The sequence below is a fragment of the Hoplias malabaricus genome, chromosome Y (assembly GCF_029633855.1).
Source record: "Hoplias malabaricus isolate fHopMal1 chromosome Y, fHopMal1.hap1, whole genome shotgun sequence".
Taxonomy (NCBI): domain Eukaryota; kingdom Metazoa; phylum Chordata; class Actinopteri; order Characiformes; family Erythrinidae; genus Hoplias; species Hoplias malabaricus.
This window is the reverse complement of record NC_089820.1, coordinates 82,398,506-82,470,594: the sequence shown is the minus strand read 5'-3', so window position 1 is coordinate 82,470,594 and position 72,089 is coordinate 82,398,506. Positions and strand designations below refer to the sequence as shown.

The window sequence follows — 72,089 nt, the reverse complement described above, 5'->3', positions numbered from 1 at the left end:
AAAATATGTACTTTGAAAATGACAAGCGAGAGGAATAAATTTTAACATTGCATTCAAGGCAAAAGCACTCCAAAAGCATGTGCTTCATTGTGTCCTTTATTGTATCCACATGTATGTGCGAGTTTTAGTTAAGATGATTTAAAATGATGACTTGAATGTACATTATCTGTAGCATATCATATTAATACTTAAGTTCAACTTTACTTATTTGTTAAAAGAAAAAATATGTCATTTTAGTGCTTAGCAACAATCAACATAAAATGACAAAACAGTCAGAGAATGCTTGAATGTTAAATTACAATTATATGTTACACATAAACAATAAAAACGTGTGTTAATCACCTAATACATTGTAATACAAGAAGAAAACTGTGATGATCAATATCATACTGTATTTAGTCATGTGCAGGAAAGAAAAGGAGCATAATTAGATATTTTCTATCACTATAATATCCTAATAACAATCTAAGAGAAATGCCACATTCACACTATTACTCATGAAAATGTATCCATTCACCAGAGCTGTCAAAATATTTTGTTTAAGTCTCTGTGGTATTCTGTGGCTTTTGCATAATGTATGGGGGTGAAATCGAAAAAAATTGGTCAAGGTGCCAGTGACTAAGTCATCTGATACACTTTTAAATGTACGTTTTATTTTAATTGAATGAAGTTGTATTTTTCATGAAAAGATGCAGGGTGGGCTACAAACTGCTTGGAAAACTGAACATAACTGAATCAATTTTAACATGTTAAATCAAAAATGGATTTTATAACTTACTAGTAGTCGGTGTTGTAGGTATCACTGTAGTAATATCTGATGATAGAGCAAATAAATGGATGACAAAAAATTATAAAACACAAAACACACACTGATTCATTGTTGTTATTTGTACATTGTAAAAGGTACAAATATGTTTTAAAGTGTTCATTGTGTAACATATGAATCTAAATGAAATTCAAACATCTCCCACTCTTTAAATAATTGATAATAACTTGTGCATAGTTTTAAACTGACACTTATTAAGAGAAATGCCACATTCACATTGTTACTTGTGAAAATATATCCATTCAGCAGAGCTGTCAAAATATTGTGTTTAAGACTCCATGGTATTCTGTGGGTTTTGCATAATGTATTGTGGTGAAATAGAAAAAAAAATGGCTGAGGTGTCAGTGATAGACTTTTAAAGGTACATTTTATTTCAATTGAATAAAGTTGTATTTTTTATGAAAAGATGCAGGGTGGGCTACAAACTGTTTGGAAAAGTGAATGTAAGTGAATCATTTTTAACATGTTATATCAAAAGTGGATTTTATAACTTACTAGTAGTCGGTGTTGTAGGTATCACTGTAGTAATATCTGATGATAGAGCAAATAAATGGATCACAAAAAATTATAAAACACAAAACACACACTGATTCATTGTTGTTATTTGTACATTGTAAAAGGTACAAATATGTTTTAAATTGTTCATTGTGTAACATATGAATCTAAATGAAATTCAAACATCTCCCACTCTTTAAATAATTGATAATAACTTGTGCATAGTTTTAAAACTGACACTTATTAAGAGAAATGCCACATTCACATTGTTACTTGTGAAAATATATCCATTCAGCAGAGCTGTCAAAATATTGTGTTTAAGACTCCATGGTATTCTGTGGGTTTTGCATAATGTATTGGGGTGAAATAGAAAAAAAATGGCTGAGGTGTCAGTGATAGACTTTTAAAGGTACATTTTATTTCAATTGAATAAAGTTGTATTTTTTATGAAAAGATGCAGGGTGGGCTACAAACTGTTTGGAAAAGTGAATGCAAGTGAATCATTTTTAACATGTTATATCAAAAGTGGATTTTATAACTTACTAGTAGTCGGTGTTGTAGGTATCACTGTGGTAATACCTGATGATAGAGCAAATAAATGGATGACAAAAAATTATAAAACACAAAACACACACTGATTCATTGTTGTAATTTGTACATTGTAAAAGGTACAAATATGTTTTAAATTGTTCATTGTGTAACATATGAATCTAAATGAAATTCAAACATCTCCCACTCTTTAAATAATTGAAAATAACTTGTGCATAGTTTTAAAACTGACACTTATTAAGAGAAATGCCACATTCACATTGTTACTTGTGAAAATATATCCATTCAGCAGAGCTGTCAAAATAGTGTGTTTAAGACTCCATGGTATTCTGTGGGTTTTGCATAATGTATTGGGGTGAAATAGAAAAAAAATGGCTGAGGTGTCAGTGATAGACTTTTAAAGGTACATTTTATTTCAATTGAATAAAGTTGTATTTTTTATGAAAAGATGCAGGGTGGGCTACAAACTGTTTGGAAAAGTGAATGTAAGTGAATCATTTTTAACATGTTAAATCAAAAGTGGATTTTATAACTTACTAGTAGTCGGTGTTGTAGGTATCACTGTAGTAATATCTGATGATAGAGCAAATAAATGGATGACAAAAAATTATAAAACACAAAACACACACTGATTCATTGTTGTTATTTGTACATTGTAAAAGGAACAAATAAGTTTTAAAGTGTTCATTGTGTAACATATGAATCTAAATGAAATTCAAACATCTCCCACTCTTTAAATAAATAATAATAACTTGTGCATAGTTTTAAAACTGACACTTATTATTGTACTTTACCAAAGAATCTAAAAAATAAGTACTTTGAAAATGACAAGCGAGAGGAATTAATTTTAACATTGCATTCAAGGCAAAAGCACTCCAAAAGCATGTGCTTCATTGTGTCCTTTATTGTATCCACATGTATGTGTGAGTTTTATTTAATATTATTTAAAATGATTACTTGAATGTAAATTATCTGTAACATATCATATTAATACATAAGTTCTATTTAATTTTTTTGTTAAAAGAAAAAAAATTCATTTTAGTGCTTATCAACAATCACCATAAAATGACAAAACAGTCAGAGAGTACTTGAATGTTAAATTACAATTATATGTTGCGCATAAATGATTAAAACTTGTGTTAATCACATAATACATTGAAATTAATGAAGAAAACTGTGATGATCAATATCATACTGTATTGAGTCATGCGCAGGAAAGAAAAGGAGCATGACTAGATATTTTCTATCATTATAATATCCTAATAACAATCTAAGAGAAATGCCACATTCACACTGTTACTCATGAAAATGTATCCATTCACCAGAGCTGTCAAAATATTGTGTTTAAGTCTCTGTGGTATTCTGTGGCTTTTGCATAATGTATGGGGGTGAAATCGAAAAAAATTGGACAAGGTGCCAGTGACTAAGTCATCTGATACACTTTTAAATGTACATTTTATTTTAATTGAATGAAGTTGTATTTTTCATGAAAAGATGCAGGGTGGGCTACAAACTGCTTGGAAAACTGAACATAACTGAATCAATTTTAACATGTTAAATCAAAAGTGGATTTTACAACTTACTAGTAGTCGGTGCTGTAGGTATCACTGTAGTAATATCTGATGATATATCAAACAAATGGATGACAAAAAATTATAAAACACAAAACACACACTGATTCATTGTTGTTATTTGTACATTGTAAAAGGTACAAATATGTTTTAAAGTGTTCATTGTGTAACATATGAATCTAAATGAAATTCAAACATATCCCACTCTTTAAATAAATAATAATAACTTGTGCATAGTTTTAAAACTGACACTTATTATTGTACTTTACCGAAGAATCTAAAAAATATGTACTTTGAAAATGACAAGCGAGAGGAATAAATTTTAACATTGCATTCAAGGCAAAAGCACTCCAAAAGCATGTGCTTCATTGTGTCCTTTATTGTATCCACATGTATGTGCGAGTTTTAGTTAAGATGATTTAAAATGATGACTTGAATGTACATTATCTGTAGCATATCATATTAATACTTAAGTTCAACTTTACTTATTTGTTAAAAGAAAAAATATGTCATTTTAGTGCTTAGCAACAATCAACATAAAATGACAAAACAGTCAGAGAATGCTTGAATGTTAAATTACAATTATATGTTACACATAAACAATAAAAACGTGTGTTAATCACCTAATACATTGTAATACAAGAAGAAAACTGTGATGATCAATATCATACTGTATTTAGTCATGTGCAGGAAAGAAAAGGAGCATAATTAGATATTTTCTATCACTATAATATCCTAATAACAATCTAAGAGAAATGCCACATTCACACTATTACTCATGAAAATGTATCCATTCACCAGAGCTGTCAAAATATTTTGTTTAAGTCTCTGTGGTATTCTGTGGCTTTTGCATAATGTATGGGGGTGAAATCGAAAAAAATTGGTCAAGGTGCCAGTGACTAAGTCATCTGATACACTTTTAAATGTACGTTTTATTTTAATTGAATGAAGTTGTATTTTTCATGAAAAGATGCAGGGTGGGCTACAAACTGCTTGGAAAACTGAACATAACTGAATCAATTTTAACATGTTAAATCAAAAATGGATTTTATAACTTACTAGTAGTCGGTGTTGTAGGTATCACTGTAGTAATATCTGATGATAGAGCAAATAAATGGATGACAAAAAATTATAAAACACAAAACACACACTGATTCATTGTTGTTATTTGTACATTGTAAAAGGTACAAATATGTTTTAAAGTGTTCATTGTGTAACATATGAATCTAAATGAAATTCAAACATCTCCCACTCTTTAAATAATTGATAATAACTTGTGCATAGTTTTAAACTGACACTTATTAAGAGAAATGCCACATTCACATTGTTACTTGTGAAAATATATCCATTCAGCAGAGCTGTCAAAATATTGTGTTTAAGACTCCATGGTATTCTGTGGGTTTTGCATAATGTATTGTGGTGAAATAGAAAAAAAAATGGCTGAGGTGTCAGTGATAGACTTTTAAAGGTACATTTTATTTCAATTGAATAAAGTTGTATTTTTTATGAAAAGATGCAGGGTGGGCTACAAACTGTTTGGAAAAGTGAATGTAAGTGAATCATTTTTAACATGTTATATCAAAAGTGGATTTTATAACTTACTAGTAGTCGGTGTTGTAGGTATCACTGTAGTAATATCTGATGATAGAGCAAATAAATGGATCACAAAAAATTATAAAACACAAAACACACACTGATTCATTGTTGTTATTTGTACATTGTAAAAGGTACAAATATGTTTTAAATTGTTCATTGTGTAACATATGAATCTAAATGAAATTCAAACATCTCCCACTCTTTAAATAATTGATAATAACTTGTGCATAGTTTTAAAACTGACACTTATTAAGAGAAATGCCACATTCACATTGTTACTTGTGAAAATATATCCATTCAGCAGAGCTGTCAAAATATTGTGTTTAAGACTCCATGGTATTCTGTGGGTTTTGCATAATGTATTGGGGTGAAATAGAAAAAAAATGGCTGAGGTGTCAGTGATAGACTTTTAAAGGTACATTTTATTTCAATTGAATAAAGTTGTATTTTTTATGAAAAGATGCAGGGTGGGCTACAAACTGTTTGGAAAAGTGAATGCAAGTGAATCATTTTTAACATGTTATATCAAAAGTGGATTTTATAACTTACTAGTAGTCGGTGTTGTAGGTATCACTGTGGTAATACCTGATGATAGAGCAAATAAATGGATGACAAAAAATTATAAAACACAAAACACACACTGATTCATTGTTGTAATTTGTACATTGTAAAAGGTACAAATATGTTTTAAATTGTTCATTGTGTAACATATGAATCTAAATGAAATTCAAACATCTCCCACTCTTTAAATAATTGAAAATAACTTGTGCATAGTTTTAAAACTGACACTTATTAAGAGAAATGCCACATTCACATTGTTACTTGTGAAAATATATCCATTCAGCAGAGCTGTCAAAATAGTGTGTTTAAGACTCCATGGTATTCTGTGGGTTTTGCATAATGTATTGGGGTGAAATAGAAAAAAAATGGCTGAGGTGTCAGTGATAGACTTTTAAAGGTACATTTTATTTCAATTGAATAAAGTTGTATTTTTTATGAAAAGATGCAGGGTGGGCTACAAACTGTTTGGAAAAGTGAATGTAAGTGAATCATTTTTAACATGTTAAATCAAAAGTGGATTTTATAACTTACTAGTAGTCGGTGTTGTAGGTATCACTGTAGTAATATCTGATGATAGAGCAAATAAATGGATGACAAAAAATTATAAAACACAAAACACACACTGATTCATTGTTGTTATTTGTACATTGTAAAAGGAACAAATAAGTTTTAAAGTGTTCATTGTGTAACATATGAATCTAAATGAAATTCAAACATCTCCCACTCTTTAAATAAATAATAATAACTTGTGCATAGTTTTAAAACTGACACTTATTATTGTACTTTACCAAAGAATCTAAAAAATAAGTACTTTGAAAATGACAAGCGAGAGGAATTAATTTTAACATTGCATTCAAGGCAAAAGCACTCCAAAAGCATGTGCTTCATTGTGTCCTTTATTGTATCCACATGTATGTGTGAGTTTTAGTTAATATTATTTAAAATGATTACTTGAATGTAAATTATCTGTAACATATCATATTAATACATAAGTTCTATTTAATTTTTGTGTTAAAAGAAAAAAAATTCATTTTAGTGCTTATCAACAATCACCATAAAATGACAAAACAGTCAGAGAGTACTTGAATGTTAAATTACAATTATATGTTGCGCATAAATGATTAAAACTTGTGTTAATCACATAATACATTGAAATTAATGAAGAAAATTGTGATGATCAATATCATACTGTATTGAGTCATGCGCAGGAAAGAAAAGGAGCATAACTAGATATTTTCTATCATTATAATATCCTAATAACAATCTAAGAGAAATGCCACATTCACACTGTTACTCATGAAAATGTATCCATTCACCAGAGCTGTCAAAATATTGTGTTTAAGTCTCTGTGGTATTCTGTGGCTTTTGCATAATGTATGGGGTGAAATCGAAAAAAATTGGACAAGGTGCCAGGGACTAAGTCATCTGATACACTTTTAAATGTACATTTTATTTTAATTGAATGAAGTTGTATTTTTCATGAAAAGATGCAGGGTGGGCTACAAACTGCTTGGAAAACTGAACATAACTGAATCAATTTTAACATGTTAAATCAAAAGTGGATTTTACAACTTACTAGTAGTCGGTGCTGTAGGTATCACTGTAGTAATATCTGATGATATATCAAACAAATGGATGACAAAAAATTATAAAACACAAAACACACACTGATTCATTGTTGTTATTTGTACATTGTAAAAGGTACAAATATGTTTTAAAGTGTTCATTGTGTAACATATGAATCTAAATGAAATTCAAACATATCCCACTCTTTAAATAAATAATTATAACTTGTGCATAGTTTTAAAACTGACACTTATTAAGAGAAATGCCACATTCACATTGTTACTTGTGAAAATATATCCATTCAGCAGAGCTGTCAAAATATTGTGTTTAAAACTCCATGGTATTCTGTGGGTTTTGCATAATGTATTGGGGTGAAATAGAAAAAAAATGGCTGAGGTGTCAGTGATAGACTTTTAAAGGTACATTTTATTTCAATTGAATAAAGTTGTATTTTTTATGAAAAGATGCAGGGTGGGCTACAAACTGTTTGGAAAAGTGAATGCAAGTGAATCATTTTTAACATGTTATATCAAAAGTGGATTTTATAACTTACTAGTAGTCGGTGTTGTAGGTATCACTGTGGTAATACCTGATGATAGAGCAAATAAATGGATGACAAAAAATTATAAAACACAAAACACACACTGATTCATTGTTGTAATTTGTACATTGTAAAAGGTACAAATATGTTTTAAATTGTTCATTGTGTAACATATGAATCTAAATGAAATTCAAACATCTCCCACTCTTTAAATAATTGAAAATAACTTGTGCATAGTTTTAAAACTGACACTTATTAAGAGAAATGCCACATTCACATTGTTACTTGTGAAAATATATCCATTCAGCAGAGCTGTCAAAATATTGTGTTTAAGACTCCATGGTATTCTGTGGGTTTTGCATAATGTATTGGGGTGAAATAGAAAAAAAATGGCTGAGGTGTCAGTGATAGACTTTTAAAGGTACATTTTATTTCAATTGAATAAAGTTGTATTTTTTATGAAAAGATGCAGGGTGGGCTACAAACTGTTTGGAAAAGTGAATGTAAGTGAATCATTTTTAACATGTTAAATCAAAAGTGGATTTTATAACTTACTAGTAGTCGGTGTTGTAGGTATCACTGTAGTAATATCTGATGATAGAGCAAATAAATGGATGACAAAAAATTATAAAACACAAAACACACACTGATTCATTGTTGTTATTTGTACATTGTAAAAGGAACAAATACGTTTTAAAGTGTTTATTGTGTAACATATGAATCTAAATGAAATGTAAACATCTCCCACTCTTTAAATATTTGATAGTAACTTGTGCATTGTTTTAAAACTGACACTTATTATTGTACTTTACCAAAGAATCTAAATGTATGCGTCATAAATCCACATGTATGTGTGAGTTTTAATTAAGATGATTTAAATTGATGACTTGAAGGTAAATTATCTGTAACATATCATATTAATACTTAAGTTCTAGTTTACTTTTTTGTTAAAAGAAAAAAAAATGTCATTTTAGTGCTTAGCATCAATCACCATAAAATGACAAAACAGTCAGAGAATGCTTTAATGTTAAATTACAATTATATGTTATGCATAAACGATTAAAACTTGTGTTAATCACCTAATACATTGTAATTAAAGAAGAAAACTGTGATGATCAATATCATACTGTATTTAGTCATGTGCAGGAAAGCAAAGGAGCATAATTAGATATTTTCTATCATTATAATATCCTAATAACATTCTAAGAGAAATGCCACATTCACACTGTTACTCATGAAAATATATCCATTCACCAGAGCTGTCAAAATATTGTGTTTAAGTCTCTGTGGTATTCTGTGGCTTTTGCATAATGTATGGGGGTGAAATCGAAAAAAATTGGACAAGGTGCCAGTGACTAAGTCATCTGATACACTTTTAAATGTACATTTTATTTTAATTGAATGAAGTTGTATTTTTCATGAAAAGATGCAGGGTGGGCTACAAACTGCTTGGAAAACTGAACATAACTGAATCAATTTTAACATGTTAAATCAAAAGTGGATTTTACAACTTACTAGTAGTCGGTGCTGTAGGTATCACTGTAGTAATATCTGATGATATATCAAACAAATGGATGACAAAAAATTATAAAACACAAAGCACACACTGATTCATTGTTGTTATTTGTACATTGTAAAAGGTACAAATAGGTTTTAAAGTGTTCATTGTGTAACATATGAATCTAAATGAAATTCAAACATCTCCCACTCTTTAAATAATTGATAATAACTTGTGCATAGTTTTAAAACTGACACTTATTATTGTACTTTACCAAAGAATCTAAATGTATGCGTCATAAATCCACATGTATGTGTGAGTTTTAATTAAGATGATTTAAATTGATGACTTGAAGGTAAATTATCTGTAACATATCATATTAATACCTAAGTTCTAGTTTACTTTTTTGTTAAAAGAAAAAAATGTCATTTTAGTGCTTAGCATCAATCACCATAAAATGACAAAACAGTCAGAGAATGCTTGAATGTTAAATTACAATTATATGTTATGCATAAACGATTAAAACTTGTGTTAATCACCTAATACGTTGTAATTAAAGAAGAAAACTGTGATGATCAATATCATACTGTATTTAGTCATGTACAGGAAAGCAAAGGAGCATAATTAGATATTTTCTATCATTATAATATCCTAATAACAATCTAAGAGAAATGCCACATTCACACTGTTACTCATGAAAATATATCCATTCACCAGAGCTGTCAAAATATTGTGTTTAAGTCTCTGTGGCTCTGTGGTATTCTGTGGCTTTTGCATAATGTATGGGGGTGAAATCGAAAAAAATTGGACAAGGTGCTAGTGACTAAGTCATCTGATACACTTTTAAATGTACATATTATTTTAATTGAATGAAGTTGTATTTTTCATGAAAAGATGCAGGGTGGGCTACAAACTGCTTGGAAAACTGAACTTAACTGAATCAATTTTAAAATGTTAAATCAAAAGTGGATTTTATAACTTACTAGTAGTCGGTGTTGTAGGTATCACTGTAGTAATATCTGATGATAGAGCAAATAAATGGATGACAAAAAATTATAAAACACAAAACACACACTGATTCATTGTTGTTATTTGTACATTGTAAAAGGAACAAATAAGTTTTAAAGTGTTTATTGTGTAACATATGAATCTAAATGAAATGTAAACATCTCCCACTCTTTAAATAATTGATAGTAACTTGTGCATAGTTTTAAAACTGACACTTATTATTGTACTTTACCAAAGAATCTAAATGTATGTGTCATAAATCCACATCTATGTGTGAATTTTAATTAAGATGATTTAAATTGATGACTTGAAGGTAAATTATCTGTAACATGTCATATTAATACTTAATTTCTAGTTTACTTTTTTGTTAAAAGAAAAAAATGTCATTTTAGTGCTTAGCATCAATCACCATAAAATGACAAAACAGTCAGAGAATGCTTGAATGTTAAATTACAATTATATGTTATGCATAAACAATTAAAACTTGTGTTAATCACCTAATACATTGTAATTAAAGAAGAAAACTGTGATGATCAATATCATACTGTATTTAGTCATGCGCAGGAAAGCAAAGGAGTATAATTAGATATTTTCTATCATTATAATATCCTAATAACAATCTAAGAGAAATGCCACATTCACACTGTTACTCATGAAAATATATCCATTCACCAGAGCTGTCAAAATATTGTGTTTAAGTCTCTGTGGTGTTCTGTGGCTTTTGCATAATGTATGGGGGTGAAATCGAAAAAAAATTGATCAAGGTGCCAGTGACTAAGTCATCTGATACACTTTTAAATGTACATTTTATTTTAATTGAATGAAGTTGTATTTTTCATGAAAAGATGCAGGGTGGGCTACAAACTGCTTGGAAAACTGAACATAACTGAATCAATTTTAACATGTTAAATCAAAAGTGGATTTTACAACTTACTAGTAGTTGGTGCTGTAGGTATCACTGTAGTAATATCTGATGATATATCAAATAAATGGATGACAAAAAATTATAAAACACAAAACACACACTGATTCATTGTTGTTATTTGTACATTGTAAAAGGTACAAATATGTTTTAAAGTGTTCATTGTGTAACATATGAATCTAAATGAAATTCAAAAATCTCCCACTCTTTAAATAATTGATAATAACTTGTGCATAGTTTTAAAACTGACACTTATTAAGAGAAATGCCACATTCACATTGTTACTTGTGAAAATATATCCATTCAGCAGAGCTGTCAAAATATTGTGTTTAAGTCTCCCTGGTATTCTGTGGGTTTTGCATAATGTATTGGGGTGAAATAGAAAAAAAATGGTTGAGGTGTCAGTGATAGACTTTTAAAGGTACATTTTATTTCAATTGAATAAAGTTGTATTTTTTATGAAAAGATGCAGGGTGGGCTACAAACTGTTTGGAAAAGTGAATGTAAGTGAATCATTTTTAACATGTTAAATCAAAAGTGGATTTTATAACTTACTAGTAGTCGGTGTTGTAGGTATCACTGTAGTAATATCTGATGATAGAGCAAATAAATGGATGACAAAAAATTATAAAACACAAAAAACACACTGATTCATTGTTGTTATTTGTACATTGTAAAAGGAACAATTAAGTTTTAAAGTGTTTATTGTGTAACATATGAATCTAAATGAAATGTAAACATCTCCCACTCTTTAAATAATTGATAGTAACTTGTGCATTGTTTTAAAACTAACACTTATTATTGTACTTTACCAAAGAATCTAAATGTATGTGTCATAAATCCACATCTATGTGTGAATTTTAATTAAGATGATTTAAATTGATGACTTGAAGGTAAATTATCTGTAACATATCATATTAATACCTAAGTTCTAGTTTACTTTTTTGTTAAAAGAAAAAAATGTCATTTTAGTGCTTAGCATCAATCACCATAAAATGACAAAACAGTCAGAGAATGCTTGAATGTTAAATTACAATTATATGTTATGCATAAACGATTAAAACTTGTGTTAATCACCTAATACGTTGTAATTAAAGAAGAAAACTGTGATGATCAATATCATACTGTATTTAGTCATGCGCAGGAAAGCAAAGGAGCATAATTAGATATTTTCTATCATTATAATATCCTAATAACAATCTAAGAGAAATGCCACATTCACACTGTTACTCATGAAAATATATCCATTCACCAGAGCTGTCAAAATATTGTGTTTAAGTCTCTGTGGTGTTCTGTGGCTTTTGCATAATGTATGGGGGTGAAATAGAAAAAAAAATGGTTGAGGTGTCAGTGATACACTTTTAAAGGTACATTTTATTTCAATTGAATAAAGTTGTGTTTTTCATGAAAAGATGCAGGGTGGGCTACAAACTGTTTGGAAAAGTGAATGTAAGTGAATAATTTTTAACATGTTAAATCAAAAGTGGATTTTATAACTTACTAGTAGTCGGTATTGTGGGTATCACTGTAGTAATATCTGATGATAAAGCAATAAATGGATGACAAAAAATTATAAAACACAAAACACTGATTTATTGTTGTTACTTGTACATCGTTAAAGGTACACAGAAGTTTTAAAGTGTTTATTGTGTAACATATGAATCTAAATGAAATTCAAACATCTCCCACTCTTTAAATAATTAACAATAACTTGTGCATAGTTTTAAAACTTACACTTATTATTGTACTTTACCAAAGAATCTAAAAAATAAGTACTTTGAAAATGACAAGCGAGAGGAATTAGTTTTAACATTGCATTCAAGGCAAAAGCACTCCAAAAACATGTGCTTCATTGTGTCCCTTATTACATCAAAGAGGATGTGTGAGTTTTGGTTCAGATGATTCAAAAATGTGATTTCCCTGTGAATGAGCTTGAATGTAGTCTATTAATATTTAAGTTCTACATTACTTTTTCAATAAAAGGAAAAATGTTAATTTAGTGTTTAACATCAGTTACCATAAAATGACAAAAGAATGAGATATATAATAACATAAAAAAGTAGCAGTCAAAGAGAAATGGCACAAATAAATTTGTTTCTTATGGAAATGTCTTCAATGACAGGAGCTGTCAAAATATATCCTTGGGGTCTCTGTTGTGTTTTGTTATTCTGGATAATTTAAGTGGGGGATATGGAGAGAATTAGTAGGAACTGTAAGTGACTAATCATGGCAAGGGTTATTTGTGATTAGTTGTTGTTGGGGGAAGTCATCTGATGCATTTTTAAAGTTCATGACCTTGTATGCATATGTAAAGGTGTGGAGTGGAATTAAAACCGTTTGGAGCCTTGAACATAAGTGAAAAATAGTTTTTAACATGTTAACTCAAAAGCAGGTTTTAGAATTTACTAGGAGTCGATGTTGTAGTTTTCACTGTAGTAACTGATGATGGGTCAGAAAAATAACAATTACAAAACCCATTGATTCAAACTAGCATTAACTACATTACAAATAAAACAACACATTTATTGATTTGTTCTAGCAATTATTACATCTACAAATATGTAGTAATTATGTATATGTAGGAATTGGTAGGAATTACTAGTGACTAATCACAGCATGTGTTAATCAAGATTAGTTCTTCTTGGGGGAAGTCATCTGATACATTGCTAAATACATTGCGAATGGTAACATTCATTTAAATATTATGGGTTTTATACAATATGAAAAGTTGTGGGACAGGATTTAAACTGTTTAGAAAATGTAACCTTATTAGTAAATACAAATTTTTAACATGTTTAAAGTCAGGTTTTAGAATTTACTAGAAGTTGGTGTAGGTTTCACTATAGTATTAACTGATGATGTATCAAACAAATTGATAACAACAAATTCTAAAACACAAAACACCTATAATAAATAATCTAGCACATATTACATGTACAAATAGATTATAAAATGTTTATTGTATAACTGTAATACAAAATTCATATATGTACTTATCCATTATAAGTATACAATATGTGCACACAAAGCCCTAGAACATTATGTGACCTATAACTTAGAACATACTAGTTGTAGTCATAGTTGTAAGTATGTTGTCTCTGCTGTTGATGCAGCTGACAAAATGATGAAAAAAGAAGTTTAACAAACCCAAAAAATTCATTCTTAGTTTAGCAATAACACTATTTTAGCAGAGAAAAACATATAAACAGGAGATACCGGTACAGATCGGATGGTACCTAAACACTGTTATTCCTTTTTGTTTTGTTGACCTCATTGTCCGAAATGTATAGACAGAAAACAATATCAGTGCTTCACATATCTTACAGAAAGTATGTTATATATGTCCCAAATATAAAAGTAACAAACTATATAGGAAATGGAATATTATTTATATTGATTTATGCACTTGAATGTTGAGTAATACATATATTATATTCATATTGCACTGTAACACTGTGTTCCCACTATTAAATGTACTTTTAAATTTTAGAACTTACTAGTAGTAGTAGTTATTGTTGTAGGTGTGTCTGTTGTGAACGTAGCTGAGAAATTGTGAGAAAAACAAGTTGTTTAGCAAAAACCAAAAGGTTAGCAATAACAATATTTTAGGGAAGAAAAACATGAACAAATTCACAGGAGATATCAGTACAGATTGTGTTGTACTTAAACACTTTCATTGCTTTCTGTTTTGTTGACATCAGTCTCTGAAATGTTGAATTTTTGGTGTGTTTTTATGGGAATTATTCTAAAACAGGAATAGCAGACTTTTAATTTACTATATGTTCAATAAACTCTTATGAACAAGAACTTTGTCTGAAGTTATATAATGTTGCCTTGACACTGTAAATGAATATAATGAGGTTTAAGAGCTTACTAGTACTAGTCGTTGTTGTAGGTGTCTCAGTAGTAACACCTGTTGATGTAGCTGGGAGATTGAAAAACATAAAGAAGACACTTAACAAACCATATACACTGTATGTTGGGGGAGAAAATGGATGAACAAATTCACCAAAGGTAACAGCATAGCTTTTGTAGTAAATAAACACTATCATTGCTTATTGTTTATTTGACATCTGTGTCTCAGGTCTGGAAATACAGTGCTTGCTAGTATGAGCATCAGCTGTAAATATAAAGTGGAGTTTGCCATGTGACAAGATGAATTTGAAAATGTAAAGTGGTATACACTATGTGCACTATAACATTATATGTACCTAACATTATGCTGTATATGGCCTATAACATATTCATTTACAGTTAGATTTTAGAACTTACTAGTAGTAGTAATTGTTGTAGGTGTGTCTGTTGTCTCTGCTGTTGATGCAGCTGAGAAATTGATTAAAAAACATTTAACAAACACAAAGAATTTATTCTTAGTTTAGCAATAACATTATTTTAGTGGAGAAAAACATATGAACAGGAGATACCGTGACAGATCGTATGGTAACTAAACACTGTTATTCCTTATTGTTTTGTTGACCTCAGTTTCCAAAATGTACAGACAGATAAAACAATATCAGTGCTTCACATATCTTACAGAAAGTATGTTATATGTGTCCCAAATATAAAAGTAACAAACTATATAGGAAATGGAATATTATTTCTATTGATTTATGCACTTGAATGTTGAGTAGTAAACATTTTATTTTCATATTGCACTGTAACACTGTGTTCCAACTATTAAATTTGTTTTAAAATTTAAGAACTTACTAGTAGTAGTTATTGTTGTAGGTGTGTCTGTTGTGAATGTAGCTGAGAAATTGTGAGGAAAAAAAAAGATGTTTAACAAAAACCCATAGGTTAGCAATAACACTATTTTAGGGAAGAAAAACATGAACAAATTTATAGGAGATATCGGGACAGATTGTTTTGTACTTAAACACTTTCATTGCTTTCTGTTTTGTTGACATCAGTCTCTGAAATGTAGAATTTTTGGTGTGATTTTTTGGGAATTATTCTAAAACAGGAATAACAGACTTTAATTTTCTTTTTGTTCAATAAACTCTTATGAACAAGAACTTTGTCTGAAGTTATATAATGTTGTTTTGACACTGTAAATGAATATAATGAGGTTTAAGAACTTACTAGTACTAGTCGTTGTTGTAGGTGTCTCAGTAGTAACACCTGTTGATGTAGCTGGGAGATTGAAAAACATAAAGAAGACACTTAACAAACCAATTACACTGTATGTTGGGGGAGAAAATGGATGAACAAATTCACCAAAGGTAACAACATAGTTTTGCAATAAATAAACACTATCATTGCTTATTGTTTAATTGACATCAGTGTCTCAGGTCTGGAAGTACAGTGCTTTCTAGTATGAGCATCAGCTGTAAATATAAAATGTAGTTTGTCATGAGACAAGATGAATTTCAAATTGTAAAGTGGTATACACTATGTGCACTATAACATTATATGTACCTAACATTATGCTGTATGAGGCCTATAACATTTTCATTTACAGTTACATTTTAGAACTTACTAGTAGTAGTCATTGTTGTAGGTGTGTCTGTTGTCTCTGCTGTTGATGCAGCTGAGAAATTGATAAAAAAAAAAAAAAAAACATTTAACAAACCCAAAGAATTCATTCTAAGTTTAGCAATAACACTATTTTAGCGAAGAAAAACATATGAACAGTAGATACTGGGACAGTTCGTATGGTAACTAAACACTGTTATTCCTTTTTGTTTTGTTGACCTCAGTTTCCAAAATGTATAGACAGATAAAACATTATCAGTGCTTCACATATCTTACAGAAAGTATGTTATATATGTCCCAAATATAAATGTAACAAACTATATAGAAAATGGAATTTTATTTCTATCGATTTATGCACTTGAATGTTGAGAAATAAACATTTTATATTCATATTGCACTGTAACACTGTGTTCCAACTATTAAATGTGTTTTTAAATTTAAGAACTTACTAGTAGTAATAGGTATTGTTGTAGGTGTGTCTGTTGTGAATGTAGCTGAGAAATTGTGAGAAAAACAAGATGTTTAACAAAAACCCATTGGTTAGCAATAACACTATTTTAGGGAAGAAAAATATGAACACATTCACAGGGGATATCGGGACAGATTGTGTTGTACTTAAACACATTCATTGCTTTCTGTTTTGTTGACATCAGTCTCTGAAATGTAGAATTTTTTGTGTGTTATTTTGGGAATTATTCTAAAACAGGAATAACAGACGTTTAATTTACTTTTTGTTCAATAAACTCTTATGAACAAGAACTTTGTCTGAAATTATATAATGTGGCTTTGACACTGTAAATGAATATAATGAGGTTTAAGAGCTTACTAGCACTAGTCGTTGTTGTAGGTGTCTCAGTAGTAACACCTGTTAATGTAGCTGGGAGATTGAAAATCATAAAGAAGACACTTAACAAACCAATTACACTATATGTTGGGGGAAAAAATGGATGAACAAATTCACCAAAGGTAACAGCATAGCTTTTGTAGTAAATTAACACTATCATTGCTTATTGTTTATTTGACATCTGTGTCTCAGGTCTGGAAGTACAGTGCTTGCTAGTACGAGCATCTGCTGTAAATATAAAATGGAGTTTGTCATGAGACAAGATGAATTTGAAATTGTAAAATGGTATACACTATAGCCCTGTGAAGGACTGGCGTCCCCTCCAGGGTGTATTCCCGCCTTGCGCCCGATGATTCCAGGTAGGCTCTGGACCCCCCGTGACCCTAAATTGGATAAGCGGTTACAGATAATGGATGGATGGATGGATGGTATACACTATAACAATATATGTACCTAACATTATGCTGTATGTGGCCTATAACATATTCATTTACAGTTACATTTTACAACTTACTAGTAGTAGTCATTGTTGTAGGTGTGTCTGTTGTCTCTGCTGTTGATGCAGCTGACAAATTGATAAAAAAAACATTTAACAAACCCAAATAATTCATTCTTAGTTTAGCAATAACACTATTTTAGCGGAGAAAAACATATGAACAGGACATACTGGTACAGATTGTATGGTACCTAAACACTGTTATTCCTTTTTGTTTTGTTTACCTCAGTGTCCGAAATGTATGGACAGATAAAACAATATCAGTGCTTCAGATATCTTAAAGAAAGTATGTTATATATATCCCAAATATGAAAGTAACAAACTATATAGGAAATGGAATATTATTTCTATTGATTTATGTACTTGAATGTTGAGTAATAAACATTTTATATTCATATTGCACTGTAACACTGTGTTCCAAATATTAAATGTCTTTTTAAATTATAGAACTTACTAGTAGTAGTAGTCATTGATGTAGGTGTGTCTGTTGTCTCTGCTGTTGATTCAGATGATAAATTGAAAAAAAAAAAAAACATTTAACAAACCCAAAGGATTCATCCTTAGTTTAGCAATAACACTATTTTAGTGGTGAAAAATATATGAACCAGAGATACCGGTGCAGACCTTATGGTACCTAAACACTGTTATACCTTTTTGTTTTGTTGACCTCAGTGTCCGAAATGTATAGATAGGTAAAACAATATCAGTGCATCAGATATCTTACGGAAAGTATGTTATATATGTCCCAAATATAAAAGTAACAAACTATATAGGAAATGGAATATTATTTCTATTGATTTATGCACTTGAATGTTGAGTAATAAACATTTTATATTCATATTGCACTGTAACACTGTGTTCCAACTATTAAATGTACTTTTAAATTTTAGAACTTACTAGTAGTAGTAGTTATTGTTGTAGGTGTGTCTGTTGTGAATGTAGCTGAGAAATTGTGAGGAAAAAAAAAGATGTTTAACAAAAACCCATAGGTTAGCAATAACACTATTTTAGGGAAGAAAAACATGAACAAATTTATAGGAGATATCGGGACAGATTGTGTTGTACTTAAACACTTTCATTGCTTTCTGTTTTGTTGACATCAGTCTCTGAAATGTAGAATTTTTGGTGTGATTTTTTGGGAATTATTCTAAAACAGGAATAACAGACTTTAATTTTTTTTTGTTCAATAAACTCTTATGAACAAGAACTTTGTCTGAAGTTATATAATGTTGTTTTGACACTGTAAATGAATATAATGAGGTTTAAGAACTTACTAGTACTAGTCGTTGTTGTAGGTGCCTCAGTAGTAACACCTGTTGATGTAGCTGGGAGATTGAAAAACATAAAGAAGACACTTAACAAACCAATTACACTGTATGTTGGGGGAGAAAATGGATGAACAAATTCACCAAAGGTAACAACATAGTTTTGCAATAAATAAACACTATCATTGCTTATTGTTTAATTGACATCTGTGTCTCAGGTCTGGAAATACAGTGCTTTCTAGTATGAGCATCAGCTGTAAATATAAAATGTAGTTTGTCATGAGACAAGATGAATTTCAAATTGTAAAGTGGTATACACTATGTGCACTATAACATTATATATACCTAACATTATGCTGTATGAGGCCTATAACATTTTCATTTACAGTTACATTTTAGAACTTACTAGTAGTAGTCATTGTTGTAGGTGTGTCTGTTGTCTCTGCTGTTGATGCAGCTGAGAAAATGATAAAAAAAAAAAAAAAAAAAAACATTTAACAAACCCAAAGAATTCATTCTTAGTTTAGCAATAACACTATTTTAGCGAAGAAAAACATATGAACAGGAGATACTGGGACAGATTGTATGGTAACTAAACACTGTTATTCCTTTTTGTTTTGTTGACCTCAGTTTCCAAAATGTATAGACAGATAAAACATTATCAGTGCTTCACATAATTTACAGAAAGTATGTTATATATGTCCCAAAAATAAATGTAACAAACTATATAGGAAATGGAATATTATTTCTATTGATTTATGCACTTGAATGTTGAGTAATAAACATTTTATATTCATATTGCACTGTAACACTGTGTTCCAACTATTAAATGTGTTTTTAAATTTTAGAACTTACTAGTAGTAGTAGTTATTGTTGTAGGTGTGTCTGTTGTCTCTGTTGTGAATGTAGCTGAAAAATTGTGAGAAAAAAAAATGTTTCACAAAAACCCATTGTTTAGCAATAACACTATTTTAGGGAATAAAACATGACCAAATTTACAGGAGATATCGGGACAGATTGTGTTGTACTTAAACACTTTCATTACTTTCTGTTTTGTTGACATCAGTCTCTGAAATGTAGAATTTTTGGTGTGATTTTTTGGGAATTATTCTAAAACAGGAATAACAGACTTTAATTTTCTTTTTGTTCAATTTACTCTTATGAACAAGAACTTTGTCTGAAGTTATATAATGTTGTTTTGACACTGTAAAGGAATATAATGAGGTTTAAGAACTTACTAGTACTAGTCGTTGTTGTAGGTGTCTCAGTAGTAACACCTGTTGATGTAGCTGGGAAATTGAAAAACATGAAGAAGACACTTAACAAACCAATTACATTGTATGTTAGGGGGAGAAAATGGATGAACAAATTTACAGAAAGTAACAGCATAGCTTTTGTAATAAATAAACACTATCATTGCTTATTGTTTATTTGACATCAGTGTCTCAGGTCTGGAAGTACAGTGCTTTCTAGTACGAGCATCAGCTGTAAATATCAAATGTAGTTTGTCATGAGACAAGATGAATTTCAAATTGTAAAGTGGTATACACTATGTGCACTATAACATTATATGTACCTAACATTATGCTGTATGAGGCCTATAACATTTTCATTTACAGTTACATTTTAGAACTTACTAGTAGTAGTCATTGTTGTAGGTGTGTCTGTTGTCTCTGCTGTTGATGCAGCTGAGAAATTGATAAAAAAAAAAAAAAAACATTTAACAAATCCAAAGAATTCATTCTTAGTTTAGCAATAACACTATTTTAGCAAAGAAAAACATATGAACAGGAGATACTGGGACAGATCGTATGGTAACTAAATACTGTTATTCCTTTTTGTTTTGTTGACCTCAGTTTCCAAAATGTATAGACAGATAAAACATTATCAGTGCTTCACATATCTTACAGAAAGTATGTTATATATGTCCCAAATATAAATGTAACAAACTATATAGGAAATGGAATATTATTTCTATTGATTTATGCACTTGAATGTTGAGTAATAAACATTTTATATTCATATTGCACTGTAACACTGTGTTCCAACTATTAAATGTGTTTTTAAATTTAAGAACTTACTAGTAGTAGTACTTATTGTTGTAGGTGTGTCTGTTGTCTCTGTTGTCTCTGTTGTGAATGTAGCTGAACAATTGTGAGAAAAAAAAAAGTTTCACAAAAACCTAAAAGTTAGCAATAGCCGTATCTTAGGGAAGAAAAACATGAACCAATTCACAGGTGATACCGGAACAGATTGTGTTGTGTATAAACACTTTCATCGCTTTTTGTTTTGATGACATCAGTCTCTGAAATGTAGAATTTTTGGTGTGTTTTTTTGGGAATTAATATGAACAAATTCACAGGAGATAACGGGACAGATGGTGTGGTACCTAAACACTTATTCTTTTTGTTTTGTTGGCCTCATTTTCCGAAATGTATAGACAGATAGAACAATATCAGTGCTTCACATATCTTACAGAATGTATGTTATATATGTCCCAAATATAAAAGTAACAAACTATTTATGAAGTGGAATATTTGTTCTGTTGATTTATGCACTTAAATGTCGAGTAATAAACACTTTATAATCATATTGCATTATAACACTTTGTTCCAACTATAAAAAATACTTTTAAATTTTAGAACTTACTAGTAGTAGTAGTTATTGTTGTAGGTGTGTCTGTTGTCTCTGTTGTGAATGTAGCTGAGAAATTGTGAGAAAGAAAAAAATGATGTTTAACAAAAACCCAATGGTTAGCAATAACACTATTTTAGGGAAGAAAAACATGAACAAATTCACAAGAGATACCAGGACAGATTGTGTTGTACTTAAACACTTTCATCGCATTTTGTTTTGTTGACCTCAGTCTCTGAAATGTAGAATTTTTGGTGTGTTTTTATGGGAATTATTCTAAAACAGGAATAGCAGACTTTTAATTTACTATATGTTCAATAAACTCTTATGAACAAGAACTTTGTCTGAAGTTATATAATGTGGCTTTGACACTAAATTAATGTAATAAGGTTTAAGAGCTTACAAGCAGTAGTCGTTGTTGTAGGTGTCACAGTAGGAGGAGCTGGTGATGTAGCTGGGAAATTGAAAAACATAAAGAAGATACTTAACAAACCAATTACATTGTATGTTAGGGGGAGAAAATGGATGAACAAATTCACAGAAGGTAACAGCATAGCTTTTGTAGTAAATACACGCTATCATTGCTTATTGTTTATTTGACATCTGTGTCTCAGGTCTGGGAGTGCAGTGTTTGCCAGTACGAGCATCAGCTAAAAGTATAAAATGTAGTTTGTCATGAGACAAAATGAATTTGAAACTGTAAAATGGTATACACTATATGCAGTATAACATCATATTTACCTAACATTATGCTGTATGTGGCCTATAACATTTTTATTTAAAGTTACATTTTAGAACTTACTAGTAGTTGTCGTTGTAGGTGTGTCTGTTGTCTCTGTTGTTGATGCAGCTGACAAATTGATAAAAAAAAAAAAATAAATAAAAAAAACATTTAATAAACCCAAAGAATTCGTTCTTAGTTTAGCAATAACATCATTATAGGGGAGAAAAAAAATATGAACAAATTCACAGGAGATAACGGGACAGATGGTGTGGTACCTAAACACTTATTCTTTTTGTTTTGTTGGCCTCATTTTCCGAAATGTATAGACAGATAGAACAATATCAGTGCTTCACATATCTTACAGAATGTATGTTATATATGTCCCAAATATAAAAGTAACAAACTATTTATGAAGTGGAATATTTGTTCTGTTGATGTATGCACTTAAATGTCGAGTAATAAACACTTTATAATCATATTGCATTATAACACTTTGTTCCAACTATAAAAAATACTTTTAAATTTTAGAACTTACTAGTAGTAGTAGTTATTGTTGTAGGTGTGTCTGTTGTCTCTGTTGTCACTGTTGTGAATGTAGCTGAAAAATTGTGAGAAAAAAAATGTTTCACAAAAACCTAAAGGTTAGCAATAGCAGTATTTTAGGGAAGAAAAACATGAACACATTCACAGGAGATACCGGGACAGATTGTCTTGTGTATAAACACTTTCATCGCTTTTTGTTTTGATGACATCAGTCTCTGAAATGTAGAATTTTTGGTGTGTTTTTTTGGGAATTATTCTAAAACAGGAATAACAGACTTTTAATTTACTATTTGTTCAATAAATTCTTATGAACAAAAACTTTGTCTGAAGTTAAATGATGTGGCTTTGACACTGTAAATGAAGGTAATCAGGTTCAAGAGCTTACTAGTAGTAGTCGTTGTAGGTGTCACAGCAGGAGGCGCTGGTGATATAGCTGGGAAATTGATAAACATAAAGAAGACACTTAACAAGCCATTTACACTGTATGTTAGGGGGAGAAAAATGGATGAACAAATTCACAGAAGGAAACAGCATAGCTTTGGTTGTAAATACATGCTATCATTGCTTATTGTTTATTTGACATCTGTGTCTCAGGTCTGGGAGTGCAGTGTTTGCCAGTACGAGCATCAGCTAAAAGTATAAAACGTAGTTTGTCATGAGACAAAATGAATTTGAAACTGTAAAATGGTATACACTATATGCAGTAAAACATCATATTTACCTAACATTATGCTATATGCGGCCTATAACATTTTGTGAATGTCGAGTAATAAACACTTTATTTTCATATTGCAAAATAACACTGTGTTCCAACTATTAAATGTACTATTTAATTTTAGAACTTACTAGTAGTAGTAGTTATTGTTGTAGGTGTGTCTGTTGTCTCTGTTGTGAATGTAGCTGAGAAATTGTGAGAAAGAAAAAAAATGATGTTTAACAAAAACCCAATGGTTAGCAATAACACTATTTTAGGGAAGAAAAACATGAACAAATTCACAGGAGATACCAGGACAGATTGTGTTGTACTTAAACACTTTCATCGCTTTTTGTTTTGTTGACCTCAGTCTCTGAAATGTAGAATTTTTGGTGTGTTTTTATGGGAATTATTCTAAAACAGGAATAGCAGACTTTTAATTTACTATATGTTCAATAAACTCTTATGAACAAGAACTTTGTCTGAAGTTATATAATGTGGATTTGACACTAAATTAATGTAATGAGGTTTAAGAGCTTACAAGCAGTAGTCGTTGTTGTAGGTGTCACAGTAGGAGGAGCTGGTGATGTAGCTGGGAAATTGAAAAACATAAAGAAGATACTTAACAAACCAATTACATTGTATGTTAGGGGGAGAAAATGGATGAACAAATTCACAGAAGGTAACAGCATAGCTTTTGTAGTAAATACACGCTATCATTGCTTATTGTTTATTTGACATCTGTGTCTCAGGTCTGGGAGTGCAGTGTTTGCCAGTACGAGCATCAGCTAAAAGTATAAAATGTAGTTTGTCATGAGACAAAATGAATTTGAAACTGTAAAATGGTATACACTATATGCAGTAAAACATCATATTTACCTAACATTATGCTGTATGTGGCCTATAACATTTTTTGAATGTCGAGTAATAAACACTTTATTTTCATATTGCAAAATAACACTGTGTTCCAACTATTAAATGTACTATTTAATTTTAGAACTTACTAGTAGTAGTAGTTATTGTTGTAGGTGTGTCTGTTGTCTCTGTTGTGAATGTAGCTGAGAAATTGTGAGAAAGAAAAAAATGATGTTTAACAAAAACCCAATGGTTAGCAATAACACTATTTTAGGGAAGAAAAACATGAACAAATTCACAAGAGATACCAGGACAGATTGTGTTGTACTTAAACACTTTCATCGCATTTTGTTTTGTTGACCTCAGTCTCTGAAATGTAGAATTTTTGGTGTGTTTTTATGGGAATTATTCTAAAACAGGAATAGCAGACTTTTAATTTACTATATGTTCAATAAACTCTTATGAACAAGAACTTTGTCTGAAGTTATATAATGTGGCTTTGACACTAAAATAATGTAATGAGGTTTAAGAGCTTACAAGCAGTAGTCGTTGTTGTAGGTGTCACAGTAGGAGGAGCTGGTGATGTAGCTGGGAAATTGAAAAACATAAAGAAGATACTTAACAAACCAATTACATTGTATGTTAGGGGGAGAAAATGGATGAACAAATTCACAGAAGGTAACAGCATAGCTTTTGTAGTAAATACACGCTATCATTGCTTATTGTTTATTTGACATCTGTGTCTCAGGTCTGGGAGTGCAGTGTTTGCCAGTACGAGCATCAGCTAAAAGTATAAAATGTAGTTTGTCATGAGACAAAATGAATTTGAAACTGTAAAATGGTATACACTATATGCAGTAAAACATCATATTTACCTAACATTATGCTGTATGTGGCCTATAACATTTTTTGAATGTCGAGTAATAAACACTTTATTTTCATATTGCAAAATAACACTGTGTTCCAACTATTAAATGTACTATTTAATTTTAGAACTTACTAGTAGTAGTAGTTATTGTTGTAGGTGTGTCTGTTGTCTCTGTTGTGAATGTAGCTGAGAAATTGTGAGAAAGAAAAAAATGATGTTTAACAAAAACCCAATGGTTAGCAATAACACTATTTTAGGGAAGAAAAACATGAACAAATTCACAAGAGATACCAGGACAGATTGTGTTGTACTTAAACACTTTCATCGCATTTTGTTTTGTTGACCTCAGTCTCTGAAATGTAGAATTTTTGGTGTGTTTTTATGGGAATTATTCTAAAACAGGAATAGCAGACTTTTAATTTACTATATGTTCAATAAACTCTTATGAACAAGAACTTTGTCTGAAGTTATATAATGTGGCTTTGACACTAAAATAATGTAATGAGGTTTAAGAGCTTACAAGCAGTAGTCGTTGTTGTAGGTGTCACAGTAGGAGGAGCTGGTGATGTAGCTGGGAAATTGAAAAACATAAAGAAGATACTTAACAAACCAATTACATTGTATGTTAGGGGGAGAAAATGGATGAACAAATTCACAGAAGGTAACAGCATAGCTTTTGTAGTAAATACACGCTATCATTGCTTATTGTTTATTTGACATCTGTGTCTCAGGTCTGGGAGTGCAGTGTTTGCCAGTACGAGCATCAGCTAAAAGTATAAAATGTAGTTTGTCATGAGACAAAATGAATTTGAAACTGTAAAATGGTATACACTATATGCAGTAAAACATCATATTTACCTAACATTATGCTGTATGTGGCCTATAACATTTTTTGAATGTCGAGTAATAAACACTTTATTTTCATATTGCAAAATAACACTGTGTTCCAACTATTAAATGTACTATTTAATTTTAGAACTTACTAGTAGTAGTAGTTATTGTTGTAGGTGTGTCTGTTGTCTCTGTTGTGAATGTAGCTGAGAAATTGTGAGAAAGAAAAAAATGATGTTTAACAAAAACCCAATGGTTAGCAATAACACTATTTTAGGGAAGAAAAACATGAACAAATTCACAAGAGATACCAGGACAGATTGTGTTGTACTTAAACACTTTCATCGCATTTTGTTTTGTTGACCTCAGTCTCTGAAATGTAGAATTTTTGGTGTGTTTTTATGGGAATTATTCTAAAACAGGAATAGCAGACTTTTAATTTACTATATGTTCAATAAACTCTTATGAACAAGAACTTTGTCTGAAGTTATATAATGTGGCTTTGACACTAAATTAATGTAATGAGGTTTAAGAGCTTACAAGCAGTAGTCGTTGTTGTAGGTGTCACAGTAGGAGGAGCTGGTGATGTAGCTGGGAAATTGAAAAACATAAAGAAGATACTTAACAAACCAATTACATTGTATGTTAGGGGGAGAAAATGGATGAACAAATTCACAGAAGGTAACAGCATAGCTTTTGTAGTAAATACACGCTATCATTGCTTATTGTTTATTTGACATCTGTGTCTCAGGTCTGGGAGTGCAGTGTTTGCCAGTACGAGCATCAGCTAAAAGTATAAAATGTAGTTTGTCATGAGACAAAATGAATTTGAAACTGTAAAATGGTATACACTATATGCAGTAAAACATCATATTTACCTAACATTATGCTGTATGTGGCCTATAACATTTTTTGAATGTCGAGTAATAAACACTTTATTTTCATATTGCAAAATAACACTGTGTTCCAACTATTAAATGTACTATTTAATTTTAGAACTTACTAGTAGTAGTAGTTATTGTTGTAGGTGTGTCTGTTGTCTCTGTTGTGAATGTAGCTGAGAAATTGTGAGAAAGAAAAAAATGATGTTTAACAAAAACCCAATGGTTAGCAATAACACTATTTTAGGGAAGAAAAACATGAACAAATTCACAAGAGATACCAGGACAGATTGTGTTGTACTTAAACACTTTCATCGCATTTTGTTTTGTTGACCTCAGTCTCTGAAATGTAGAATTTTTGGTGTGTTTTTATGGGAATTATTCTAAAACAGGAATAGCAGACTTTTAATTTACTATATGTTCAATAAACTCTTATGAACAAGAACTTTGTCTGAAGTTATATAATGTGGCTTTGACACTAAAATAATGTAATGAGGTTTAAGAGCTTACAAGCAGTAGTCGTTGTTGTAGGTGTCACAGTAGGAGGAGCTGGTGATGTAGCTGGGAAATTGAAAAACATAAAGAAGATACTTAACAAACCAATTACATTGTATGTTAGGGGGAGAAAATGGATGAACAAATTCACAGAAGGTAACAGCATAGCTTTTGTAGTAAATACACGCTATCATTGCTTATTGTTTATTTGACATCTGTGTCTCAGGTCTGGAAGTACAGTGCTTGCCAGTACGAGCATCAGCTGTAAATATAAAATGTAGTTTGTCATGAGACAAGATGAATTTGAAATTGCAAAGTGGTATACACTATGTGCACTATAACATTATATGTACCTAACATTATGCTGTATGTGGCCTATAACATTTTCATTTACAGTTACATTTTAGAGCTTTCTAGTAGTAGTCATTGTTGTAGGTGTGTCTGTTGTCTCTGCTGTCTGTGCTGTTAATGAATCTGACAAATTGACTAAAAAAAAGAAGTTTAACAAACCCAAATATTAATTCTTAGTTTAGCAATAACACGAACATACAAAAAAATTCACAGGGGATACCGTGACAGATCTTGTGTTACCTAAACACATATTTCTTTTTGTTTAGTTGACCTCAGTGTCCGAAATATATAGACAAATAGAACAATATCAGTGCTTCACATATCGTAGAGAAATTATGTTATATATGAATCAAATATAAAAGTAATAACCCATATAGGAAATGGAATATTATTTCTATTGATTTATGCACGTGAATGTTGAGTAATAAACACTTTATTTTCATATTGCACTATAAAATTGCATTCCAAATATTAAATGTACTTTTAAATTTTAGAACTTACTAGTAGTAGTAGTTATTGTTGTAGGTGTGTCTGTTGTCTCTGTTGTGAATGTAGCTGAGAAATTGTGAGGAAAAAAAAGATGTTTAACAAAATGCAAAGGTTATCAATAACAATATTTTAGGGGAGACAAGCATGAACAAGTTCACAGGAGGTACCAGGACAGATTGTGTTGTACCTAAACACTCTCATCTCTTTTTATTTTGTTGACATCAGTCTCTGACATGTAGATTTTTTGTGTTTTTTTGGAAATTATTCTAAAACAGGAATATGAGTCTTTTTATTTACTATTTGTTCAATAACCTCTCATGAACAATAACTTTGTCTGAAGTTGAATAATGTGGCTTTGAAACTGTAAATGAATGTAATGAGGTTTAAGAGCTTACAAGCAGTAGTCGTTGTTGTAGGTGTCTCAGTAGGAGGAGCTGGTGATATAGCTGGGAAATTGAAAAACATAAAGAAGACACTTAACAAACCAATTACACTGTATGTTAGGGGGAGAAAAATGGATGAACAAATTCACAGAGGGTAACAGCATAGCCTTTGTTGTAAATACACGCTATCATTGCTTATTGTTTATTTGACATCTGTTTCTCAGGTCTGGGAGTACAGTGTTTGCCAGTATGAGGATCAGCTGTAAATATAAAATGTAGTTTGTCTTGAGACAAGATGAATTTGAAATTGTAAAGTGGTATACACTATGTGCACTATAACATTATATGTACCTAACATTATGCTATATGTGGCCTATACCATTTTCATTTACAGTTACATTTTAGAACTTACTAATAGTCGTTGTTGTAGGTGTGTCTGTTGTCTCTGCTATTGATGCAGCTGAGAAATTGATAAAAATACATTTAACAAACTCAAAGAATTCATTCTTAGTTTAGCAATAACACTATTTTAGGGGAGAAAAACATATGAACAAATTCACAGGAGATACCGGGGCAGATCGTGTGGTACCCAAACACTTATTTCTTTTTGTTTTGTTGACCTCAGTGTCCGAAATGTATAGATGGATATAACAATATCAGTTCTTCACATATCTTATAGAACGTATGTTATAAATGTCCCAAATATAAAAGTAACAAACTATATTGGAAATGGAATATTCTTTCTATTGTTTTATCCTCTTGAATGTTGAGTAATAAACACCTTATTTTCATATTGCACTAAAACATATTGCACTAAATTTCATATTGCACTAAAACACTGTGTTCCAAATATTAAATGTACAGTTAAATTTAAGAACTTTAATTAAAGAAATTTAAGAAATGTAGTAGTTATTGTTGTAGGTGTGTCTGTTGTCTCTGCTATTAATATTCCTGAGGAATTGTGAGAAAAATAAAGATGTTTAACAAAAACCCAAAGGTTAGCAATAACACTTTTTTAGGGAAAAAAAAAAACATTACCAAATTTACAGGAGATACCGGGACTATTCATATTGCACTGTAAAATTGCGTTCCAAATATTAAATGTACAGTTAAATTTTAGAGAAATGGATGAACAAATTCACAATGTATCAGGATAGGCTGTGTAGTAGACAAACTCTATCATAAATGCTATCATTAAGTATTGTTTATTTGACATCTGCATCTCAGATCTGGTAGTACAATGCTTGCCAAGAAAACATTACTTGACTAATAAAAAAAAAACAAAACAAAAACAAAACAACACAAACATAAAACACATAAATTATTACTTTAGTAATTACTTTTTATGTAACTGAAGAAAAATTATCTAATCTAAACTCTGACCTGGTGTACCCTCCCATGCATCATGAAGCACAGTATTTGCCAACACAAGCTTATGATTAGCTGATATAATGAATTAGCATTATTTAACAACTTTTGGAATTTAGTTTGAAATGAGGTGTTGTAGGCTTTAAATTGTTAAGAGCACTGAATATTATACACTTTAAAAGCATATGTCTTTAAAAGCAACACATTCTGTCTTTAACTGGGCAAATCATTGTGTAGAAAACATTTCAGTGCAAAATGAGTCAAAATATTTGATACTGTTCATAGTGTTCATTAATGAATAATGAATTTTGTGTTAATTTAACAGTGATTATCTTAAATAAGAAAAGAAGAATAATAAAAATATAAGAACATTATTAAATAAAATTACATAAGAAATAAATACACCTCTGTCAATTAATTATTAGCATTTACATTTTTTGTTACTGAAGAAACACTGTGTTGAGCATACATTCATTTATTGTCTGTAAACTCTTATTCAGGCCCTGGAGCTGTGTGACAGTGACACTACCTGTTGTGACACAGTGTTAACTAGACATGTAATTTCACCAGAGCCACGTCTGCATTCAAACTTGTATTGTATTTTTGTTTTTTGCTTATACCCTGTAAATTACAACGGGCCTCATGCCTGGAAACACAGAGTTCAACAAAAAAAAGGCATTTCAACCAAATCTAACATGAAGCAAGCTTTTAATTTAATGTGTAGAATACTGAATATTAATTTAACCTAATGAACTTTAATATTAGAAGTGTGTTGTGAATATGTATGCCCTGTAACAGTTTTTTTTATTATTACTATATTAAAATTTGGATCATACCTGTAGTAATGTTGTCTGAAGTAATTACTGTACTTGTAGTCACTGTTGTATTGTCTAATAAAAGAAAAAGAGAGAAAAAAACAACAACACATCAATTATTACCTTAGTAATAAGTACTGTGTAAGAGAAGAAAAAAATTCTGATCCAAACCTGGTCCTCCTCCCACGCATCAATAACATAAAGTTTGCCAACACAAGCTTATGGTTAACTGATATATTAGAATTGCATTTGTTTAATTGAATTATGGAATTTAGTTTGAAGTGAGGTGAGGTGAGCTTGATATTGTTTAAAGTGCTGAATATTAGACATCCTCTAAAGTCATATGCTTTTAAAAGTGATTTTGTCGAAAACACTTCCATTGAAAATTTGTCAAAATGGTTGATAGTGCTCATAGTGTGTATTTACGGCTACAAATGTTACTTTAAACACTGATTATGTTAAATATCAGTATAACAGTACAACAATATAAAAAAAAGTCTTGAAGTGGGAAACATGCTAATGTGTTGTTACATAACACATCATTTTTAAGGGTGTTTTTTTTTATCGTTTTTATGACCTTGTTTCTTAACTTTCGAGTAGGAGTTGGTGTTGTAGTTGTCTCTGTAGTCAATAACACTAATGTATTTGAGAAGTTGATAAAAAAAAATGAGAACAATTCCATTAAATACTTATTATAATGATTAAAATGCAGAAACAAAAATCCATAATTAAATTCAGCTTATAAACTGTTAGTACAAAGTCCTGTAACAACTACATACAGTTAGATTTTAGAACTTATATTAATGTCCCTGAATTGGAAAAAGTTAAGAAATTAAATTCCATAAACTATTTTAACAATCAGATGAAGACACTGACACATTTTTAATGTGATTTATGTTAGAACTTGAGGAATACGTTTATTTTGATAGAAATCTATTCATTTCAACGAGCAGTGTTGGCACAAGCTGGAATTCTGCTGAATATGTGCTGCCCTCTACTGGCGAATTACTGTACGTGTACGTGTAGTATACTCCTGTAGTCCATCTGTAACAGTACATCACTGACCATGAAGTGGCACTTTTAGTTCTAGGACTAAAGGACCGACACAAACAGTACTATAGCAGATAAGCTTTAGTGGGTGGATGGGCTGCCCAGTCTATGGAGCAGTGTAGTTTATTCAGAGGTTACACATTACAAATTCATACTGCAATATACTTGAGAGAATGTAATGAGCAACATTTAACTTCTATTATGTTTTTCCTCACTGTAAAAAGTCTATATCTTCCTCCACTCCCAATAATTTAAACAGATCACTGCTTGTGATCTTCTAGCAGAATTTCTTCAAAAACTGGGGTTAGAACAACTGACCTTAAAAGTGAACTTTATCTGAACTCTGGCCAAGATTCGAACACACAGCAAATTCTCCAGTGTTAACAACATGTTAATAGACAACACTATTAATGTTAATGTCTTAACACAGAGAGTGTTACATAATTACACTAACCGTGTTAATCTAACACTAATAGTGTTGATTTAACACTGGTGAATTTGATGTGTATGTTGTAGTACCAGCTCCTTATAGTGAGGCAATAAAAAAAAAGCATGCAGGTGTCATGTATGCATTTGAAATATTAATATCCAGCCCATTACTTTTTACAGTCTATTTTAATAAAACAAGTTTAAATTTTGTATGCATTTTCTTGAGATGCATTTATTTATACTGCTTTGAGTACAACTATTGATTTTGCCACTACCCCTGGGCATCATACACAAATATGTAACATATTAACTTACTAAACGCATCTCTTTTACAAAAACATGCTTTTTTTTTTTTTACAACGATGTCTGATATGCTTCCAGCAAGGCTTGGTGTTGTAGATGTCCCTGTAGTCAATGGCAATGGTGTATTTAACAAGTTGATTTAAAACAAATAATACCAATACTATTTAAGTACAATTAAAACACTAAAAACTACAACCCATAATTAAGTTCAGTTTGTTAGTGTAAATGTCCAATGGTAACTTCTTTGAGTTAGATTTCAGAACTCACCAGGTGGTGTTGTTGAAATTATTTCAATCCCTGAAAAAAAAAAAAAAAAAAAAAAAAAAAGATAAATTAAAATAACAAGGAGATGAAGATGTTGAAACATTTGTGGATGTGACTTCTGTTCAAACTCGAGGAGTACATTTATTTTGTTATGAATTGACTAGCTGGATCCTGCTGCTATAGAGAGTGGATGAATTCTGCATGTGTGCTGCCCTCTTCTGGTGAGTTTCTGTACATGTTAGTCAGTGTTACTTCTGTAATTACAGAATTATGTATTTATAGTCACTACACGAGTTATACTCCCATAGTCCATCTGTAACCACACCATCAGTAAATACACCACCTGTTCATTTTCATTGCAGGTAATGTTAATGTATATTCACACAGAAATTAGAGACACAATTTAAAGTGGAATCTATAACTCCTCTTATAATCAGAACCTCCTGGAGCCCTGTGTTTTATGACAAAAGTTACAAGAACAACAGCAACAATATTTATGTGGAAACCTGCTCACCTAACATTCACTCACCTTCATTCACTAATCAGCCACAACATTAATGATTTGTTATTTTAACACTCATTGACCATTTGACACATCCACTGACCAGACCATTCTAAGACTAGAGGACCATCACAGACAGTGCAGCAACAGAAAAGCTTTGGTTCCACAAAGAGAATCAAAGGAGTATGTGTGTCTAATAGAATGGACAGTGAGTGAACACAGTGTGTAAAAACTCCAGCAGCATGGCTGTACGTAATGCACTCGTACCAGTGGAACACATATTAACAGGCCACAGACATGGCAGTGTCACGGCAGCACTAGGAATGAACCACCTTTCTGTAGGGGCTTTGACCATTGAAAAACAGTGAGAAAAGGGCTAACAAAGTATGCACAGCAACAGACAGACAACAATTTGAAAATGTTGAATTACAAAATACACCTTTAGTGGAAGTGGAACTGAGAGTGGTTAGTTCTAAGACCAACAATATCAAGCTGCAAATTTGTATTTAAGGCTGTTTTCCCCCTGTGATTCTTTCTTATCTTTGCTCTAATTTGTAACACAATATCTGAAGATAGTTTATGTACTTAATATATTTCTATTCCCGAGGTCTGTTTATGAAAGTGCTTTTAGCTTTTCTATACCTTCTATGGTACAAATCAACTTGCAGATCAGAATCCTAATTACAAATAGTATCATCGTTATAGTCCTGAATTCATTGGTAAGTATTTGTAGCATAGTAAGGGTCAGCATTGTAAGGGAAACAGAATGAGGATTAAGCTTAGGGAAGCACACAACATTAGACCAGTGACAGTCCTTAGGCAAGAGTCCAAACACTCCATTTGAATGTCTCTAACACTAATATCAACAACTAATAGTGTTGATTTAACACTGGTGAATGTGATGTGTATGTTGTAGTACCCGCTCCTTATGGTGCGGCAATAAAAAAAAAGCATGCAAGTGTCATGTATGCATTTGAAATATTAATATCCAGCCCATTACTTTTTACAGTCTATTTTAATGAAACAAGTTTAAATGTTGTATGCATTTTCTAGAGATGCATTTATTTATACTGCTTTGAGTACAACTATTGATTTTGCCACTACCCCTGGGCATTATACACAAATATATAACATATTAACTTACTAAACACATCTCTTTTACAAATACATGCTTTTTTTTTTTTTACAACGATGTCTGATATGCTTCCAGCAAGGCTTGGTGTTGTAGATGGCCCTGTAGTCAATGGCAATGGTGTATTTAACAAGTTGATTTAAAACAAATAATATCAGTACTATTTAAGTACAATTAAAACACTAAAAACTACAACCCATAATTAAGTTCAGTTTGTTAGTGTAAATGTCCAATGGTAACTTCTTTGAGTTAGATTTAAGAACTTACCAGATGGTGTTGTTGAAATTATTTCATTCCCTGAAAAAAAAAAAAAAAAAAAAGATTAAATAAGAAATTGAAATAACAAGGAGATGAAGATGTTGAAACATTTGTGGATGTGACTTCTGTTCAAACTTGAGGAGTACATTTATTTTGTTATGAATTCATTTATTTCAACAAGAAGTGTTGGCACTAGCTGGATCCTGCTGCTATAGAGAGTGGAAGAATTCTGCATGTGTGCTGCCCTCTTCTGGTGAGTTTCTGTACATGTTAGTCAGTGTTACTTCTGTAATTACAGAATTATATATTTATAGTCACTACACTAGTACGTGTAAATTGTAAAACTGAACTTGATAAACATCAGCTATACTCCCATAGTCCATCTGTAACCACACCATCAGTAAATACACCACCTGTTCATTTTCATTGCAGGTAATGTTAATGTATATTCACACAGAAATTAGAGACACAATTTAAAGTGGAATCTATAACTTCTCTTATAATCAGAACCTCCTGGAGCCCTGTGTTTTATGACAAAATTTACAACAACAACAACCTGCTCACCTAACATTCACTCACCTTCATTCACTAATCAGCCACAACATTAATGATTTGTTATTTTAACACTCATTGACCATTTGACTCATCCACTGACCAGACCATTCTAAGACTAGAGGACCATCACAGACAGTGCAGCAATAGAAAAGCTTTGGTTCCACAAAGTGAATCAAAGGAGTATGTGTGTCTAATAGAATGGACAGTGAGTGAACACAGTGTGTAAAAACTCCAGCAGCACGACTGTATCTAATGCACTCGTACCAGTGCAACACATATTAACAGGCCACAGACATGGCAGTGTCACGGCAGCACTAGGAATGAACCACCTTTCTGTAGGGGCTTTGACCATTGAAAAACAGTGAGAAAAGGGCTAACAAAGTATGCACAGCAACATATAGACTACAATTTGAAAATTCTGAATTACAAAATACACCTATAGTGGAAGTGGAACTGAGAGTGGTTAGTTCTAAGACCAACAATATCAAGCTGCACATTTGTATTTAAGGCTGTTTTCCCCCTGTGATTCTTTCTTATCTTTGCTCTAATTTGTAACACAATATCTGAAGATAGTTTATGTACTTAATATATTTCTATTCCCGAGGTCTGTTTATGAAAGTGCTTTTAGCTTTTCTATACCTTCTATGGTACAAATCAACTTGCAGATCAGAATCCTAATTACAGATAGCATCATCGTTATAGCCCTGAATTCATTGGTAAGCTTTTGTAGCATAGTAAGGGTCAGCATTGTGAGGGAAACAGAATGAGGATTAAGCTTAGGGAAGCACACAACATTAGACCAGTGACAGTCCTTAGGCAAGAGTCCAAACACTCCATTTGAATGTCTCTAACACTAATATCAACAACTAATAGTGTTGATTTAACACTGGTGAATTTGATGTGTATGTTGTAGTACCCGCTCCTTATAGTGCGGCAATAAAAAAAAGCATGCAGGTGTCATGTATGCATTTGAAATATTAATATCCAGCCCATTACTTTTTACAGTCTATTTTAATAAAACAAGTTTAAATGTTGTATGCATTTTCTTGAGATGCATTTATTTATACTGCTTTGAGTACAACTATTGATTTTGCCACTACCCCTGGGCATTATACACAAATATATAACATATTAACTTACTAAACACATCTCTTTTACAAATACATGCTTTTTTTTTTTACAACGATGTCTGATATGCTTCCAGCAAGGCTTGGTGTTGTAGATGGCCCTGTAGTCAATGGCACTGGTGTATTTAACAAGTTGATTTAAAACAAATAATACCAATACTATTTAAGTACAATTAAAACACTAAAAACTACAACCCATAATTAAGTTCAGTTTGTTAGTGTAAATGTCCAATGATAACTTCTTCGAGTTAGATTTCAGAACTTACCAGATGGCGTTGATGAAATTATTTCACTTGCTGAAAAAAAAAAAAAAAATAGATTATATAAGAAATTGAAATAACAAGGAGATGAAGATGTTGAAACATTTGTGGATGTGACTTCTCTTCAAACTCGAGGAGTACATTTATTTTGTTATGAATTCATTTATTTCAACAAGAAGTGCTGGCACTAGCTGGATCCTGCTGCTATAGAGAGTGGATGAATTCTGCATGTGTGCTGCCCTCTTCTGGTGAGTTTCTGTACATGTTAGTCAGTGTTACTTCTGTAATTACAGAATTATGTATTTATAGTCACTACACGAGTACATGTAAATTGTAAAACTGAACTTGATAAACATCAGCTATACTCCCATAGTCCATCTGTAACCACACCATCAGTAAATACACCACCTGTTCATTTTCATTGCAGGTAATGTTAATGTATATTCACACAGAAATTAGAGACACAGTTTAAAGTGGAATCTATAACTCCTCTTATAATCAGAACCTCCTGGAGCCCTGTGTTCTATGACAAAATTTACAACAACAACAGCAACAATATTTATGTGGAAACCTGCTCACCTAACATTCACTCACCTTCATTCACTAATCAGCCACAGCATTAATGATTTGTTATTTTAACACTCATTGACCATTTGACTCATCCACTGACCAGACCATTCTAAGACTAGAGGACCATCACAGACAGTGCAGCAACAGAAAAGCTTTGGTTCCACAAAGAGAATCAAAGGAGTATGTGTGTCTAATAGAATGGACAGTGAGTGAACACAATGTGTAAAAACTCCAGCAGCACGACTGTATCTAATGCACTCGTACCAGTGCAACACATATTAACAGGCCACAGACACGGCAGTGTCATGGCAACACTAGGAATTAACCACCACCCGAATGGCACTTTGTGGTATTTCTGTAGGAGCTTTGAACATTGAATAACAGTGAGAAAAGGGCTAACAAATATGCACAGCAACAGATAGACTACATTTGAAAATGTTGAATTACAAAATACACCTTTAGTGGAAGTGGAACTGAGAGTGATTAGTCTGAAAACAAACAATATCAAGCTGCACATTTGTATTTAAGGCTGTTTTCCCCCCTGTCATTCTTTCTTATCTTTGCAGTGACAGTGACACTACCTGTTGTGACACAGTGTTAACAAGACATGTAATTTCACCAGAGCCACGTCTGCATTCAAACAACAGGCCTCATGCCCAGAAACACAGTGTTCAACAAAAAAAAGGCATTTCAACCAAATCTAACATGAAGCATGCTTTTAATTTTGATGTGTAGAATACTGAATATTAATTTAACCTAATGAACTTTAATATTAGAAGTGTGTTGGGAATATGTATGCCCTGTAACAGATTTTTTTTTATATTTACTATATTATATTAAAATTTAGAACATACCTGTAGCCATCTCGCTTGTATTATTTACTGCATTTGTAGTCTCTGCTATATTGGCTAATAAAGGAAAAAGAAAAAGAAAAACCCATAAATTATTACATTAGTAATTACACTCCCACACATCACTAAACATAATGATTGCCAAAAGAAGCTTATTGTTAACTGATTTATTGGAATTGCCATTGTTTTATCTAATTATGGAATTTAGTTTGAAGTGAGGTAAGGTGAGCTTGATATTGTTTAAAGTGCTTTATCCTCTAAAGTCATATGCATTTAAAAGTCAAACACTTCAATGCAAAATGAGTCAAAATGGTTGATAGTGCTCATAGTGTTCATTTACGGGTAAAAAAAAAACGTGTTACTTTAAACACTGATTATGTTAAATATCAGTATAACAGTAAAACAATATAACAAAATAGTCTCGAAGTGGGAAACATGCTAATGTGTTGTTACATAACACATCACTTTTAAGAGTGTATTCATCGTTTTTATGACCTTGTTTCTTAACTTTTGAGTATGACTTGGTGTTGTAGTTGTCTCTGTAGTCCATGGCACTAATGTATTTGACAAATTGATTTAAAATAAATGAGAATAATCCCATTAAATAATGATTAAAATGCAAAAACAAAAATCCATGATTAAATTCAGCAGCACGGCTGTACCTAATGCACTCGTACCAGTGCAACACATATTAAAAGGCCACAGACATGGCAGTGTCACGGCAGCACTAGGAAGTAACCCCCACTCGAGTGACAATTTGTGGTGTTTCTGTAGGGGCTTTGAACATTGAAAAACAGTGAGAAAAGGGCACAGCAACAGATAGACTACAATTTGAAAATGTTGAATTACAAAATACACCTTTAGTGGAAGTGGAACTGAGAGAGGTTAGTTCTAAGACCAACAATATCAAGCTGCACATTTGTATTTAAGGCTGTGTATACTTAATATATTTCTTTTCCCGTGGTCTGTTTATGAAAGTGCTTTTAGCTTTTCTATACCTTCTATGGTACAAATCAACTTGTAGATCATAATCCTAATTACAAATAGTATCATCATTATAGCCCCGAATTCATCGGTAAGCTTTTGTAGCATAGTAAGGGTCAACATTGTATGGGAAACAGAATGAGGTTTAAGCTTAGGGAAACACACAACATTAGACCAGTGACAGTCCTTAGGCAAGAGTCCAAACAATCCATTTGAATGTCTCTAACACATTAGAAATCTGAAGTCACTCAAGGCATAAATGTGTGTAAAATTCCATAAGTAAAAATATAAATGAAGTGTGGATGCTTACTTGTCTGGCCCTCAGCTTTGATGAAAAGCAGCAGAAAAAGCCCAAACGGAGAGAGCCTCATGGTTCTGATCTACAGCCGACGTGTTAGTGTGACTGTGATTGTTCAATGAAAGCATATACTAAGCTTAGAGGAATGTGCCTCAGTGCTTTATTCTCTTTTACTTCCTGCTTCAAAGTGTCCTTATTTGAATTCAGGGCCATTGTCACCTGCAGCTTGACAGACAAGTTTCCCTAAGTCAGGGTGGTTTTGAACCATTATAATTAAGTGCCTTAATTTCCTTTGTTACCTTAAAAACGAAACCATTTATGTTCTGTTTGGAATGTGTTATGCAATTACCTCAAGGTAAATATAAAAAACAAACAAACAAAAACAAAACAATAAAAAGACAAATACCTTAATAAACATAAGTTGTAAAATGTAATGAACTGAAATGTGCATTTCTTGTGAGGAAAATGTCTTAAATGTTTTAATTGTCTATATTTAGAATCAGGTGCACCACATGTTTCAGTGTATCACTAAGGCGAGATCTAAAGAGGCCTCCAGAAAGAAGGTTATAGATTTATATGAATTATCTGGGCACATTAACAGAAGACATGTCTGGTGCAAACCAACACATGATTTAAGCACAAGAACCCCATATGATCTGTGAAGCACAGAGGTGGAAATGTCATGGTTAGGGCCTGTCAGGCTCTCCTTCATAGAATCTACTATGAATTCTTCACTGTATCAGAGGGTGTTTCAGGAAAATCTGTTCAAAAGCTGAAGTGTGAACGTGGCCCATGCAACATGAGCATGACAAAAAAAAACCCTTCCAGTAATTACACAAGGAATGGCACAAAAGAATGGAATGGCCTGGAATGGCCAAATCACAGGCCGAATCTCAATCCTACTGAGATGCTGTGGGGTGATCTGTATATTCAAGAAACATCTCAAACATCACATAGCTGAGAGAATTCTGCACGGAGGAATGTGACAAACAATCCCACAGTCGATGTTGGAGACTGATAGATGGTTACAGGGTGCATGTAATTGAGGTTATTTCAGCCAGAGGTGGAATACTAGTGATTAGGGCATAGAGTGTCCTTACTTTATCCTCACAAGAAATGTACATTTTGTTTTGTTACAGCTTATGTCTATAAGTAAATTCTTCAGGTTTATTTGTTTAGTTAAATAAGCTCCATTTCTCCATATTGTATAGCTTAGGTGCTACCACAATAGCATGGTAACTTGCCAGCCTTTTATTTTATACCCTATTAGATCTATGTTGATACTGCTCTGGTTACGACTCATGATCCTATATGACTAGAGTGAACAGGAACAGATTTACAGGTGAGATAACACACGTTTTTGCCTTTATTCCATGGATTACCTCAACCCCCATGCGGCAGGTGATGATTGTCTACGTAAAGATTAGATGTTGTTCATTGCTTAGCTGTGAAACTGCATATCTGTGTTTCTCTTCTTTGACCGAGAATGACACTTTTTAAGGAGACAGCTTTAAACTGAGTGGGATGTTTTGTTGTTTTATCTACATTCTTCAAAAAATTCACAAATTCATCATGATTAAATATAGAATTAGTGGTAACATTAATAGTTGTGTGATGTATTATGTCTGTCAGCTAAGCTTCTAGCAGGACTACAAACCCCAATTTATGTTTTTATTCTCTTAAAGCTTTATATATCTGACAAAATCACCAAGCACCAGTTATTTCCAATGCTTTCATTGCTTTTTTTAAACCCTGGAACAATATAGTGAAACTCTATACCCAGCAGGCTTTCTGTCTTTCAGTGATGAGGGGCTGCAGTATTTAAATAAACATCTCTCCAGGTCTGAGGTACAAGGTAAAACAGGCTTTTACCACGTAATCAATATTTTAAACAACTTCTGTCTGTTTGCACTTGTGCATTAATCTAGCTTTAAAATAATTCAGACTTAATTTTATATTTTCCTTTGTTTAAAGTAACACTAGCTAAGATTTGGTGATTTTGTTCCTGGGATCCCCTTACAGATGCACAGTTATAACACTGTCCTGAAACCATGAAGGGAGGTGAGTTCCTCCAGAAGTTACGTAGTGCAGTTTTTGCAGTCCTCAATAGCAATGGCAGAGTGTCTATTCTATTACAGGTCAGTGAAGTATCGCAATGATTTTGAGACTGCATTTTTAAAGTAAAAATTGTACTATAATTTAGTCTATTGTGTACAATGCGCCAGTTAGGCCGTGTACAATTTCCAATACACACACAAATACATTAATTCTTAATTACAAACCAGATTCCCAAAAAGTTGGGACACTAAACAAACTGTGAATAAAAACTGAATGCAATGATGTGGAGGCGCCAACATCTAATATTATATTCAGAATAGGACACAAATCACAGCTCAAAAGTTTAAACTGAGAGAATGTATAATTTTAAGGGGAAAATATGTTGTTTCAAAATTTCATAGCGTCAACAAATCCCAAAAAATTGGGACAAGGCCATTTTTTACCACTGTGTGGCATCCCCCCTTCTTCTTACAACACTCAACAGACGTCTGAGGACAAAGGAGACCAGTTTCTCAAGTTTAGAAATAGGAATGCTCTCCCATGATGTTGTGATTGCTGCAGAATGTAGTCTGGCATTATCTTGTTGAGAAATGCAGGGTCTTCCCTGAAAGAGATGACGTCTAGATGGGAGCATATGTTGTTCTAGAACCTGAACATAGTTCTCTGCATTAATGGTGCCTTTCCAGACATGCAAGCTGCCCATGCCACAAGCACTCATGCAACCCCATACCATCAGTGATGCAGGCTTCTGAACGGAGCGTTGATAACAGCTTGGGTTATCCTTGTCCTCTCTGGTCCGGATGACATGGCGTCCCAGTGTTCCATAAAGAACTTCAAATCGTGACTCATCTGACCACAGAACAGTCTTCCATTTTGCCACACTCCATTTTAAAAGACCCATGGCACAGTGCAAACATCTGAGCTTGTGGAGCTTGCTTAGAAATAGCTTCCTCTTTGCACTGTAGAGTTTCAGCTGGCGACGGCGGATGGCACGGTGGATTGTGTTCACTGACAATGCTTTCTGGAAATATTTCTGAGCCCATTCTGTTATTTCCTTTTTCCAGCCGCTTATTGCTACTTGTCCTTTTTTGGGATTTGTTGACACTGTGAAATTTTGAATCAACATATTTTTCCTTTAAAATGTTAAATTTACTCAGATTAAACTTCTGATCTGTCATCTATGTTCTATTACGAATAAAATATTGAAATTTGCCATCTCCACATCATTGCATTCAGTTTTTATTCACAATTTGTTTAGTGTCCCAACTTTTTTGGAATCCGGTTTGTACAAACAATAATATGGTGGCTTCTGCAGCGTACCATGGCCACTAAGTGTGGTTGTGATTTGTTTCACTTGTTGCACCCAGTTGTACAGCCAAGAGCCTAAATTCATTTTCACTGTCCCATGAGCTGAAGCATATATACTTTAAGAGTCTGTGGGAACAGAAGTCATTAGAAATATGAAACTAAAATGTTAACATTTCCACACAATTTTAGTGTTTTTAGTGAAAACATTATGGAACTGAGCCACTTTCAAGTTTTAAAGTCTATATAACTCATAAGATCTTAAAAATAAAAATCATAAGGTCCAGCTGTGCTCAAGTGTGAACCACTATAAAAGCTAAGTGTCTGAATAATAATGGTTCTCCTTTCCTCATTTTGACCTAAAACTTGCTGCTTTTAACTAGATTTGGCAGATAAATTCAGGCATGAACAAACCCATAAACAATGATGTCGCTACAACTGGCAATATTCCAAAGCTAATTAAACTATACACCAAATTCAAAACCAAGCAAGATATCAAAAAGGTCCCCCCTTAAACAAAGCCCTCATTAAATAATACTGTACACACACCACACACTGCTGTGTCTATATCAGTACTGCTCTGGTCATGGGTCATGACACTGTACAATGTGAGCTCAGGGAAATTGATTTACTGGCAAGATAACCCATGATTCTTTCTTTTCCCATGCCTCATTAGAAGAATGTTACACTGCAACCCACATGCTGCATGCAATGAATGTTTGTGGTGAAGCTAGATGCTGTAAATAGTTTAGCTGTAAAACTCTTCAGAAATGTAACACTTCCTTGACTAAAATGAGTTTTTTTTTTTTTTTTTTTTTTGGGTTCACTACTTGGCAAATTGATGATGTTACTTTGATTAGACAGTGTGAGTCCTATTAAATATTGTGTGGTGTGTAACATGGCTTTAAGCTAACCTTTTCCTGGGTTATAAATCATGTAAGCAATCTGATATTGAATAGACTTTCGAGCTGAACTATATACTTACGCCTTGTATGTCTAACTAGCTAGTGCACTAGCCTTTAACTAAATCACTGGCTCTCCAAATAAGGCCCACAAGCCATCATCATCAATCCTTAGGCAGAAATCCATGAACTATTAAAATATATTTTATTTGAAACAATATGTTATGAGGAATGTCATCGTAAACATAAACAACCCATGCAATAAAACATTTTTATTTGGTTTACATTTTAAGGGTTTGATGCTCTGTGTATTCATTCCTCTGTGCATATGTAAACAAAGCTGCAACCACAGTAAATTTTTCATGACTTGGATCTTACAACCATGAACAAATTTACACACCCATTCAAAATGTAGGGACACAGAGTGTTTTTTTGTGTGTTTGTAGACAACATTTTAGGTAAGTTATAAGCAAATAAATCCTATTTGGTAAATATAGAGCCTTTTAGTAAAACACAAATAAATCTATATAAATAAAATTCACACACAAAGACTTTACAAGACATAACTGTTAGAACAAGAAAATATATAGCCTACAATTTCAGTTGAAATTAAAATTTTAATAAACGTCAAAATGGATAATGAAAGAGCTTCAATGATTTGGTTCTTCACAGAATAAATGCACAAGCAAATTCTTCATTTCCTTTTCACTGGTGTAGGCCTGAGATTGTGTAGAGCAGAGAAGACCGCCTGCAAAAACATAATTAAATTAAGTATACTAGTGTAAAACCAACTTTAAATCACAGCTGCGAAATATTATTTATAAAGATGTTTTGCATGAAGGTTTTCATATATTAATGCACAATTACTGTTAATGTGCTGAAATTAGTGTTTATTTAGTGTTTCCTCCAAATATTTCATACTCAGAAATTTTGCATTAAATTGCCAGAGAAATGCTATATTTAAATTAGTTTCCTGTAAAGGAATTGTGTGTGTGTGTGTGTGCGTGTGTATAAAATCAGCAAATCAATAGAGTTCAGTTATCTGTTGTTCAGACCTTTATTCTGATTCATTCATTCTATCATATCTTCTCCTCTGAACACTTTATCTCTCTCTGATTTTGTATTTTTTTTATATACCCTTCTCAACTGCTCAATTGTAAAACTTCCTTGTGTATGTGAAAGGTGAAACATTCGTGTAACTTTTAATTATCATCATTCCTTTATTCATGTCTAACATTTGCTGTGTACCTTTTTCTGACTAAAAGATTTGTCTCCACAACTCTCCAGCTTTCTCCAAACTCTTTTACATTCTTTGCCTGTTCTCCATTTGGTTTCATCATGTCGTTCTTTTTGTTGTCATCAAAGTTTCCACAGAGTCCCCCAACCTTGTTCTCATACATATCAGGAAGGGAGATTTCTACATAAAAGTAAAAAAGAAGATGTTTTTTTTTTAATTTTGTGAACATACTTTGTAAAAAGCCAGCAAACTACAAAACATATTTAGTCAATTTCCCTTTATCATATTTATTACTTTGACTTACCTGCTTTGCCTTTGCCTTTGAACTCTACAGTGAGGCCGAAATCAGTCTTGAGGTAAACACGAGAAGAATCTTCCAGAATCTTTAGCCCTGTTGAAGGGAATGTAGGAGTATTGGCTTGTACCCCATCCACCTGTAATAATAACAAATATATGGTCATCCCTTGGAACGAGACACTGGATGTTGAAGATAGCAAATATTAGAAAAACCTTTTTTTCTGTTGAAGCTGGGTGGCAAATATTTTTCTAAATAACACTTGAAGCTGGTGTTTTCATATTGTTTTGGAGTCTTTTTAGTTTAGCAGTACTATACTGTTGTATAAAAAAGTGAATTACTCACTATCACACTTTTGCCTTCTCTCAACTCCACCGTGTGGTTGTACACTCGAATTCTGAGCGCACGAAGACGACCTTTATCATCATGGTACTCTTCAGTGCTCTCATCATACTCTTCACTGCTGTCATCGTCATCATCCCCATCAGCAGCCCTTTCTCTGCCATCTGCCTCTTCATTCACATACTCTTCCTCTCCGTTTTCCTCTCTGATTTTATGATTAATGCCCATGATGTTGAATTCTGGAATGTTCTTGGGCAGCTCAGAGGTCTGGACCAGGATGTACGAACGCTTGCCTTTGAAACTATGCTTCATGTTGTCAAATGTTCTGTACTCAGGATCATTTTTGATGAAGCATTTACTGAAATCTGAGACAGGCAGGAGAGTACAGAGGGTTTTATTTATTTTTTTATTTTTTTACAGTTTACAAATAAATAAATAATACTAATATATTTGAAAGTACACATCCAATACCAATTTGATAGTATAGTGTATTGCCTTGGCTGTTTAAGTCTGTCCTGAACTAACAATAAAATTTTACTCATTGCTCACTAGCAGCTCAATGTATTTCACTGAGAGAGACGCAACAGTGTTATGGGCACACTTATTTTGTGTTTGTTTCATCATATTAAATCAAAACATACAAGCCTATTTTACTGGCCACTAGGGGGTCTAAAGAGAGGGGAATGATCCACCACTCAAACCATACCTGATCTGTGGTGAAATGGGGATAAGAAAGTATGCAGAGAAACATGTGAACTAAAGCGTATAATTGTAGATGTACAAAGTGCTCCTGTATGGTCAGTGAAGCTGAAAAATAGCCTAGGAATGTAGATGCAAAGTAGGCATTCCTAATCGAGTGATTGTTGTGTGGTATGGTCCTCAGCTCACATGTCTTATTAAGAGTGTTTTCAATCACAGTTGAACAAAAAAAAATGTAAATCTGTCATTTGAAGTAAGTTTTTACCTGCAGATTTGCAGCTGTACTTTCCCTCTTCACTCATCATACACACTTCATCATCGTCACACTGCTTATTCCTGCACTTCAACTCCCCTTGACCATCCTTTTCTTTACATTCACACTTCCGAGTGCAGTGGTTACTGTACCACTTTTCACCAAACTGGGGATAGAAACAAACCATCAACAATAATAAACATTTTAATGTTACTGTATATCTTGGGACAGCAGACAATTCAAACAGTTGTATATTTGCTGAATTGTACTTGATGGCAAGGTCAGAAAGACTGCAGATCCCAGGGGGTCCTAATTAACCCTTTGAACCCCTTTGGTGGCGAAGGGGGAGTCCTTATGAAAATACTTGCCTAAAATGCCTAAATATGAATTCAGAAAATATACATTTACAGTTGCCTGTTTTGCCTTTAAAACTGAAATTTTCAGCTTGTATTTTCTTAACTAACCAGTGCAGAAGCACTGGCCTGTCACAGGTCAATTGGTCAATCTCACACCCAATATTGGTTTTCTCTGCTGAAGAAAACGGAAACTGAAACAAATGTTTCTCACTATGTGCTGGTTCAGCTCTCCTGCAAAAAGAGGATGGCACACTCTTTAACAGTTATTTTACAGTGCATGCCTCATGGATTATTGTTATTATGTATAATATTCAAAGTTTAAGGTGCGTATACACTTTAACTGCAATGTATTTAGTTATTTAGGACATGCAGTAATGGTTTAGGGTTACTTGGGTATGCAGTAATCATTTAAAATGTTTATTTATATATAAAACATTCAAGAAATAAGAATCGTGTTCATTCCATATAGTACACACTTACAAGTGGGTATTTCTCACACTGCATGTTGGGAAAAATCAAACATAAAGGATTTGTTGGAAATAGAAAACAGATGATGTGTTAGGCCATGTAATTTCTACAAAAGCATCCAAGCTTTTACATACAATTGTAAAAGCATGTGTGTGATACAGTCAGAACACACTACAAATTAATAATGAAATACATGTAATACTCACATAATGGTTGTTGCCTTCATCATCTTGGCAACCACACTCCCTGATGGGCACACACACATTCTGTTTAAGGATGAATCCATTGTCACAAGCACATCCCTGCACACACGCCTCTTGTGGGTTACAGTTTGGGGGTCCGTGTAGTTGTTCACAAGTTGGCTGGCAGGTAGGCATGCAGTCTGTGTAATGACTGTTATGAGGGCATGAGGGCACTGTAGATAAGTAGATAAATAGACAAACACATGGAGATAGTGATGAGTGTGGGTAATGAAGTACATAACTTTACAAACCCTACAAAGTTGAATTAGTTTTGTCTAGTATCTATTTATCTGAAACATGCGAAGCCAGACAATGCATCATAGGATAAACAAGAACAGTACATGCCCAATTGTGTTGTTATGGACTTTTGCTGATATAGTGTGGTGTCTGAATGTGGAGCAGTTAATCATTACACAGTACCAGCCACAATGAGGAACCCCATTGTATCTGTATTTATGTCATTGCACCACCAATTTATGAGACAGAATGTAATATATGACACCCAGGGATACATCGACATGCAGCAATATGGACAATGTTTATGGAGCTGAGGGCTATAAGTCAAATTATTTTAAGATTTTTAAACATCACACAGCACAACTGCATGAGATGGCATCATTCAAGACATGTCAAGTTGTGTTTATTAATATGTCTCGATATGACTTTGAATTGCTGGAACAGAATGTTGCCTTTCAGGTTCATGGTGAATCTGCATATTAATGACGTTGTAGAATAGATGTAGCATTACTTGGAATTATGCCACCTAATGCAGTTGCAGCGTTCTGTAATCAGCCTAATGTGCATATTGTCACATTAGTGAATTGTGAGGTTTTGTGTCAAAAATTGTACTTAGAACACTAAAAATATGTATCATTCCTGTAAAATTGTGTAGTAGTAATTGTTTAAATATCAGATAGCATGTTCATTTAAAGAGATATCAAGCATTAAATGGTTGATTTGTCTGGAAGCAATTTGTAGTTAGAATTGGTTGTCTTTGTTGTTGTGGTCGTAATTGCTGTTGGTGTTTCTTCTTGATAAGTCATTGCTGACGAACTGTTTGTTTTCACAGTTGTTTGAATTAGTCTCTCTGTATTAGAGGTTGATGTGGTCGTTGAATCTAGCGAGACTGTAGTCTCTACATCATCAACTGTAATTTGGACAGACTCAGCTGTATTAGGCTGTGCTGTAGTTTTAAGAGTTGTAGTTGTATTCAGTGAAGGTAGTTGTAGTTTGGAGAGGCGGGTCTGTAGAGTCACCTTCAATAGTGATGTTTTTTTCTGTGGTTATTGGGGTTGTAGTTGTGCTGCTGTCTGTAGTTTCTAGAGTTGGGCTCTCAGGTGTTGGCACAGCAGTCACCTGGTTTTTGAAATCTAGATGGTAAAAATAAAAGAAAATAACAAGAATTATTACTAATATTACTGACACATTCTTATTATTGGTATTAACAGTGATGGTAAAATGGAGTGACATTTACCCCTTACTTGTCAGACTTACATATGCTCCCCTGGCTTTTTCCATAACATTTTTTATCACCAGTTGCTAGCTACCTCATTGCTGTTTAGATTCTGTTTTTGTAGTTTAGACTTAAACATAGTTCTTATGAGATAAAAATACCTTCACAGGTTCCTCTATGTAGAGAAATGTCATCCACGGCAACATCAGATCTAGCGTCGTCTCCTCTTCGTCCTTCAAAGATAATCTAACAAAGGACAACATTTACACAATCAGTTTTTCAACAATAAAAATCCCTTCGGTGCTGATAGGCACACAATAGTAACACTGCTAACCTTGAAGTTATCCCTTGGTGTGAAGTCAACTAGAGCACGATGCCAGGTATTTCCTTGGTTTTCTCTTAATTTCCAGATCTCCTGAGCTTGGTTACCATGCAGCAGGTAGACGGTGAGCCCCATCGTCCAACTGGAACCATACATGTGATACCAGAACTCCAGACACTGTGGCTGACGGTCAGAACATTCCTCACTGAGGAGACGAGCTGTGTCACCATGAGAGACTCCATCCCCCTCAATGTAAATGTAGTGACCACCTGGAGATGGAGTGAAGGATGAGGATAGAGGGGTTAAAAAGGGTATGTGTTATTCTGTTGTGGTATGATCTGAGTTTAAGTTAAATTAAACATGAAGTTCTTAATGAAGTTTATACTAGGATACTAACTTCCTGTCGTGTGATCAGAAGAGGGGCCAGTCCTTGGTGTAGGGGTGGAGCCAGTGTGCCTCGTCCAATCAAAAACATCAGTTAATAACTGATCCCAAGTGCAGAAGTTCATGTCAAAATTGCAGTCCATTTTGCAGACTGTGAAAAAAATACAAGTAATGAGTAAAATAATTTATGAAAACATTATTGTGAATTGTAATATTCCAGTGTCAGGAATAAATGTAAATACTATTTAATATTGTTATGTTAAACTTGTATGCTTTGTACCTGGATGGACAATGTTGGAGCCTCCTGTTGTTGGATCCACTGTAGTTTGAGCTGGTCTGCCTGTAGTCTGAAGATCCTCTACTGTAGTACTAGGAAGGTCTGCTGTAGTTTGCACAGGCTTGTCTGTTGTAGCTGTAGTTTCCACAGGAGGGCCTACAGAATCACATTCAATTATGGTGGTTTCTGCAGTTGTCTGTGAAGCTGTAGTTGTACTGCTGTCTGTGGTGTCTACTGTCGACCCCTCAAGTGTTGGCACAGCAGTGACCTGGTTTATAAATCCTAGATGACACAAAAATATATGGCAATAACAAGAAAAATATGTTATTGTTGTTTTATTGATATTAGATTGAATATATATATATATATATATATATTATATAGATTGAATATATATATATATATATATATATATATATATATATATATATATATATATATATATATATTGTAACAGCAACAGATGATAATGTTAAGGTTGTGTGTCTATAATAATGCATTTTCATGAACTATTTTGTTATATTTGTTTTCAACAGTTGTTTGCCATTTGTAACAGTAAGCTTTGATTCATAAACCCTGATGTTATTAGTAAACTATTACCTTGACACGTTCCTCTATGTAAAGAGACGTCATCCACGGCAACATCAGATCTGGCGTCATCTCCTCTTCGTCCTTCAAAGATAATCTGTCAGAAAAAAACAGTATTTACACAATCAGTTTTTCAACAATAAAAAGCCTTGTAATGAGGGCAGTGTAAACATCTAAAGACTTTGTAAGTTAAAGTTTCCATATGGTATTGCATGACAGGGCTGGTGCTGCTATTAAGGCTGGGGGCTTCTTGGGATTTAATAAGTCAAGCTGTTAGGCACACAGTAGTAACACTGCTAACCTTGAAGTTATCCCTTGGTGTGAAATCCACTAGAGCACGATGCCAGGTGTTTCCTTGGTTTTCCCTCAATTTCCAGATTTCCTGGGCTTGGTTACCATGCAGCAGGTAGACGGTGAGCCCCATCGTCCAACTGGAACCATACATGTGATACCAGAACTCCAGACACTGTGGCTGACGGTCAGAACATTCCTCACTGAGGAGACGAGCTGTATCACCATGAGAGACTCCATCCCCCTCAATGTAAATATAGTCACCACCTGGAGATGGAGTGAAGGATGAGGATAGTGGGGTTAAAAAGGGTATGTGTTATTCTGTTGTGGTATGATCTGAGTTTCAGTTAAACTAAACATGAACTTCTTAATGAAATTTATACTAAGATACTAACTTCCTGTCGTGTGGTCAGCAGAGGGGCCAGTCCTTGGCGTAGGGGTGGGGCCAGTGTGTCTCGTCCAATCAAAAACATCAGTTAATAACTGATCCCAAGTGCAGAAGTTGTTGTCAAAATTGCAGTCCATTTTGCAGACTGTGAAAAACAATACAAGTAATGAGTAAAATAATTTATGAAAGCATTATTGTGAATTGTAGTATTGTAGTCAGGAAAAAATGTAAATACTATTTAATATTGTTATGTTAAACTTGTATGCTTTGTACCTGGGTGGACAATGTTGGAGCCTCCTGTTGTTGGATCCACTGTAGTTTGAGCTGGTCTGCCTGTAGTCTGAAGATCCTCTACTGTAGTACTAGGAAGGTCTGCTGTAGTTTGCACAGGCTTGTCTGTTGTAGCTGTAGTTTCCACAGGAGGGCCTACAGAATCACATTCAATTATGGTGGTTTCTGCAGTTGTCTGTGAAGCTGTAGTTGTACTGCTGTCTGTGGTGTCTACTGTCGACCCCTCAAGTGTTGGCACAGCAGTGACCTGGTTTATAAATCCTAGATGGCACAAAAATATATGGCAATAACAAGAAAAATAAGTTATTGTTGTTTTATTGATATTAGATTGAATATATATATATATATATATATATATTGTAACAGCAACAGATGATAATGTTAAGGTTGTGTGTCTATAATAATGTATTTTCATGAACTATTTTCTTATATTTGTTTTCAACAGTTGTTTGCCATTTGTAACAGTAAGCTTTGATTCATAAACCCTGATGTTATTAGTAAACTATTACCTTGACACGTTCCTCTATGTAAAGAGACGTCATCCACGGCAACATCAGATCTGGCGTCATCTCCTCTTCGTCCTTCAAAGATAATCTGTCAGAAAAAAACAGTATTTACACAATCAGTTTTTCAACAATAAAAAGCCTTGTAATGAGGGCGGTGTAAACATCTAAAGACTTTGTAAGTTAAAGTTTCCATATGGTATTGCATGACAGGGCTGGTGCTGCTATTAAGGCTGGGGGCTTCTTGGGATTTAATAAGTCAAGCTGTTAGGCACACAGTAGTAACACTGCTAACCTTGAAGTTATCCCTCGGTGTGAAATCCACTAGAGCACGATGCCAGGTGTTTCCTTGGTTTTCCCTCAATTTCCAGATTTCCTGGGCTTGGTTACCATGCAGCAGGTAGACGGTGAGCCCCATCGTCCAACTGGAACCATACATGTGATACCAGAACTCCAGACACTGTGGCTGACGGTCAGAACATTCCTCACTGAGGAGACGAGCTGTATCACCATGAGAGACTCCATCCCCCTCAATGTAAATGTAGTGACCACCTGGAGACAGAGTAAAGGATGAAGGGAGGGAGATAAAAATGGTTACGCTGTTTTGATATGACATGCTTTTAAATGTAATGCGAAATTAAAATAATTTGGGAAACTGGTTCATTATTAACATAACCTATTTTATATGAATTAAAAAATAAATACTGACTTCCTGTGGTGTGGTCAAAAGAGGGGCCTGTCTTTGGTGTAGGGGTGGAGCCACTCTGTCTTGTCCAATCAAAAACGTCAGTTAATAACTGATCCCATGTGCAGAAGTTGTTGTCAAAATTGCAGTCCATTCTGCAGACTGTGAAAGAGAGTAAAAGTAACCAGTACAAATTTTATGAATGTGTTATTAAAAAGGGGAGCATTTCAGCAGCAGATATTAATATAAATACCATGATGATATAATGATTTGTACCTGGATGGTAGCTGTTGGAGCCTCCTGTTGTTGATGCATCTGTAGTTTGAACTGGTCTGCCTGTAGTCGGCAGGGGCTCTACTGTAGTCTGAAGAACCTCTGTTGTTATCCCAGGAAGCTGTGTTGTAGCTTCAATCAGCTGTACTGTAGTATGAAGATCCACTGCCGTAGTGTCATGACTCTGTGTTGTAGTTTCAATCAGCCCTACTGTAGTCTGAATATCCACTGCCGTAGTGTCATGAATCTGTGTTGTAGTTCCAATCAGCTCTACTGTAGTCTGAAGATCCACTGCCGTAGTGTCATGAATCCGTGTTGTAGTTTCAATCAGCTGTACTGTAGTCTGAAGATCCACTGCCGCAGTGTCATGACTCTGTGTTGTAGTTTCAATCAGCCCTACTGTAGTCTGAAGATCCACTGCCGTAGTGTCATTAATCTGTGTTGTAGTTCCAATCAGCTCTACTGTAGTCTGAAGATCCACTGCTGCAGTGTCATGACTCTGTGTTGTAGTTTCAATCAGCCCTACTGTAGTCTGAAGATTCTCTGCTGTAGTATCAGGAAACTGTGCTATTATTGTTGAGTTCTCAGGTGTACGCACAGCAGTTCTCTGCCTTATTAAATCTTTTAGAATGAACAAAATGATATTAGATCAGTCAAAGCAAGAAATAATGGCATTTTTGACAGTCACAGTGTAGAGCTGCTAAAGTTAAGGCTATATATCTACAACTATGTAGTTTATTCAACTGTTCTTGGTTGTTATATAGTACCTCTTCTGATTCTTAAACACAGATGTTATTAGTGGAAAAGTACCTTGACACCTTCCTCTGTGTAGAGAGATGTCATCCACAGCAACATCAGAATCTTCAGAGTGTCCTCTACGTCCTTCAAATATAATCTAACAGAACAACAACATTTACAAATTCAGTGTGAGAAGTTTTTAATAATTTCTCAGTGCATCCTCCTGCTCCACAGGCTTAGGAACATATCACTGTGAAAAGTCATAGTACTGTCATTTCTTTATGATCAACTCTAACCCCAAACCTAACTCAATTACTAACCCTAAGCTTTTATATAAGAATAGGTTTTGTAATTATTTATTTTGTAGGTTTAACTGAACTGTTTTAGAGATAAAGTAAATACTGACCTTGAAGTTATCCTGTGGTGTGAAGTCCACTAGAGCACGATGCCAGGTGTTTCCTTGGTTTTCTCTTAATTTCCAGATCTCTCGGGCTTGGTTACCATGCAGCAGGTAGACGGTGAGCCCCATTGTCCAACTGTAACCGTACATGTGATACCAGAACTCCAGACACTGTGGCTGACGGTCAAAACATTCCTCACTGAGGAGACGAGCTGTATCACCATGAGAGACTCCATCCCCCTCAATGTAAATGTAGTGACCACCTGGAGATGAAGTGAAGGTTGAGAACAAGGAAATTAAAGACAGTATATATTACATTCTTTTGATATGAACTGATTTTAAGTTAAATTCTAAACTACAATGATGGGGGAACCTCTGAATCACCAGTGCCACCCCATTTCATTTAGTGCAACACATGCCCATTACTGATTGTTTTTTTTTAATGAAGTGAAATCTAAGATACTAACTTCCTGTCGTGTGGTCAAAAGAGGGACCCGTCCTTGGCGTAGGAGTAGAGCCACTGTGTCTCGTCCAATCAAAAACATCAGTCCATAACTGATCCCAGTTGCAGAAGTTCTGATCAAAATTGCAGTCCATTCTGCAAACTGTGAAAGTCAGTAAAAGTAATCAGTGCAAATTTTATAAATGTGTTTTTGAAAATAGTAGAATTAGAGCATTATAAATTAATGTAAATACCATGTTCATGATAATATTGTTATGCATTGTACCTGGATGGTATTTGTTGGAGCTTCCTGCTGTTGGTGCCACTGTAGTTTGAACAGGTCTGTCTGTAGTCTTGTGATCCTCTGCCGTAGTCTCTGGAAGCTGTTTTGTAGATTCATGCGGCTCTACCGTAGCCTGGAGGGACTGCAGAGTTGTGTCTTGTTCTGTGCTGTCTACGGTCATTAGTGTTGAGCTCTCAGGTGTATGCACAGCAGTTCTCTGCCTTATTAAATCTTTTAGAATGAACAAAATGATATTAGATCAGTCAAAGCAAGAAATAATGGCATTTTTGACAGTCACAGTGTAGAGTTGCAAATTTTAAGGCTATATATCTACAACAATGTAGTTTCTTCAACTGTTCTTGGTTGTTATATAGTACCCCTTTTGATTCTTAAACACAAATGTTATTAGTGGAAAGTTACCTTGACACCTTCCTCTGTGTAGAGAGATGTCATCCACAGCAACATCAGAATCTTCAGAGTGTCCTCTACGTCCTTCAAATATAATCTAACAGAACAACAACATTTACAAATTCAGTGTGAGAAGTTTTTAATAATTTCTCAGTGCATCCTCCTGCTCCACAGGCTTAGGAACATATCACTGTGAAAAGTCATAGTACTGTCATTTCCTTATGATCAACTCTAACCCCAAACCTAACTCAATTACTAACCCTAAGCTTTTATATAAGAATAGGTTTTGTTATTTATTTTGTAGGTTTAACTGAACTGTTTTAGAGAAAAAGTAAATACTGACCTTGAAGTTATCCTGTGGTGTGAAGTCCACTAGGGCACGATGCCAGGTGTTTCCTTGGTTTTCTCTCAATTTCCAGATCTCTCGGGCTTGGTTACCATGCAGCAGGTAGACGGTGAGCCCCATTGTCCAACTGTAACCGTACATGTGATACCAGAACTCCAGACACTGTGGCTGGCGGTCAGAACATTCCTCACTGAGGAGACGAGCTGTATCACCATGAGAGACTCCATCCCCCTCAATGTAAATGTAGTGACCACCTGGAGATGATGAGGATAGTGTGTATTTTATTCTATAACTCTATTTTATAATATCGAAATATTTAATATAGATATACATATTTGAAAACTTACTTCCAGTTGTGTGGTCAGAAGAAGGGCCAGTTCTTGGTGTGGGGGTGGAGCCACTGTGTCTCGTCCAATCAAAAACATCAGTCAATAATTGATCCCAGGTGCAGAAGTTGTTGTCAAAATTGCAGTCCATTCGGCAGACTGAATGATTTTAATATTAAACAATAAAGGTAATCAGTATAATGCTTATACACACCTTATACTAAATGCAAATTAGGAAATTATTCCTCCACAATTTACTCATTCATGGCAGTGAATTAACAATCACACAGTACTCCACTAGGGCCACAGCTGCCTTACCATAACTTCATGATTAATTGTGAATATTACAGTTTACTCCCCTGGAAATATTGAGTATACTGTAATTGTTTGCGTACCTGGATGATGGTTGTTGGAAATGGCAGGTTGTGGGAAGGTTGTGTAGACTGGTTTGGGAACCAGAGCTGTAAAAGTGTTTAAATGGTTTTACATTTAAATGTATTTCTTGTTATACACCCTATACATCATACTACAACCACAAACCCTAGTCCAATAAAGGTAGTATGTGAAATTCAAGAAAAAAAGTGTGTTTGTGTATAACAATCTCTTGAAGGAAAAGCCTAGTCAGTTACTAATCAAGGACAGGTCAAGTTTGGCCAGTTTGCTGAAAAATGCACCAGTGAACAGTATAAGCTTTTAAGTGCAATGAATGGCTGCAGGTATGTATTAAGTGTAGCTCAGATTCTGACCCCAGATTTCCCTCCCTTGAATATGGTTTTACCTGAGGTTAGAAAGGTTGGGTCTTCACTGGTTGGTGAAGGACTGTCAGGTCTGAGGTTCACATTGAAGTCTCCACACTTTCCGTGCGTTATTCTTACATCATCCCATGCCACGTCAGATGTAACTTCTGAACCCCTAATACCTTCCACTATAATCTGAATGAAATCATGGAAATGTATGCTTGAAAATGCCTCTTTTTGCAATTATGAATTAATTTTTAAGCATTTTATATCCCATTGCCTACCTGAAAAGGTCCCCTTGAGATGATCTCTATCTGGGCTTGGTGCCAGTTGTTGCCGTGGTTATTCACCCTGGACCAGATCTTGGTGACTTGACCCTCCTCTAGTTTATAAACATTTAGAGCCATAGCAGTGGACCACCCATACATATGATACCAGAAGCTCAAGCACTGGGTACCAAGAGTATCGCACACCGGACTCATCATCCGAGCTGAGTCTCCGTGATGGACACCATCACTTTCTATGTACATGTAAAAACCACCTGTAGATAAGAGGTTATAAGATGCCACTATTTATTCTCAAACCATGATACATACCACCTTTATCAGACAAATGAAAATGTGTTTTAATGTTACAAATACTTACAAAACAATTACAAATGTGTAAACAACATTTTACAGTGTAAAAACATATGCTTAAACATATGCCTTTTTTTGTGTCTTACTTCCTGTTGTGTGGTCACCAGTTGGACCAGTGAAGTCAGTGGGTGTCGACCCAGACCACCTCGTCCAATCAAAGCTGTCCTGGATTAACTGCTCCCATCCGCATTCATTCTGGTCAAAGGTACAGCTCCATGAACAACCTGTGGAATCAAATCAGGATAGCTCAGAATTAAAGCCACACAACCACAGTTAAAGTGAATAGATGGAGATTATGGAAATTGAAAAGAATACAAAGGATAAGAAATAGCATACTTGTTGTTGGGCCAGTTGTTGTTGGTGGTGGGATATTGGCTATGGATGGAAATGTATACAGTATCAGTACAGAGTATTAATAGCTTATACACAATGAGATATGAGTCCTTTCACAATGATCTTTAATTTTCTTAAAGCAGTACTGTATTAGTTAAGAGATTTGGAGACCTCTCGAGTGGAAATATGTAATATGTAACTTTACAGAAGACAATCAGCAACTCTCACTGAGGTGTAAATATTCCCTACCTTTAGTAATGTAACATAACTGTACCCTATTTTATAAATTATAGATTTATAGAGAAGTGGTGTTCATGTGATGTCTTCTTCTGGAGAAGGGGATGGCATGTACTCTTATGGAACACTACTGCACTTTAAATCACAACTGTATAATTTTTACCAGCACTTTGGGCTATATTCTAAACCTATAATGTCCATCTTCGGGAGTCAGCTAGACTTTCTTCTGACCCCAGGACAGGTCGTGTCAATTCTTGAATAGACGAATCTAACTCAAATGACCACAAGGTGTGTTGCTGCCCACAACATTCAGGACTACTTTAGTTAAGTTAAACACATGATAACATTAATAGAAACATGTGATCATACTGCAATGATAACATCTCTTTAAAAGCTTCCACTCACCACAAACAGTGTCCTTCCACCATTCTCCCAGAAAAACCTCCGACACCTCACATGCTGCCACGTAATTCTGCAGAGAAGTGCACAGCTGGGACTGGTCACCTCCTGAAGAGCAGTGGTCAGTCACACAACTGTTGACAAAGATCTGAGGAGGCACGAACCAGTGGCAGGCCTTAAAGGCATCTCCAAACAGCTTGCTGCACTCTTTGAACCCTTCGATATTCAGTTCAGGGGTGCATTTAGGGTTTTCTGGAGAGCCATCGCTACACCTGTAACAGGGTTTGAAGGCAGTAAGCAAACAAAAGCCCATTTTCCTGACAACTAATAAACTCAAGGTGATGTGGATAAATAGCTGCTTACATCCAGTCTTTGTCATGAGTGTTCCAGCTGCTGGCAAAATCATGCGGGCAAGGGACCACCCTGCCATCAGGGGTCAGGAAATCATCAAACTGGATTCCAGAATAGGTTCCACAGAGTCCACACGTAATGCCCTGGTATCTCTCATCCACTTGCACAAATAGCTGGCTGTTTCCATCAAACAGGAATCGCAGGCCAATGTTTGTGTCCACCTGCACATACTGACCCTTCTGGAACACTTTAACAGAGCTGCTTTGTGAATACGGAAGGGTGACGTGACCTCCATTTACCTACACACACACACACACACACGGAAAAAAAAAAACAGTATTGACAAAATTCTGATGACATTCACCATAAAATGTTCAGAGTTTGGAGACTGCACAGAAAACAAAATTCATTCCCAAATCTGACTTTTAAGTGACCCTTACATTCTTTCCAGCTCACTCTGACTCTGATCCACTACACTTTTTGCAGTAAAATGTCATAAAGCCTGCCAATAAAAGTTGTTTAACACTTTTTTACAACTGGCGCCATGGTGGAAAGAAGGTGCTACTTAATTATTACGCAAGGACATTCCTTTGAAATCAATCTCCAGGGTTAATAATCCTTAGAACTTGATGTTTATGACACCAGCAACTCTTGTTTCACTTTGTGCAGGAATAAAAGACTGTCTGTCCGTCTGTTGCTCAAAATCCTCGGTAAGTAAAGACAAAACCCAAGAAGTTTCAAGTCATACACATGACAGTGTTTGCAGATCTTATCTAAAACACTGTGTGACATGAACAATGGGGATAGCCATGTGTAATGAGCAAATATTTTGTAAGACTCCTCCACCCTTAAAGACACATCATTCTGTGAGGTAGCACTATTGCAATCTGGAGAACTGCTGAAATCAATCACTGCATCTTTGGAATGATACTTTTTGATCATCTAAAAAAAAAATCATGTTGTAATTCACAATGAACTGTTTGTTTACACACATTTTCTGATATGAGGAGTCTTTATAGAGTTTATTTCCAATGGAACGTATCTGTGAGCATTTAATGCTGTTAGCCACAAAAAGTTTAGTGAGGATAGCATAGAAGCATAGACATTGGAATAATCGTTGCCCGATGTGATGGATCTCCACCATTCCAGCAAATGCAGTTTTGTTGTGTCAAAGCCCATTGCTGGTGGGATTTTAACACCTCTAGCTCTTAGCGGATCTTAGGGATGATGACTTTATGCTCATGCATGTCTAATATTTAACATTGCTCATGGTTGGTGGAACTTACATAAACCAGCTTGTTCTTCTTGATGACAAGGTGAAGGCCATCCACACTCAGAGCCACAGAGTTCAGAGACGAGGAGTTGTTCCGTCCCTCGTTCCTAGCTGTTAGAGTAAAAGGGGCTGGACTAGCGGTGCAGGTTGTAGCAATGGTGTAGTTGCATGTGCCCTGGATGGAATAGGCCTTTCCATCAAAAGTTATGTAATGAGGGTCACCATACACACTGCAGGTCACTGGGTTGGGTGGGAAGCAGCCCAGAACATCTTCCTTCATCTTGCAGACCTCGTGGGCCAGACAGGATGTGGCTGAGCAGTGGATGTTGCCATGGCCAGCACATGTACACAGCCTCTCACACTTCCCTTCCATGAAGGTTTGTCCTTTCTGAAAGTGAAGCAGATGAAAATCGTACTTCAAGAGTTGTATTCCAAAATGCTGTAGGTTCATTGTAACAAGTCTGGATATGATAAGTTAGAGCTGGTGTAACAGAAACTGGACACATTTTGACAGGTGTTTCTAATACATTATGGGCACGAGCCATTTATTTCTACCCTGTCTGAAAGCAATGATTGAATCAAAGGTGATGCTTAAACCATTGTCCTGTAAGATATGCAGCACTCAATGGCATCACTCTCAAAATAAAAGCCCCAAACCAGGGTATCTCCCCTTGAACGAGGAAACAATTTGATGTATTTATTACATCAAAGACAAGTTCAGAAAAGGCTCCTGCAGCTTCCACTGTATGGTTAGGAGATAATTAACTGAAAGGGATATGGGAATGTTTCATCAAGGACCTGCGCAGATTTTCAAGTATATATTTTAGGTATTTTGGGATATGTCCTTCATTCAGTCTGACTGGATCTGAAAAGTCATGTGGTTCTATAATGCTTTCATTGTATTCAAATGTAATCAATTTTGCTTAATATTGAAGAAACAGCATTCTGAAATCAGCCTCAAATCAGTTGTTAGGTAATCTCTTATAGACATGCTGATGTGTTTTTAACACTATTATCTATAAGCAGACAATAGCCAAGGCCTGCATTTGTTGTTTGCTTTGATCTAGTATTTTAACAGATAAGCATATGATAAAGAGAGTTACACATCACAAACAAGTATATTGGATACAGGTTTGGAAACAAGTGTGCAATAATGTAGGTATGCAGTTTGAACAGCAGTTTTTATTCTGGTGCTAGTTAGCTGCCATTAATGGTTTAGCTAACTAACATTGTACATCTGTGTCCAGAAATAAAGAACAAAACATTGGAAACCAAATATCTGATTGACTACTTTCAGTCTGTTAACTAGATCTTGCCCAGTCACAATACTACTGGGCTAGGAGAGTAGCAAAAGTGTCTTCTGAAATATCAAGACAGCCACCGCTTCTTTTCAAACTGCTGCTAACTCAATACTATTGGCCAATTCACTGCATTTGCCTCATAGGCTAGCATTATATTGAGAGATGAGGTTATGACCGAGGGCCATTATACTAACCCGCAGAGCAAGAAGCCAGCTGTATTCTCTAGGACCTTGGACTCCTAGCCTGAGATGGCAGTGACTGGGGATCACAGGGTATCCAACTCATCAGCTCCTGATTATCGGGTCTATACTTAGACACTTGCCCAGAAGCTGCTTCATATGCTACTGTCTACAGTCCATTATTTGCACTGTAATTAGTTCTTGTCTGTGACCCTCCAGGTATTTATTCCTCTATAGTTACCTTGTAGTGTTCTCCATCCACCCAGCACCCACAGTCCTCTGCAGGTACGCACTCTCCCCCACTCAGCAGGAAGCCGTCATCACACTCACACCTCTCCTCACAGCTCCCACAGTCTTCTGAGGCATCCAGTCTGGAGCAGGTGGCAGGACACTGACTAGAGCAGGAGGTGAAGTGACGCCGAGCCCCACAGACCAGAGCTAAAAGTGAACCAGTGAGAAGCAAAGTGAGTTTTTACAGTGTAAAAACTGAGTTTTTATAATTGTAAATAATTGCTATTTCCAGTTGTAGAACATTGGATTTGAGTCATCAGCCAGTAACCGGACCTGGTGTTCCTCGACAGTTACACTTGCCTTTTTGTAGCAACAAACTCAGTCTGTTTAAAAAGGTACTGGGTTGTGTAATACTGGACAGATCTTTTGGCACACCAATGATTATGGATGTGTGTGTGTGCGCGCAAAAGTGAGTCATCCCTGCCAACTCAGTCAGGACAGGGTTCGTCCAGTATAAAATACACAGAGATTAAGGTAACACGACTACTCCCAATATTAATGATGTTCTTACCATTTGGCATAGTATCATTAAGAATTTGCATCATACAGTGTGGGTATTAAAGGCAAGAAGAAGTAAGTGCAATAAAAATATGATCCTGGATATCTACCAATTATAATGTACCTTGTTCCAAGTTGTACATTCTCTAATTAGTTGGATAAAAAGGGTTGAATTTGGAGTGGACTGGAACTCTGGGATGTTGAATTGATAGCTTCCAAATAGCAAATGCATATATTTCTCTTACTGTTATTTGTGTTGTGGATCAGTCTCAGTGCTGCAGTGACAGTAACATGCTAGTGGAGTGTCAGAGAGTGTGGCTCTGGATCAGACACAGCAGTGCTCCTGGAGATTTTAAACCCCTCTGTGTCACAGCTGGGCTGAGAATAGTCCACCAAAAAATATATATATATATATATCCAGCCAACAGCATCCTGTTGGCAGCATGCAGTGAGCACTGATGAACCTGGTTCCAAGATCCAGATTTGAAGACCTCTGGACTGGAGGATGACCAACACAAACTGTGCTCGAACAGATGAGCAACAAGTAGGTGTGTCTAATAGAGTGAACTGTGAGTGGGCACAATGTTTAAAACCTCCAGCAGCCTCACTGTGTCTGATCCACTCGTACAAGTATGACACAATAAAATGCTACCATTATGTCAGTGAAACTGCAGCACTGAGTATTTTCTACCATTCAAATTATACCTGCGCTGTGGGGGGGTCCTACCAAAGGATGCAGTGTAAAATAGAATACAGTCTATAAGTGTAGAACCATGTAGTGCACCTATATCATAATTAAATCTGATCAAATCATTAATAAATCTGTGATGTTGTGAAACATACGACAGTAAGTTGCATTCCTCCAGCCAAAGATAGGGACCCCAGCCTCGCTGCAGGTCTTTGCAAAAGCTTGCAGGACATCACAGAAGGTCTCAGGATCTCCTCGGGTGGAGCACATCTCAAACACACAGCTCTGAAAGAAGCTCTTTGCCCCAAGAGCTGTGGAGCACTGGGAGAATGGGCTGGGGTGGGATAGGAGGATGCCACAATAGGCTTCACTGGAATATTCTAGCTTCTCAGCCTCAGTACACAAACTCGGCTTGACGGGCTCTTCACACGGGGGGTCTCCAGCCTTCCAAATCAGGCCCAAAGCCTGGACGTCCTCCATGAGCTGGCTGTTATTGTCCATGGCCTTATTGAAGTTGCCACACATGCCACAAAGTTTCCCAGAGTACTGGTCAGGTACGGTGACCTGAAGGGAGCCAGATCTGGCATAGGACACGGTCAAATTGAAGTATGTCTGGAGTTCCAGGACTGACCCCTGGACGCTGACCATCACTGTGTTTCCGTACAGACTCAGAGGGAGATTCCTCCAGATCCCATTCACCTGAAAAATATGATACATTTTTTTTAGCTGTTTTTGTTTTATACTTGTGCAATTTCAAGGGAAATGGAGAGAGGCCACAATACAACCATGTGCATGTACCACTGGAGGAGCTGATCTGAAGTTTCTATAGCATTTTCTCAAATATTTAAAATGGAACCCCAAATTGAAGTAAGAAGCCATCTTCACCCAAGTTTTTTTTTTTTTTTTCAGCCTTGACAACCCAAAATCATTAGTATCTGCTTCTGTACATTTTAATCGGAAATGACAAAGTCAAAGCCATTTGTCAACTCAGTTTTGTGGAAATAGGAAAAAAAAAGAATATTAAGGCAATGTCTGTGATTTTATTCCAAAACATTCTTTATAAAATTTAGAGATGATTTCCTCACCATTTGTTAGCTCTGTGGTCTGTTTGCACTCTAGAAAAAGATCTGGTATTTGAATGCACCACTAGTTCAGTAAATGCGCAGCCAAATCCAAAAATGGCTCAGGCTTTTTCACTCTGCTTTGCTGGCTGAGCCATGGCTGAGAAATGGCATCTGGAGGTTTTTGTATGTGGAGAGACCTCTGACCATTGAGAAGCATGATAAGAGATGAGGACGTTGCTCAATTACTTCTCCATAAGTGGGTCTTAATGACTCATTTTTGATGTTGCAAGTACTTAAGTTGGAACTGACTCCACATTTGGGAGATTACTAATTGAATGAAAGTAAACACAAACAGAAAGTTCTACAAGACAAGTTAAACTGCAGCTATATACAAGCTAAAGTAAGTTTAATACACAAACATGCCGTTTTACATTAAAAGATGCAGAATGAATACAAACTGTTGTTTTGCTGTGAGAACAGTAGTTCTCCAGAATTGTCTACATTGGCTTTATGTGACAGACTAAAGTCAGCGATATCTAACGTTAGTAAAGGTTTAATAGCATTCATAATCTATTAATAAAGGGCAACCAAATTATAACCTATATATTTGGTAACTAGGTTTCATTCCTTGTTATGTTGAGGTCTGAATTGTACAAATCAGGTGGTGCTCCTCAGTTGCAGCACTTTGTATGTATCAGTAGGCTATATAAAGAAGTATAAAAATAGTAATTCCACTCACCATGACCCTTCTTCTATCTCTCCTCAGTAGACTCACTCTCAGACCCTGCAGATTCACATTCACCTGCTGGATTCTGGACACGGACGAGTTGCTTCTTAGCTTCTTCTGAATCTTCACTACAAAGTCCGGCAGTGTGTTAATCCCTTCACAGACTCTTGTCAGGATGTAAGTGCAGGGACCCATGAAACGGAAGTTGACCCCATCAAAGGTGGTGAAGCGCAGGTCACTAGCAACTCTGCAGGTGGCAGATGTGGACAACGCAGTGGAGCTTAAAGTCTGCCCACAGGTTTGGCCATCACCACATGGGCTCTGGCTGCAGGTCAATTGACCTGCAGTACAGGTGCACTGAGTGGACTCATCGGTCCAAAACTGGACATCAGACTGGCATTGCAAACCTGTAGATGAAGGGATATTGCTGGTTATTGAAATTTATCTTCTAATATATGATCATATTTTCCAGGTAAAACCTTTTAGACATTTTGGAAGCACTCACCACACTGTCCCCTTCGTATTCCAATCATATCAAAGACCACTTGCTCCCCATTTGCTTGGCCTTGTAAGAGCTCAAAAATAATCTGTTGGTGAGGAAGAATAAAGCAGTATATATTGATAGCTACATTATTGATTTTATACAAACACTCCATTGCTTTCAGAGATTGCATGAAATCAGATAAATTAAAAATGGTAATAGCAATCATGAAATGGTAAAAAGTACCTGCACAACATTGAGCTGTGAGTAACTCAGTGGAATATACACTTGTCTCCAGATGTGACTCTCAGAATCAAGAGAAGTCCAGATTTCGGTCTGTAGACCCTCATCACTAAGGAAGACTCTCAGTTCTGAGCTGGCGGGGTTTGGTTTATAGAACCAGAACTCCAGACACAAGTCTTCAGAAGAATCCAAAAAGCTGCTCTGTAGTTGAGCTACACCAGATCTTACAGGATCTCCAGTGAGGTAGAATTTTCCTGAAATGTATGGAACAAAACTGATGTTAGACTTGCAGTATAGTGTGTGAGGAAGATTCTGTATTATTAATTCTGTTATTCTATTATGATTAATTCTGTAAAATTAATCCAAAATCCAAAGTGTTTGTGAGACTTGTACCTAAAGACAAGCAATGATACATAGTTATTTTAAATATTTATATGTTATTTATAAAAGCACTTTACATGGTATATATTTCTGAAGGTTATTTTTATTTGTAATTTTATTTTAAAAAATAGGCCAAATAAAGTGGATTGACAATAATACAAAAATACTGGGTCTGACACAAATCTGTCTGAATGCAGCTGCTCTCACAATTGTGCAAGCGTTTAATGATAAAAGGCAAGCTTGTGTACTCTAATCTATAATATGTAGCCTGCCGTAACTTATTTCAAAAGAGTATACTGACATCAGTAAAGATTGTTCTGTAAAGACTGTTCTGTAAACCAAATAAAGGTGTGCACATTCACCATTGATGACATGTCATCAGGCAACTTACAGGCTTTAAAACAAATGTTTCTAAAGGTTTTTAGGCCGAGTTACTCATTGAAATTGAAGTTATTGCTGATGATTACAAAATCAAGCTACAATTATTGTTCACTTTTTGAAATTTTGTTATAAGGTAGATTTATCATAGTAACTATTTTTATTGGTCATTGTCTTGTTTTGTAATTGTTTGTTTATTTATTCATGACAAAAGGGCTCTTGTAAAGCAGAATATAAAAATGTAACTAAAAGTTTTATTGTAATTATTATATTTGTCACAATGTATGTATTTACCTTAGTACTACATAATTGATGCATATATACATACTGTGCAATACACAAAATTGAAACACTACATCTAGTTTTTACACTAATGCCTAAATGAGTGTCGTTGTTCACACGATGAGTAATTAGTATCTTCTGAAAGATGTTTTTACCAGGTTTTGAAAAGTTTCTAGTTACACCATTTGAAGTCCAGTCACAGAACGGAGACATATCATTGTCAAAATCACACCTTGTGAAGTAATCTGGAAGCAAACAGAGACAATACAAACAAGTGAAGAGATGGTGGGAACAAGAAGTGTGAGAAAACAACAGGCTAGAGTCCCTGGAAAGTGTGCTTTTGCTCTAAAACCCAATTCCATTAGGACGGTAATGAAAGCCTCTCTTTGTCTCAGGTCACTGCTGTAGGAAATTGTTAGCTTTACTCTGGGCACTTCATATAGAGTGGTCCCTGAGAGTATGATACCACACTCGCCTACAGTCACGCTCTCTCTTATCTTCACTAGGCCACATTTCTTCATGTATCCACTTAATATGTGTGATGGGGCACTTCTGGCACATTTGTTTATTTTCCTCTGTACTCTGAGAATGTGTCACAGTGGCTGATATTTAAATGCATTTTGAGAAGACAATTTTTAAGAGCAGAACTCAAAGTGTGTTCACTGTAAAAATGTAAGTGTTTTTCCTTTTAATACAGTAATATATTTACATTATATTTAAGCCAAAGCCACATAAAATGATCAAAAGGCTAACCTGCATTTGGCCTCCAGTCCGGCAGTGTAATGGATGGATAACTGTGGATACAAAGAGACGTATAGTATCAGTACAAAACAATACACTATGGCCAAACCTTTGGGGTAACCACCACTTTAGTGTGTAATACACATTTGTATATTGGACCAATGTGTGTGTGTCAGCTTTTTGGGTCCACCAAAGCATGAACTGAACAGACTACATTTTGTACTACCTCTATGAGGTAGAGGTTGGTTTATAGTTACAGTCAAGTTTAGAGTTAGGTTTAAGGTTTGGGGTTGGGCTAGACTCATGTTTATGGATATATATATATATATATATATATATATATATATATATATATATATATATATATATATATATATATATAGTCGAATATACAATCTTTACACTGCATGCAAAGTTGATGATAAATGGCCTAAAAAAGTATTAACAATGTATTAAAATAATAAAAAAAATGACATTAACATCCATTAAAATTAAGAGTCTTTTAATATATCTAATAATTAACCAAAATCAATATCCATTTGAACCATGAAAAACATACCTTGCATAAGATTCTGTGCTGAAAACACAAAGCCAGGCCACTGCTAAAAGCAGCCCCAGCTGTGTGTGTCCTGACATTGTGGCGTAAAGTCCTGTTTTAAAACGTCCCTTGCATCTATCTTGAGGTTTTGGAAGTTTTCTTCTGGTCTTAGACTGAGAGATAGTGTCTTGGGTTTAGTGTTTTGAAGCCTGGTGCAGGTCACTGTTTTATGCTGACCGTTGTGGGTGTGGGCAGGGCTTCAGAAATCAGGAGGTCCTTACAAGAGATTGTCTTGATGACACTGATCGGTCCACACTTACGGTAAATGCCATTGATCAGTAGGTAATTGTCCTCTGAGACCTTATCTGTTTGTTTTTCAGGTGTTGGAATTGGAGTAACGTCTTCTTGGTGAAAGCACTGTTTATTACCTCTGTGCATGCCACAGTGTTGTCAAGTCCTTATCACTCTATCACCTATATTTAAGTTCTGAGATTGATTTACAGTGATTTTCATGCTCTCAGAGAACGCTCATAAAGATTGTGTCATTTTTTGGGGGGCTTCCTGGATATGTGGTCACCTGCCACAGTAGGACACTACTGCCCAAGTACAGAGCTTTGATGATAACATAAATAAAAATGAACAAAAGTTAACACATCAATACTTAGTCAAATATTCAGCTCAATCTGTTTACTGTGATGTTGTGCTTGGTGAAGCAAATATTTACATAATCATAGGAAAAACATTCATTACAAGACCACTTTGAAACTATCGGTTGTTGCATAATTACTCAACAAGTATGGACATGTTTGGAGCTTAGAATTTTATTATGGATTAATTTAGGTTGATGGTTAGAGTAAGGTTTAGATTCAGAGTTAATTTTTAAGGCTGATTTTTCATGCTGGGCATCCAGAAATTCCTGTGAACTTTCACAAATATATTTAATACAAATTTTATGACGAGAAATTATAGTTCATTTATATAGTTCATACAAAGAAGGGGAATGATTTTCAGTCAAATATCTAAGTGTTGAGTCTAGTCTTGGGACCAGCTGTAGTGCGCTTTACAGAACTCCATTATAAGACCAGATATGGCCTTGATGAGCTATAATTTCTTCACAATTGACAACCCTAATGTGCATAGAACAATAAGCGTATCCCTGCAATTAATTCACTAGAGCAGCTGGAGGAAACCCATACAGATATGAGGAAAACACACCAAACACTGGAGCTGTGTAGAAGTGACACAAGTTACAGCACCACGATGCCTTCAGTTCCACATGCTGAGCCATTTTACTGGGACCCACCTTGAATATGTGATGGAGTGAAGCAAAATTAAATTAAATGGAGACAATAAAACAAAGTCTGTGAATGTAACATTGTAACATTGGTGGAATTTTCTTTTTTAAGATGAATATTAAGGGGAAGTATAACCCTATATATATATATATATATATATATATATATATAGTTTTTTTCTCTTGGTACCAGTTACCCCTGATTCTGGGAACAGAGTGTGGGCTGAATTAACTCATTACTCATTACTCAACTAATTATCCACACTGGACTACAGGATTCAGTCCAAGAACTTAGGTCCAGGTGGAAAACCTTTAGGGAAGTTCAAGAAGCAAAGTACACTGAATGCTGTCGGGTGGAACGTGCATCACGGAGTCTTGTCAAACATTAATGTCGCCTTTCACACATGAATATCTGACTGAGTGACATGTAGCGCACCCACATTATCTTTATATACACCTTCGGCTTACAGTAAACCTTGGCTCATAAATAACCTGTTCATGCTTCACCCATATATACATATGTACACATAAATCTCGACCTATATTTCATTGTGTTATATGGTGATGTGTATATATTCATGTTCCAAAAACCCTGTGATGCTAGAACCCAGTCCTGGGTGTGTTCCTGCCATGCACTCCATGATTCCAGGTAGGCTCTGGACCCACTACGACCCTTGTCAGAAAAGAGTGATTAAAGAAAATGAAGAACTGATTTTGACACTGTGTGACAGGCACGATTTTGGCATTGTTTCTGGACATATACACAAACATTTGAAAAGTTTTCCACGTCACAAAGTTGGTGTCATGTGGCATTACAGTAAACTGTTTGGAGACAGTTATTAACAAGTGAGGTAACTTTCTGGAAATGTCTTGATTGTGAGAGAATACGGACTAATGGAGTTTCACAATATTCCTCTGTTGGTTTTGGCCTATTATTGCTGCTCACTGACTTGTGTGATAAGTTATCAGAGGATCCAGACTAGAGTAGGATTTTGAAGGTGCACCCATTACTGTCAGTGCTGTAACTTCTGGATTGATAACTGTAAGGTCCAGGGTTGATTCCTAAATTTTATTGAACTTTCTGCAAAACATTTACACCTGCGTCAATGAAATGTCATTCATTTATTTCTTAATGGACTTTCTGTAACCACTTTCATCATTTTCAGGAGTTTACCTGGGATCAAACCTGGGACAGGGCACCAGTCCCTCACAGAGCATCTTACACTCACATCTGTGGCCAATATTATAATATGTAATTCAAAGTACAAGCAGCTGCACTATACCCAATGCCCTAGAGGATCATCTAGTTGGGAATAAAGCCCCTAGCATTGGTCCGTGGAGCAGTTGAACTGGATTATATTGAGATATGCGGCCCCATTCATTATCTCTGAGATCATTTGTAGTGGCATATTTTAAGGTGGAACTGTATGTTTGAGTAAGAAGTTGAGAGTAGTATGTTTATGGTTGAAATTTAACTTGCCTGTAATTTTTTATGAAAAAGACCATTTTAAATCAGATTAACCCTTAAGAGCCCAGACCCAGTTCACTATAAACCCAAATTATGAGAAATATAAAACAGGCCAAAGAAGCAACATATAACATATATATTGTTTCAAATTTCTTGCTGTATTTAGTGATTCTTTTTGAGTTAAAATCCCAGTGTAATATTAAAATCACAATAAACCATTTTTAAATTTGAATTTTCAGATTTTATCCTTGAAAAGGGATCAGTTTTGGTCGTACAGTACGTAACAGAACAGGTGACTTGTAAATGCTTGTAAATCACACGTATACATTCACACACTGTAATGTGACTGCATCCAGGTTGTACAGTAAATGTCACTTAGAGTCATCGTGATTTAAAATGAAAGATAAAACTATGTAGAGAACTTTCCAGACCTCGTAAATGGCTTGTGACACATATGTCACCAAGGGTTTTTGACCAGCTGTTGATACAAATGTTCATTTACTCTAATATTTTGATTTGTTTAAGGTGCAAGGAGCAGATGGCAAACTTTATAAAACTGTGGGGGAAGGGTTGAAGGGATTATCTTTGTGTGAACCTGTTTATCTGTCGTTAACAGCCACTGATTTGAGGTGATAGAGTCTGTGTTGACTGAGGCCGAAGCAGAATAAATTAGCATTTATTTCTGTTTATTTTGAAAATGCTGTTTATGTGAGAGTGCTGTTGAAATCCTGTTCGCCTCAGAAAGGTGTTGAGGTTACTAATGTAGTGAGCTTTTCCCTTCTCCACTATCACCGACAGATGAATTAAATGATCAAAGTGTATTTGGATGATCAGCATTGATCCTGTGTTTTGCTAAGTTTCGTAAGTGTGTATGTGTTACACAACTGCAGAGAAGGATAGAGAAACATGACGGACAGGAAGAAGATAGAGTCCATTTTTCCTCATTCTTTAAGGCCAATAAAAAATTGTACGTGATCCAAAGAAACTACTTTAAACTCCACTGTCATCGTTATACAATGTAAGGAATGCTAATTTCCTTCATACCATCATTGTGTATAAGCACTTGTTCAGTGTCACAGCGAAATCACTGGGAGCAAGGTGGGTACACACCCTGGAGGGGGTGCCAGTCCAGAAATATTAATTAATTAATTAATTAAATAAATAAATAAATAAATAAAAATAATAATAATAATAATAATAATAATAATAATAATAATCCATCCATCCATTATCTGTAACCGCTTATCCAATTTAGGGTCGCGGGGGGTCCAGAGCCTACCTGGAA

General features: G+C 34.4%; 3 protein-coding genes across 3 annotated transcripts; all 3 read right to left on the bottom strand.

Moving 5' to 3' along the window:
• Positions 1-12,623: 12,623 nt before the first annotated feature.
• LOC136678566 (integumentary mucin A.1-like) lies at positions 12,624-18,424 on the bottom strand. The gene is made up of 11 exons (XM_066656609.1): positions 18,403-18,424; positions 17,967-18,017; positions 17,435-17,485; positions 17,058-17,102; positions 16,613-16,663; positions 16,216-16,266; positions 15,841-15,882; positions 15,406-15,456; positions 15,008-15,058; positions 14,631-14,675; positions 12,624-12,670 (listed from the first exon to the last, which is right to left on the bottom strand). Exons 1-11 carry the CDS (start codon positions 18,416-18,418, stop codon positions 12,624-12,626), a joined length of 501 nt encoding a protein of 166 aa, XP_066512706.1. The 5' UTR covers positions 18,419-18,424.
• A 326-nt stretch (positions 18,425-18,750) lies between these two features.
• Positions 18,751-39,848, bottom strand: LOC136678564 (integumentary mucin C.1-like). Its single transcript, XM_066656608.1, has 31 exons — positions 39,740-39,848; positions 38,449-38,502; positions 37,031-37,060; positions 35,092-35,121; positions 33,194-33,223; positions 31,166-31,219; positions 29,374-29,421; positions 28,974-29,024; positions 28,591-28,644; positions 27,754-27,804; positions 27,101-27,149; positions 26,903-26,953; positions 26,515-26,568; positions 26,052-26,102; positions 25,664-25,717; positions 25,201-25,251; positions 24,813-24,866; positions 24,350-24,429; positions 23,961-24,014; positions 23,500-23,547; positions 23,107-23,169; positions 22,650-22,697; positions 22,251-22,301; positions 21,863-21,916; positions 21,295-21,357; positions 20,851-20,901; positions 20,452-20,502; positions 20,069-20,122; positions 19,620-19,670; positions 19,223-19,273; positions 18,751-18,890 (listed from the first exon to the last, which is right to left on the bottom strand). The coding sequence occupies exons 1-31, from the start codon at positions 39,798-39,800 to the stop codon at positions 18,835-18,837; spliced, it is 1,602 nt and encodes a 533-aa protein (XP_066512705.1). The 5' UTR covers positions 39,801-39,848; the 3' UTR covers positions 18,751-18,834.
• A 4,380-nt stretch (positions 39,849-44,228) lies between these two features.
• Positions 44,229-68,140, bottom strand: LOC136678563 (MAM and LDL-receptor class A domain-containing protein 1-like). Its single transcript, XM_066656607.1, has 42 exons — positions 68,064-68,140; positions 67,517-67,557; positions 66,919-67,008; positions 65,726-65,976; positions 65,504-65,585; positions 65,011-65,405; positions 63,363-63,906; positions 61,972-62,168; positions 60,264-60,638; positions 58,990-59,276; positions 58,633-58,898; positions 57,994-58,032; positions 57,744-57,881; positions 57,304-57,560; positions 57,061-57,214; positions 56,678-56,743; positions 56,304-56,441; positions 55,954-56,210; positions 55,623-55,707; positions 55,206-55,433; positions 54,945-55,082; positions 54,484-54,740; positions 54,150-54,234; positions 53,343-53,960; positions 53,091-53,228; positions 52,677-52,933; positions 52,388-52,472; positions 51,861-52,139; positions 51,595-51,732; positions 51,210-51,466; positions 50,921-51,005; positions 50,324-50,602; positions 50,057-50,194; positions 49,672-49,928; positions 49,499-49,583; positions 49,141-49,254; positions 47,849-48,057; positions 46,831-46,984; positions 45,870-46,231; positions 45,534-45,663; positions 45,241-45,409; positions 44,229-44,740 (listed from the first exon to the last, which is right to left on the bottom strand). Exons 1-42 carry the CDS (start codon positions 68,138-68,140, stop codon positions 44,698-44,700), a joined length of 8,244 nt encoding a protein of 2,747 aa, XP_066512704.1. The 3' UTR covers positions 44,229-44,697.
• Between the last annotated feature and the right edge of the window lie 3,949 nt (positions 68,141-72,089).

Bases quoted from the DNA above. Each gene is read 5' to 3' on its own strand.
- LOC136678566 (XM_066656609.1), bottom strand. The intron at 16,267-16,612 runs GTAAGTTCTAAA...TCAATCTCCCAG, and splicing joins TACAACAATGACTACTACTA to CTACATCAACAGGTGTTACT. The intron at 15,457-15,840 runs GTAAGTTCTTAA...TCAATTTCTCAG, and splicing joins TACAACAATAACTACTACTA to CTGCATCAACAGCAGAGACA.
- LOC136678564 (XM_066656608.1), bottom strand. From the start codon at position 39,800: ATGAGGCTCTCTCCGTTTGGGCTTTTTCTGCTGCTTTTCATCAAAGCT. The intron at 33,224-35,091 runs GTAAGTTCTTAA...TTTTTTTTTCAG, and splicing joins AATTTCAACAACACCATCTG to GGATTGAAATAATTTCAACA. The intron at 20,123-20,451 runs GTAAGTTCTTAA...ACAATTTTTCAG, and splicing joins TACAACAACGACTAGTACTA to CTACATTCACAACAGAGACA.
- LOC136678563 (XM_066656607.1), bottom strand. From the start codon at position 68,140: ATGTCAGGACACACACAGCTGGGGCTGCTTTTAGCAGTGGCCTGGCTT. The intron at 49,255-49,498 runs GTATTTTTATCT...TTTACCATCTAG, and splicing joins ACATAGAGGAACCTGTGAAG to ATTTCAAAAACCAGGTGACT. The intron at 45,410-45,533 runs GTAAGTCAAAGT...ACTTTTATGTAG, and splicing joins CAAAGGCAAAGGCAAAGCAG to AAATCTCCCTTCCTGATATG.